We start from the raw sequence: 72,089 nt of genomic DNA on the forward strand, positions 1-72,089 counted from the left end.
TCCCTATTGCTACATAAAGACTAGGGAGACTTGATGGGAAATTTGGGAGGCTTTGTTAATACTTTAATTGTGTCATGTCAATGTCCCCCCACTACTTCCACCCAGATCCAACAGTTACACAAAATTTCATAACTTGCCCAGACTAACAAAACCAGATATTTTATCTGATACTGTTTTGAGAGTCCAGAAATCATCAGACTTGCATGCATTCAGCCATCTACATCCTACCTGATGTTCTGCAGGAAACAACAATGAAGAAATTGTGAAACAAATAACAGTGATATCACTGAAAATCCCTTACTCTACTGCAGATACAAATGTTGGATGAGGTGATTGGGCAAAAATAACTTGTTCTGCATATTCAATCAGGTGTAAATAGAAAATAGCTGTTGTAATTCAATCAGAAATGTATTTTATTACTCTATTGTTCAGAGGTTTGTTTGTTTCTGCAGGAAGTATTTGTTTCTCCTCCCTAATGTATATTTTCTTCCTTGAAAATACTGCAGAGCAGTGTTTATGAACAAGAGGACCATGCAACTTAGAAGAACTCAAAAAACTCACCCAAACACTAAATGGCAATTGATGTATTTAAATATATACATTCTAAGTGAACAGTTTTTATTGTTGACAGTAATATTTACACATTCTAACCTGTAATTACCATTCCAAATACTAATTTACTTCAGTGTGAATTTTTTCTTGCAGCTCAATAAATCATTCAAATCAATATTTCTCTGAAATACCTTCATTAGTTTTTGCAACTGTTGCTTCTGTATTTTCATAGCTAGTAATTCATTAAGTAATTTGATGTGAACTGAAGTGAATGGCTTTATTTCCTTCTTTTCAACTGAATGTTTTAGCAAAAACCTCATACTTGGTTCCTCCACTGTGAATAAGTTTTTGGACATTTCATTCCAATTATTTTGAGAAGTGCCAGTGAGACAAATTTTGTATGTGTAGTGGGGATTGGTAGGTTTCAAAAAAAACCCACAACCCACTAGTTGACTTGTAAATATATTAAAATGAGTCACAATAAAATTCCATTCCTCTTTCCATGAACCAAATTTTAAAAATTCTGTTTTGCCCCATTTCCTGCTTGTAAGTATAAAAAATATATGTATCTTCCTGCAAACCTAGTGTTACAGGAAAACAACAACAAATATCAGGAAAGTCAGAGAGATAGTTCTCCTTTACTTTACTGATTTTGGTGAAATGTGAACTTCAAAAGACCATCTAAAGCAGTCTTTAGGAAACTGTTACACCTTCTTTTTTCCCTCAAACCCAAAAATGTTAAAGCAATAAAAAAAGCAATGCATCAGCAAGATACATAAAGAAAAAGCCTTTCCAACTAGTGAACAATGGAATTAATGTGCCCGTTATATTAGGTTCTGGAAGACCGTTTAGAATCTCTGATTTCTAACAGAGATGTAGTTCCACAATGAGGGCTTTCCTGCAGAGTGGCACTAATAGGATCTCCCTCTTCTATCTTGCTATATGTAATGTCTGATATCCTTTTAGCCTTTATCTCTTTCAAGTCTGCCTGACGTTGCTCTGGGTGTTGAAAGAGTATTAGGGAAGAAAGATGAGTATACACACACACGTGTGCACAGAGTGCAAGTTAATACCTTAGTTTCCCAAGATCTAAAATGGCAAAAGCATTTCCTTCATGTTTTTATGTAATTTGTATTTATGATTCTTTAACAAAATATGTTAACAAAAACATTAACCAGAATGCATAGAGGAAGGAAAGTTAAATGTACATTCTTACAGGATTTTTAGGTTTAGTTTAATTATGCTTTCAAAAATCTTGTCCAGTCCTGAGCAATGCATAGCCTCTAGCCTCACAATTTTTTATTTATGGAGCACATTTTTCAGTAAAAACTCAGGTAGTTCTGAGTTCATCATCTGGTCCCTTTCTCAAGCCACTCTACAAATCATATTCTACAAAGCCAGCCACCAAAGTGGAATGGGCAGAAAAACTGAATAATTAGTTATAGGAGTCTGTAAAGAAGGTGGAAGAGAGAGCTCTATATTCATAGGAGGAAATAGAGGGTGAAAAGGCATCTATTTGCAACTCGCTGATGAACTGAACTGCTTGATACTCTATCCACAAATTTGGTTGTGCAGCTGTGATCTAGAATATTTCAATAACTTCTGTAAGTATATATATGGGAACACAGAAACATTCGTTTATCTGCTTAAACGCACACACACACACACAAACACACACACACTTGAAGTTCTGTGTAGTAAATGTTAGACCTTTAGGATTTAATTTTCTCATTTCTATCTATACAACTACTGTTGGCATAAATTTGCTCTGCTTTTAATGTCCTGTGTGGATATGGAGGCCAGACTGAAATCTGTCTGAATTCTATTGAAGTCAGGCGAGTTACAGCAGATAGCAATTTGATTTATTGATTTTAGTAATTCAATCCAACTCCCATGTAAGGAATAGCTAATACAGTGTGAAGTTGAAATAATTTTACATATACAGCTAAATGTTAAAATATTTTAATGTTTTTCTCACTCTTGCATTTGATGAAATACAAGGAAATACATAATATATTTTTACTTATTTTTATTCAGCAAGTAATTTATTTCTTAACTTTAATTATTAAAGTCCATACAAACTAGTGTTAGTAGATATATACATAGCATTAACTACACACTTATTAGTTTTATTGAACAGGTGATAATTTCTGAACCCAGAACATGAGGAAAAAGTGTTTAATAATGAACTAAATGCTCTGAAAAGGAGGTACATTCAGCATAAATTATGGTAATGGAATTTGACCTTTTAAAATCAGGTCAGTGTAAATCCAGGTTTTTGAAAAAATAAATTTGTCCTAAACCTCCTTTTCCAAAAAGAATTATGTCAAGAAGAGATAGCATTTAGTACAAATAAAAGCTTTTATAAGCAATGACAAACTTCAAAGTGACTACTTAATAGTCTGGAAGTAAATCATGTCTAGAGACATATTTAATTTACTAGCATGTGTAATGACACTAGATAAAAAACTGAAAACAAATATATCTGCATCTGGGTTGTGTGACTGATTTACACAGGAGTTGATTTCATCATCTGCTTACTATACCTAATAATACAGCAAAGTTTATAGTGTTTTAATTGGTTTAGGTTATTGGTTCTCAAGTATACACTGTGTAAGTGTTCCTTGGTATCAAAAATCACAGTTGGTTGGAACATAATTTGCACTTCATCTTCCATTTCAGTGACTCTGTCAATTCCATTCTATCATTCCTATCAACAAATGACTAAATGACACTAAATGAGTGTTCAAAGTAATTTGCCTTGAATTCACTGCTTTGTGACTTGTGTCCCATTTTGTGTTGATTGGCAACATGGGAGGAACAACTGTTACTGGAAACTGTTTCCTTCACTTCTGAATTTCCTTGCTAAAGAACAGTTACGTTAATAAAATATTTTCTTGTTTTCTTCTCTCTTCTGTTTTTGGCTCATTCTTGTTTTACCACTTAAAATTTCTGACTTCCTCAGATTTCCAGAACAACTACGGTTTTACAGGATGGGAAAATGCAAGATTCATTAGTGTCATATCAGACAATGGACCACCCTGACTAACATCATGCAGCTTACCATGGTGGTTTGAACTAAACTTTATCCTCAGATTGATTGTTTAGTCCCTAATGGAAATTTTATGTCAGGAAATCCAGCAAATGAATGCATGAAAATGTGTGAGACTTATAGGGTTTCTTATATAAGGATATTCAGCTCATAACTAGCTCAGTAGGTCTACATATTAAGAGAGGAAAGTGAGGTTTCAGTGACTCTGAAGAGTTACTAGATATGTTTGTTGCAGAAATTCAATAGCTGAGATTCATACTTCATGGGGTCGGACTCTGGAATCAAGGTGAGGACTCTCTTCCCTATTAGAGGAAAAAAAAAAAGAAAGAGAAAAAAGATTTGCAAGTAGAATCACTGTGAAGATGAAGTGGTAATACAAGACAATTAAATGTGAAAACCAAGCAAAACACTATGAGATACATCCACTGTTTTGGGAGATTTCTGTAGTTTCTTTGAAGTCAATACATTTCTCCTGTTAATGGCAATCAATGTTTGAAAAGACAGCTAACAGCTCTGTTTCAGTGCACTGTAACTACTATAAAAATGTAGTGGATATTTTTTAAAGTAAAATATACATGACAAAAAGGAATATCAGAATTATTGTATGTGAAAAGATGTTTAGTTATAGAATATTCAGATACAAGTATTTGAGATCAGAGCAGATATTTGAAAAAGAGATCGTTTCAATGCTTAATTACAATGCACAGTTGTAGGTCTTGAAAGAGTGAACAATAGTTGTTTGATCTTAAAAGGCACAAAAAGAGGTGGTCTCACCTGAGTTTATTAAAATAACCTCAGATAACTTTCAGATTAGTAGGTTGACCTGAAAGTTGCAGAAACACTAATTAAAAACAGCCATTAAAATTAATTTAGACTCATGCATGGCAATGCCAAGAAGGCAATAGACATGTGACAGCGGGGATATTTATTCTGATCTCAGCTGATCAGGGTAGAATATACAGGTAGGTCTTCACACCAATTAGGCAACTAGTCAGAGAATAAATGAAAGACTACACTTCTAGCACATTACAGTCATGTAATACAATCAAATAGTGTTGACATGTCATAATGCACTTGTAATAATAGGCAAAAGTCCCTGAAATTGCTCCAGTGCAATAATGTGTTATAAGATGCACAGCTAAAAAGAGCTGGTGACGGAGAAAAATTTAAGATAAAAGTTCTGCCCCTGTAGGCCAGGCATGTCAGATGTTTTCTCTGCTCACAGATTGTGTACGTGTAACATACTGCCTTTATTAATGTTGCTTTTGAAGCTTCGGTCACTATGGAAAACATATGTGGGTGAGTTTCACACTGTACAAGACAGGTATAGCTTTAAAAAACAGATCTGTGCCAACAGATGTTGAAGGGACAGTAAGGCATGGCCAATATTGATGGATTTTAATAAACAGAATTTTATGGGTATTGAAAGTCCTTAGCATCACCTAGGACTTTAAAGAAATCAGTTTTTCTCCAAACTGATTGCAGCATTAAATGAATTCTTTTAACTCTTTGAATTCAGTGGTGTTCCCCAGCATATTGAAACTTCATTAGTTTTCCTCAAAAAAAAGCAAGGAAAATACAGCACCTGAATTTTACTGTTTGATATAGGTAGAGTTATGATATAGTCTCCTTTTACTCAAGGACATGAGAGTCTTCAGGGGTGAACAAATCAAAAAAATACTTGTTATATGGGAACCTGTAAAGGAAATACTTAGCAGTTAATTTGTATGTTTGGTGCTGCAACTGTAAATAAGTGATTTATGCAGTCATTAAGAATTAGATACCTGAATCTATTAATTGAGTAGTTTTTAGAAAATGCCTGGATATAAAAAAAGATAAGGTATGAATAGTCCTTTTAAAGATGTTTCAGTGGAATAATATTTACTTTTTATCCCAATTTTTAGTTTGTTACTGCATACAAATATGTGTGTAAAATTTATTGTTCTATTTTTGTGTACTGATGAGAGACAGTCTAATTTTAATGTTGCACACAAACATTTGTTTTATATTTTGTCTTGTGTGTATCTTACTTTTAATACTTCCTGTGTGACTGAGAAGATATTAATGCTGCAGAGTAATAAGGGATTAATTAGCTCATGTAGTCTGATAATCATCAAGAATAAAATTTTTGCTTCTAAAATTGGATTGCAGAATACAGAAAGCTTGTTCCAGATATGAGCACTCCTAAATCTACCATCTTATCACCTTATAAATCTCATGCGGTTTTCAATACTTGATGTGCTGTGTTATTTGACTAGAACTTATGTTAAAAACAGAGTAATTTGTTTAATTAAGTACCACAGCTTTAAGTCTTATGAGACAGTGAGTTTATCTATCGCTCCAATTACTTGTTACAGTGGTGAGTGGAAACTGTGTTTCCATTTGCAGATATAAAATTTACAAACAAATTACATGTTAATATGGTAGATACTAATGTATTAACATCTTTTTTTTCAGGGGTGGAAGGTAAGTCATGATCCACTCATGAATATGCATAGGTCCTTCTCAGTTCTCTGGGTGGCAGAAGTAAGTGGTTTTCAGTGCAGAAATAGATCAGTACAAAACATGCTACCTAAGACCAAACATCCTTAAATTTTCACCAAAGGATAGATAGTGGCATAATATTGGCATAATATTACATTTTAAGTGATTTGGTGTAGGAGAAAAAACATGACATTTTATTATTAAAATGCAATGACAGTGTCATACAAAGTATGCAGAAGTTAATTCTACATGGACTCCTAAGTGTATCAGTTATCTTGCATCCTTTCCACTTAGAAACTCAGTGGAGAGCTGCTATTCACCAACATGTCTTTGTCAGGGTGAGAGAGAAATTTGCAGAATCTTATGTCCTGTTGCAGAACCCAGGCAGTGAAGAGCACTCATATACACCCCTACAGGATCTCCCAATATGAATTAAGTGTGGTTGGAAGAGAAGAGCAAAAGCACACTGCTAATAAATATGTAAGAAGATATACTCTGGCTGAGTTGGAAGTCTGCATTTTACTACAAAGGTAAGTAGTTCTTCTCAGAAGCTTTTAAAAAACATGACAACATCTGGTACAAAGTGAAAGAGACTAACAGTTCGTCAGCACAGCTACAGCAACAGTTTCCCCATATCTCTCAAATTCTTTCCTCTGTAGTTTAATACTTGTGGTTATATTATTCAAGGTTGGATAGGGCTCTGAGCGACCTGGTCTAGTGAATGGTGTTCTCTGCCCAAGCCATGGGGTTTGGATGATCTTTGATGTCCCTTCCAACCCAAGCCATTCTATGATTCTGTGAATTTATGAAGATGCATGCTAGCTCCTGCCTTGCAGTTGTGATATACTGTACCTAGAGTAGGAAATGTGCTATGGAAAAAAACTCTGACACAGAAGTCATCTGTCATGAGAGAACAGATATCCATAATATGTTATGGATATGTCATATGTTATTATGACAGCCATTTCCACTCTGTGTATAGGGAATGCTCCCTGACACAATTCCCAAAAAATGGGTAAGAGTTTTTGGGAGATACAAAAGAATGGCAAAGAGCATTCTTCAAAGTTAGCAGCAGAGATAACTGAGGTTCCTGTTGCTAGGGATATTTGGGCCCTAGAGGGAAGAGGGGTCCAAGAAAACTAGTTGATATTCAAGGACAGTTTACTACAACCTCAGGAACAGTTCATCCCAATGAGCAGAAAGTCTGGCAAAAGTACCAGGAGGCCTGCATGGATGAAAAAGGAGCTCCTGGCTGTTGGGGCAAGCAGTGATTCCACTGAGCCCCTGATGAAAGATATAGAGGTGAAGAATTTTGATTTAGACATTTTGAGGCCGTTTCCCTGGGGAAAATCAGGGACCGTGAAAGACTTGAAAAGTTGCCAGAACTGACCAGTAAGGAAAGAATGTAAATAAGGAATGTAAAGGCTGGTAATAAATTATAGATAGAAAACTAATAATAGAATGGCATGTAAAGTTCTGTTAACAGTGTATGAGGCAGAATGGCTGAGAAAGAGAAGTTAATATAGTGGATGAAGCCATAAAAGCTGACTGTGGACCACCACTAATAAAGGTGCCCAAATTTATTTTTTGTGACCATCCTAACTTACTACAACACCTGGCAAAACTGAAATGAAGAAAAGGAAGTATACAAAAGGCAGAAGCAGTGATAGACATCCTAGGAAGAATTTGGAGACACTGTCTGAGCATGCAAAGGTGAGGTTAGGAAAGTGAAAGCCTGCCTGGAATGGAGTCTGGAGATGAATGTCAAGGGCATTAGGAATGTCTTCCTCAAGTCCATAAGCAGAAAAGCCAAGACTGAGGAAAATATGTCCCCACTGTTTAATTAGTCAGTGGCCCCAGTGGCAGAGGACATGAAGAAAGTTGAAGTGCTGAATGTCTTCTTCACTTCAGTCTTTATCAGTAAGTCCAACCTTAGGAAACAAGGCTATGGAGACCAGGAAAAATGTCTGCAGAAAGGAAGAACTACCCTTGGTGGAAGAGGATCAGATCAGAAGATGCTTAATCAAACTGGTCCTATATTAGTCTATAGATGGTGGTGGGATGCGCTCACAAGTGCTGGCAGAGCCGGCAGCTGTCATTGTGAGGCTATTCCTAATTATCTTCAAATGATCTGGTGGCTGGGAAAGAGATCTTAGGACTAGAAAGGAAAAAGAGTCACTTTTCTCTTCAAGAAAGGCAACAAGAAGGGCACAGGCTGATCAGCCTCACCTTGGTCCCTTGGAATGTGGTGGATCAGCTAATCCTGGAGACCATTTCCAGAGACATAAAGGACAAGAATGTGATTTGGAATAGTCAGCATGGATTCACAAAGGGGAACTCATGTTTAATGAACCCAGGTACTTTCTACAGTGAAATGACTGGCTTGGTGGATGAAGAAAGAGCACTGGATATTACCTACCTGATGTGTCAGAGAGTCATGCTGCTATCCAGAGAGACCTTGGCAGGCTGGAGGAGTTGGCTGACAGGAACCTCTCACAGTTCAGCTGAGGGAAATTCAAACTTATGCAGCTGGAGAGGAACAACCCAGTGCATCAGTACGTGCTGGGGGACACCTGGGTGATAGCCTGCAGAAAAGAAACTATGGAGTTTCTGGTAGACAGCAAGATGAACAAGAGTCAGCAAGGTATTCTTGTTTCATGTGAGAAATGAAACCTGTTAACATATCTTCCCTCCTGTTAACATATCCTTACAAAAATATGTTTTCCAAAATCCGAAATTTCAAATGGAAATCAGGAGGTTTTGTTTGCAGTTTCAAGACCATGTATTTTCTCTTTATTTGAGTTAGTTTTCAAACTGTTTCTATATTCGTCTCTTTAGTTTTGTTATAAATGGGTTTTTCAGCTACTTTGTACTATCAATAAAGTATTCATCAGCATCTGAATGTTACTAATATGCACAAAATCTCTTAGTCTTATAGCCATTTAATAAAAATCATTACACATCTTGATTTTTATGGCATTTTCAGTTTTTATTTTTATAAGGAAAAACCATCTACAATACTCCTCATGACTCTCAATGGTTTTTCAGACATATAACTAAAGCTCCAAGGTCTACCATGATAAATTAGTGAGCTATGGGTCATTAGCAAAATGTGAATTAATGCAAAATGCACAATAGGCTGCACATTTTATCCCTTCTCCAGATGGTTAATTAAATATTTGAAAGCACAATATGACAAAAGCATGACAATATTATTACTTAATGGCATTGACTATGAAAGGGGCTTAATTATTCTATTTCTCTCTTTCATCATTGATTAAAATAATGTATTTCAATAAAATTTGGCATCAGTAAGCATCTCAATATTTCCTCTTAGCTGAAAATTAGGCCACCTTTCCTTAAAGGGAGTGAAAATTATAACTTGCTGAACAAATTGGAATATCGTGTTAAAAATACAGCCTTATAATATGTAACTTCTTTAAGGTTGAAATAAAACTTCCCAGATATTTATGTAACACTTGTAATTTTCAGGTAAGCTGTTCTAAAAATCCACATTACAACTTCTTCACTATTTATTCATAAAAAACATTATGAGTCAGCAATATTATTTTGCAGTCTTTTCAAGAACCTTTCACAAAATTTGTGATTATAGCTGTTTTCTTTTTAGACTGCATCATCACCTTTTAAAAGAGGTAAGTTGTAAGACTGCAGAATTACCTCAAAGACAAGGAAAAAAAAAAATCTCTTGTAAATTGTGATGAATGACATGTCGTTGATTATGTATGTTCACTAAACTGACAGGACCAGGAAGACATAGGGATTGTGCAGTCTCTATGGATGGATGAAAGTCCAGAGAAAACATAAAGTGATCAATTTGGGGGAGTGAGATGAAATTTATAAATCAGAGCTTCATAAAAAGTATCAGTAATCTGTGTGTGTTCCATCCTTTGGCAATTCATTTGGGAGCTCAGAAACTGCTTTAGTGATTAACACCTTGCATAGTTGTACTGCAGAACCATGGCTATATTCTGAAGACTTGCTATGTGACTTACCAGTACAATAAATTCAGAAGCCATCTGAAGCTAACAGTTTTTAAAAATATTGGTCAAAAGGGCCATCCAGAACCCAATAACTCACTTAAATCGTAATGTCCCTTACAGAGAGCATGCATTACTATTGGAATCTTTTGAGCTGCACAATGTTGAAAATCTCCTGCAGTGTCTTTCTGACACATTCATTCTTAAGAGAGAGTACAAGAGTTTATAGAGTCAAGTATAAGAAATGCTGGATATTAAAGCTTAAGAAAATAAAGATTTTTAAAAAAGAAATAAAATCTAAACCCCATCTAAAAGTGATAAAGATTGGTATATCTCTATTACTTACAGTCCACATTTCCCTTCATCAATATCCATAAATAAAGAGAAAACAGTGGAGAAATACAAGAGACAAGAACCTCTAAAATATTAAACACAAAAAAACCAAACAGAGATTTAACTTGTGAAGAAATATTCACAGACTTATGGAGATTCTACTGATCTTAAATTACAGAAGAGAAAATACTAGTGACTATGGAAATAGACCCTAAGAAGCTGTTTAAAAAATGTACATATTTTTTAATTTTTAATGATGAATTGGCATTGACTGAACTCTGTTTATACAAAACCAGCATAGTCTGTTCAGGACAGAACAAACTTTTCCCTCTCCATAGAATTAGTTTCTCTCTAGTTTCTCCCAAAGAGCAAGAACGTTATTAAAGGCTCATCCAGGTTCTGAACAGGCGCAGTTGAGATAGGAAACCCTGAGACTGGTTTATACTTCCAAAACTTAGGACACTAAACTGTATTGGAAAAATACAGTTTAACCTTCTATCTCCTCATCATGGGACAAAACCTGGCTGCCCTGCCTGTGGGCCTGGAATCACTTGTAACGTACAGTGTACGACCTCTATCATTGATTTCTTTAAAAGTACCCTGTCCACCGGTAACACTACAGAATCCTTGAGGATTTTGGGATGAAATCCCAAATACAAAAATGCAGATCTCAAGGTATGCAGAGCAGGATGTTTTCCAAGAGTAGGGGGAATGACCATGATCTGCCAGTGAGCACTTCTGGAAGAAGCATTGGCACTCCGTGTCTCTATTCTAAAGTGTGCATAGTGGCTGGAAGGAGATGCAGTATAAGCTAGTAAGAATCTTAGAATTAAAAATAAAACTTGATAATTTGAAAGGATGTTTTGGCTCTACTATTCTATTCTTTATTTCTCTTATGATATGGTGGGTCACTTATATTCACCACAGCTGAATGTAATGATCTGCACAATAAAATTTATTAAAAAAAATTATCTTCATTCCCTTTTCAATTTAGATTTTTTAAAAACATAATTAAATGTCAAATACTGCAGTTGATAATAATCTACTGAATGAGGTTTGTATTTACAACTGAATCTTAGGTATTCATAGAGTTCTTGTCTTTAGTAGTTAGAATTTAATTCATAAAAATGCACACACACATTTTATCTATGCAACTCCATCTTAGCAGTACAGTAGATTTTTAGAATTTAACTACACCACAGTCCCACAGAATGACTGTAGCACCTCTGGACATTGCCCAGTCCAACCCCTTGTGCAGAGCAGCATCAGCTAGACCAGGTTGCTCAGAGCTGTGACTACTCAAGTTTTAGTATGCCCTAAGATGGACACTCAAAATGTTTTACCTTTTTTTTTTATTTTTTTTTTTTTTTATTATTTTTTAACTTTGAAATACTTTTGAGATTGAGAAATACCTGGTTTCTGAAAATGGTTGGCAGGTCTGAGATCAAGTTTACCTGCTCACTCAGTTGGGAAAAAAACTGAAATAAAGATAAACATTCTGTGCACGAAGAGTACTGTAAAGACTCAATATTCTCTTCGGTTAAGATAACATGATAAGAACTTGCTGGCATTAAAATTTAATTTGTGCTGATATAACTTGAATAATTAATGTTATTCTCATATTAAAATGCAGAAGGAGTATACTTCCTATTTTCTAACCTGAATATATTAGGCGCTTAGCTGTCAAATGACTTGACAAAGTGCCAAGAACTTGCAGAGATACTATTACCTGAGATCACACTTGAAAGGGAAAAAATGCTGTTATTACAGCAAAGCTCCAAATAATTACAGCCTATGAAGCAAAAGGTCAAGCCAAGGTGTTCCCTCACTGAAGAAATTCTTGATACTACAAGAAAGAAAGTCACTTCTGTTGAACCTTTCTGAATACTGACTGTAAAAGTTAAAGCTCATTGGGGACCAATTGGACCATTTCAAAATCAAATATATAATGATATTTAGATTTTTCTTTGAAACTACTGTCTTCTCTCATTTGTCCTTTTCAGCACAGATGAAGTACTAGCTGAAGCTGAAGAAATTTATATCTTGATAAAGGTATTCACATTAATGATCTACAGTGTTGAAGTAATGTATGGCTACTCAGTGTTGGTAGCAGCGTTTGGTAGAATTGACTCAGTATTCTAGAGTACCACTAACCATGTTCCTGTCTAGAAGACTTCCAAAAGTAAATTTTAAATACTTTACCCTTCTTTCATTGTAAACTTAGGATATCAGTGAGAAATAAGGCCACAGTATGAGTGTGAATACTCTTAGGTGAACCTAATCAGAGTCAAATAGAAGGTTTGGCTCTAGAAGGACAGTTAGATACCAATGTCACAGGCAAATAAGCTCTTCCTCTCTGGCCTTTCTTTTCTCTGTGTCTACAATAAGGCATTGGGAAAAGAAAGCATTTGTCTCTTCCTTTGATTTATATTTTGTAGCTTTTCTCTTAACCTTATTCAGAAATTCATTCAAGCCAGACATTTCACCACACAGAAGAGACAAATGGTATTTTGACTGTCCAAGAGGTAAAGACATTAAAGATGCCATGAAAGTTCTTGTTTCTTGTACACACACACATACACACACACACACACATCCATGTACATCCATGTACAAACAGAGAAAATGGAAATCAGTAATTTATTCTTCTGTTCTTCTTGGAAAATAATTTTTCAAAAACCTTAAGAAAAAATTCCTCACAGTAGTTTGTTGTGAACACAAGACAATTAAAATTACTGCAGAAATCAATCTTAAATGCCATTGGTACCTCAAAAGAGATTTTCCAAAATAAACAGGCAAGGATATTACATCTACCATAGAATCTGACAGTTGAAGAGTTGAAATAAGAGACCTTTATGTGAAAATGCACAGAAAAAAAAAACAAACAAAAACCCCAAGATATAAAACAAGTAATAGAATATGTATTTTCTGATGTTGATTAAATACTTTATTTCAAGCGGCAAAACCTGCATAATACTGTTTAAATTCCTGTTTAAACAGGAATTGCCTAGGCTGCTTTCCAGAGCTCGATTTTACAGGTCAGACAATTAGACATTTTTAGAACTTTGATAAACATCTTTTAAGAAACAAAGCATGGAAGCAGAGGCTTTGGACAGATGAGTTGGCAAAACCATCATCAGAAATAACATCTGTGGATAATTAACCTGTGCAATCCAAGACGTTGAGAATATTACTATAAGATGACAGTTCATTGTTTTCTCAACAAGTGCTTATAAACCTATTTTACCTCACCCAGTTACAGATTTGTGCCTAAAAGACTTCACTGGTTTGGGGTAATTGTAATATTTATCACTAAACAGGACAAAGAACTGTCTGAGAGTTCCAAAAACCTCCAAATTAAAAAAACAAAACAAAAAAACCCACCAAAAACCAAAAACCAAAAAACCAAACCAACCTAGTTGAAAATTCGGAAGAAACAATAATTTTGAAAGACCATATCACTGCTCAGTTTTCAAAATCTAACTTAATAGGTTAAATTTGATTCTTTATAATGAGAAAATTTTACTTAAACGCAACTTCTTTTTTACTGAACAGCTGTTTTCCTTGTTTTTGTTATCTCGTATCAACCTATAGAGACTTGTTTAAAGATGACATCAAGACTTAATCAGTTAAAAAAGAGCATTGGGGGATTTCTACATGTTTCTTTGAAAGGAGTGTTTTACCAAAAAGGAGGCTGTGATGCACTAAGAAATGACTCTATATATGATTGTTGACAACAGAGGTCCCCATAAATTGGCTTTTTTATTATAATTAGTAATGCAAAGTTTTCTTTAACATAAACTCATTTGTGCTGTAACCTAACAGTAAGAGAATGTGGCATATCATGCTGGGAGTGCAGCCAATTAATCTGCAAAATTTCATTTATGTCTGCATAAGCCAATCAATCTCCACAGTGTTAGGTGATTATAAAAAGAGTTCTTAGAAAAGTGTTGTGGGGTTATACACAGTTCCACTTCAAACAGTAGAGTATGAGGAGGCATACATCTATTTCTTTATTATAATTATACAACAGAAATGAAAAAAGTTTTTTTAAGAATGACCTGTGGATAGTTTAGTAGATTGGTTACATTTCAAGGACATCTGTCATTTAACACTAACTGAAATGACTGATACTCTTCTATAAACAGAAAATGAGAGGCCAGGAACATAATCTTAACTCTTCATTTTCATATCAGTTAATGTTTCGTATAAATTTTTATAATTTTTTAAATATTATTAAATGCAAAGTTGCAAAGACAATTCTAGTAATATGTTATGCCTTTCCATCACAGAAAACCTCCACAGAACCAGCTCTTGACTGTTTGGCTTCTGCTTGAAATTGATTTTGATACATTTTCTATTAAAAAGAAATCTTATGAAGCTCAACTTCATAATGACAAAGACCTATTCCAATGAACAAATATTTTGTGTTGGGGACAAATTTCCAAATAAACCTGCAAACAATGTATAGAAGTTACAGTAATGAGATCCTTTTTACCATACTGTGAAAAAGCAACCAAAAAAGTCTGATTACTACTCCATGTTATAAATTGATATTTAAACAATTTTTATTCTTGCTGCAGTACAAAAATATCAGTTAACCATGGGAACTTAATGTGAACATAAGTACTTTAAAGAAAGTAAGTGAGGCTACTCTTAGTAGTCTAACTTCTGCACCAGTGTTACTGAACCAGAGTCTAACAGACAGATTTCCCTGAGGAATATTCATTATTTAAATATCAGGCTGTAAGGAATACTACTCACTGGGCACACCACCTATTAATGAAGCCAGAGGAGAGGTGAAATGTAGCCAGTATGAATAAACAGTAACTTTAAAGATGTTAGAAGACAGAAGAGCTTTTCTAAAAAATGTAAATCTGTGTCTGAATGCGAGCAAGAGAGACAATTGTAAATTCCTGAATATGGACAGCAAAAACAATGAGACAATCTAAAAGAGAGTCTGAGAATTAAACAGCAAAATGAGTCAAAACTAATAAAAAGTGTGTTTTCAAATACATACAGAGTAGAAAACCTGCCAAAGAATCTTTCATCAGTGCATAAAATCAGCATTAGGATAAACTAAATCAACTCTTTTCACCATTCACGTCAGGAGATACCACATCAGCAGATCTGTCTGAAACTGAAAAACTTGCAGATGTTACACAAAACTGACACTAAAAAATTTTTTCAGCCAAATGTCATTAATCCAAGAGGTCTTAATTTGGGTTTTGCCTCATGATTTCTCCATCCTGCACTTTGTTCTTATGAAGGGTCTCCTCTAAGGAAAGATTGGACAGAGCTTTGAGTATGCTTCTGGAGGAGTTAAGGTTTGTTCCTCAGACAAAATGGGAAGGCTTTTTGAAGACAAGTTAATTTTTGTAATTACCTGGAGTCTTGCCTGATTTCCTGCCAGGCCAATGGGCCTTCCATGTGGGAAGAAACATTTTAGGTTTGCTCTTCTCATCTGGTCACTGAACACAGCAGTTATAGACCAAAGACTCTAATGATCTGAGTCTCTTTCTATCTTGTCAGGTCCTTCCACAGTATCAGGATCTTAGAAACATGGGCAAATTCTGACAATCAGTATATTTGTCAGGTTTCATCATGCTCTCTGAAAAGGTAACACTGAGGACTTTGTCATCTTACTGCTAACTCTCATCAGACCTTTGTTACTGATTGAGGAGTAACATCCAGCAGAGGATCACAGAGAACACCTGTAGGAGTTATGTTAATCTCAGTCAGCAGTGGAAGGATTTTTTACACTTCATAGCAATCTGTGGCAGTGTCAAATTGAATAGAATTTAATTGTGGAAGTCAAATGTAATATGGTGACTTTTCAATAAACTATAAAAAAATAATTTAAGCTCTGTAGGACAAAGTAAAACAAAAAAAATAACCAACAAAAACAAACAAATGGAAACCCTCTATGCCATCTCCATGCCAAGTTTAGTTTCCTCCTATAATGGAAAAAGCCCTAAGCCAACCACTCAACTAACCAACCAAAAACCCATTCAGGAAAATAAAATGTACTAATATGTACTTTCTAGCAAGAAAGAAAACCCATGGATTATTGCAGTAATTGCTATGCTGTCTAAACTGTTCAACCTACTAGTAGGTACAATGGAAAAAAACCAAATTCCTTAACCATCCTTCCAGTCAAGAAGAGTTCTGGCAGTTTTCTATCACTGTCAAAACCATAAATAACAACTTATACTGTAGACATTTGGAGTGATCTATTCAGGTTCTTCTTGCGTAAAAGTACATTTCATGCTGAATATTAAGAAGGTCATTTCAAGAACTAATTCAACATTGTCAACTTCTGGAGGAAAGTAGCATTTCTCCCTTACATAAGATTCTCCCCTCCAAAACCACTTCACCATCATAAAAATTTTTTTCAGTATGTGAAACATTTTTGTCAACATTACAACAATTACAAACATTACAAAATGCTATCAGAAATATCTTTTTAAAAAGATAGTATTGAAAGCACTGGTATTTTTGTAAACAGAGCAAAAACCATTGGCAAAATTATAGAATGAGGGAATGAAAGACACCTGTTCCATCACCTTATTTATCCCTTGCTAGTGAAAGACTGTTCCCTAAGGTGCACATGTAGTGCTTATTAGCCCTCTTCGAAGCATCAAGCAGTGTAGCTCCATTCTATTCCCAAGGGAGATTATTCAGTGATTTCAGAGATCTCACTGTCAAAGGAAGATTATCAGTCTGCTATTTAACCTTAGTTTTCCTTATCCTAATTTAGTGTCATTACTCAGTTACCCCATCATAACATGTTTTGAGATGTAATATGAACAAATAGATACTTAACAACAAGATAAACATCCCATCAGCTTTGCATAAGGAGGCTTATTTTTAGATTCTCTTTAAATTCTGAGGGTCTTGCCTGATGTCTCATCTGAGGCAATAAAAATAGGTACAAGAAAAAAATGTTAATGTCAAACTATGCACTACCACCTAACAATTACTGCAGGAGAATAAAAAGAGGGTTTTTTACCCCTTTCCCTTTATGCAATTGGTTATCCCCAGATAACAATCTTTATAATAATTTTACTAACTCAGATTTTACTAGAAAATAAACTCTGTCTTGTAACAACAGATGTACAAAAAGAATTAGCCCCAGGATGAACAAAAGAATGCAGAGAACAAAAATGTTAGAATACTCCCTTGGCAAAGAGAACAGCATACTCTTGTTTTTGTTATTGGTGCTTTGTTTCAGACTCTTGAGTTTACAATGATGAAAAGCCAAATTTGGTGGTTGTTATAGTTCATAGGGTTTTTTCAAGCAAAAAAGAAACTCCAAAAAATTATATCTGCAGTGATGTAAGATTACAAGAAGGACTCAACTAATGCTGTTGATAAGTTTTCCTACTAAGAGATAGCTCATACCTGTGTAGTTTGGAGGCATACTAATTAATTGACAAAGCTCAGTGATCTGTACCACAAACAGAGAGAGATAAACTGAACTTGCCCTAGATGTTGTAATTATGAATGCTAAATCAGCACAGATCAGCTTTTTAGTGACCTAAAAATGTGGGTAAGATTCAAGGGTTTTTCAGGCAAACTCACTCAGCACAAGTTATGGCCTTTCACTCTCCTCACAACCTCACCCAAAATTATTATTGGTGTATGTTTGTTTCACCACCAATCACGTTTGTGAAAACTTTAAAGTTAGGGTTCCATGCATTCTATTACAAACCAAGTTCATCTACTTTTTATCTTGCCTTTCCTAAGGTGTTCCTTATCCATGACCAAGGCACAAGTTCATCCATCTGAATGGCCATGCTAAACTCATGTGGGCTCATGTTCTACCTTTCAAATTCTAGTTTGCTCAATTTTTCTAGACTCACCTCAGACATCAGAGTGTGTATAAGAATGACACACTCTCTCACTAAAGTGATAGAAGCAACAGATATTGCTGCTCTCCAGTCACAAGAATCTCTCAATTATCAGATATACAAGCTTAATATGAAACATTGTACAATGTTTATTTAGTTAACATAAAACCATTCTAAGAAAAAAAGTTTGTATTCCACATTATAGGATTCAAAGTTCTGCATTTTTGAGTAACTGATTTTACTGCTTAATTTGCAGCTTTTAAAAAAATATATTCACAGAGACATGCGATTTCCTCCCACTTGGAAAACTCCACAATTACTGAAGGCACTTAACTTAAATTCCTTTGAAGAAATCATCTTTGGCCAAGAAACGATATGGAAATTTTCAGTCCAGAAGGAAAACTATCAGGATGTTATCACTGTCAGAAAACTGGATGTGATTATTAAATATAGTTTACAAGCCTAATGATAGCATTTCCTTCAAAGTGAAAGCTAAAATAATGATTTGCTGCAAGATAACATGACAATTTTCAATAATCTTTCCATTCTAAACATTTGGACACTGGCAGGAAAGATAGTGTAATTAAGGGGAAAAGAAAGAGAGGGTGTCATCAATTTATGACTTCACCTTTTACAACCCAATTCATCCAACAGATTTTAAAACCAATAGATGAAAAATCATTTACAATTCACACAGTGAACAGATGGCACAGCAGTATTGAAAAGGACAGTGTATATACACCAAATGAACTGGTGTTCTGCTCTAGTTAAGAAGCTGTCAACATTTGTATTACAAACCTCAGTTTTCAAGGGTTTGTAAATTGTCTCTTTTAAATAACATCTGGAAAGATTGGCTCACAAGCTACATGCCTAGGTACCAGGTAAAAAAATAATAAAAAAGAAATATATTTACCACTTAATCCATTTCATACTCTTTACACTCATCTAACAATATTGTAAATGCTAGCTGTGACCTAAATTGCAGAGGGAATGCCTTTATTTACCAGAGGGATTTAAAAATGGGCTGGTGAGTTTGTGAGCAGCTGTGCTGGCTGTGCACGGAAGAGCGTGGTTGTCTCTAACCTCCTCCTTTGCAGAGAAGGCTTTAATCACAACGGGTGAGACCTGCCTGAGCACCCAGACATTCCATGTTAGTGTCCTGTGAGACATTTTAGGACCCTCTGTGAAGCCATTCCAAGGGACAAAAGTGATCAAGATACCAAACATAAAAGACGAGCAATTTGAAGTAGCACTACATCCAAAGTAATCTAATATTTGTGTTAAATGACACATTTGGACTTTAAAAGATTTAAAGCTGTGCTGAAACAAATAATTTTTTTACACTGAAAGTCTCCAACAGTGGCTTACATAGGTGCAGCCAGGAAGGCGTGGCTGTGCACTGGACGAAAATCCTGCTTATACAAGGTATCAGTTTTGTCTATAAAAGAAAAACAGAAGATTGTAACATTTTGCCAGAGAAAATAGAATAGCAGCTCAGGAAGGATTTCAGGATTTGGCTAACCAACCAAACAATTTTAAATTATATGCTACCAGGCACTAAACTGCTTATGGGATTAATATCAACATATTGTGCCCATTAGCTGTAGGTTTGAATCTATACCATGATCTCTGTGGTTGGAAATAATCTTGTGTTGAACATAAAGGCAAATGTTGGTCTTGACACATGGGTCTACAGTGTTTAGTTTCTGAAGTAAAAGTGAGAAATTAGTAAATACTATAATAAAAGATTCATGGAAGCTATTCTATGAAGGGGTTATTTGGAAAGTAAAAGAACATATGAAGAAAGAAAGGGTTAAAGGTATGTACCAGAAGTTACAATGTGATTTTCAAGTTGGATAACTGTGACCTCATTCTTTCAGGAGGAAACATCAGGAAATGAACAAACTAACCAACCAGTCAAAGTGGAAATTACGTTTTTAATGCCATTTAGAGGAAAAGAAATGCAGTGCAATCAATCTGAGTTGCACCCACTGAGACATCCATATGTCAAACAGATTCCCCAAATGAAATTCTGCAAAAGTCCTAAATTAGGATTTTTGTAGATGTTGGTATCCAAATGCTCCTGGAACTCCATGACTACTACATGCCTTATTCCCCCTGACATATTTGAAATTCCTGTCTTGGATGGAATATGTATTATACAAAGTCTTCAGATTCAGGACATTGTCAACAAAAACTTGAGGCGTCTAAGAAAAACAAAATATAGATAAAGGGCTCATGAGAGATTAATGTAAAAAATAATGAATATGAATAGCTTTGATAAATACTGAAAGAGTAGGTAGTGAGAGGGAATATGTTTGTTGGTATATCCAATTATATTCCACTGACGTGGTTGGCATCTAAATAAGAATAGAATAAATAACTAAAAATTTCTGAATTGTATGATGTGACTGTAAGCAAATAACTAGCTTCTGAAACAGAGGAGTTAAAAATAACAAGCTTAAGAATGAAAAGGGGATGATAAATACTGAGGAAGGAAGAAATGCAACCACTAGGATTTTAAATGAAGGTCTCATCCTCTTTGGTAGCAGGAAAGCACCTCAGCTTCTATTCTTCACACAACTAGATGGGAGCTGAAAACTGAAAGTTGGGTCTTACAATGGATGCAGCAGCAGTGACTTTGCTGCCCCCAGGCCTCCATTTGCCTTTGATTTTCTGAAAGAGCAACACTTGCTATTCCCTGTCTCAGAGAGTTGCATGTACCTGCCTCCTTGTTCCCACTAGAATCCCATTTCCTAAGGTCATCTCTCACTAAAATGGATCAGATATTTCATTCTTAACACATGTTTTGATCTGTTTTATCGTGCTGGTGCTGTACTTGCAGTGGTAAGGCCATACAACTCCCCAGGTTCTGACCTGTAGCACAACAGGGGCCGTTTGTCCACCAGCTGCATCATTTGCTCCATGAGCTTGGAGTTCATGATGTACTGGCTGCCATTCTCTGCTGGTTACTTGAATAGTATCTTGAACTTGCATTTTCAAATCAATGCAAATTCGTTTATCAGTAAAAACTTACTCAAATATATTGTTGACCCTTTTCAACATTTCTGAAGAAACCTGAGGTACAAACATCTCAGTACAATGTTAAAACAAATCCCATGTTTTACAAGTTTTCTGTAGAGATTGTAGGGGCCAAATTACATGGCTTCCATGTATCAGAAAATACCTTTTGAAATATGCTTTGGAACTTGAAATCTTAATAGTTGGTATATTTCACTGGAATAACAAGTTAAAGATGAATATCTCCTAAAGCAAAATGTTATGAAGTTTATTTCCTCCAAGCAGAAAATAAGTTCTACTGTTTACAATGAGCCTTCCATGCAATAAGATTTTTAGAAAAATACAAACTGGAAATCTGTGATCACCATCTGTGATGTAGTCCAGGAATGTTCTCAGAGGCCAGTATTAAATACTCAGATGCAAAAAACTGGAATATTTTGACCTTTATTGATAAGATATTACAGAAAACATGAAATACTGTTTGTTTTCTAGAGAGTTTTAAAACCAGATCCTTCTTCTAGTGTTGACTCCAACAGCCACAATCCAGAAAATGACCAACTTTCTCTGTTGCTGCTTGAAAAACGAAACAAAATATACCAGAAAGAAGCAGCCCCCCCTTCTAACTTCTCTCTCCTGCTGCAGCTCTGGCCTTGAACATTTCGTTATCTCTTTTCCGGAATTCTTTTGCAGCGGTTTCTCGTCCAAATAGTCAGTCCTCTAAAGTGTTGGGTTTTTTCTTCACTCTCTTACAAGAGAGAAGGGGGGGGGGCTTCAGTGCTGCACCTACCCCTGGCCCAGGGCAGGGGGAGGAGGAGACCTTGGCCCACTTCAGGGTCTGCTGCCGCCTCTTCTACATGGCTGCTTAATTTTAACTGTGCAACACACCTTCTCTTCCGTTTTCTTAAATATGTAATTAGCAAAGGCGTTACTGAGAGTTTTAATTGACTTTTTGTCCGGAAATCCACCTGGACAAAACCATTCTCAGCCCCAGGGACCGGTCGACTGGGCAAACCCACGACACAGATGGACTAGAAGTTTCAGATCCTGTACATTTAGCAATGTCTGAAAGCAAAAGGGATTTTTTTTTTTTTTTTTTTAGGTACTACAAGGTCATTTTAGATATTACAAGGTGCTAATGTGTGCAAATATGACCTGAACTCTAGATGAAATTCTCTGTACTATGTTCCCAAGTTTGCTGACATATGTATATGTCTACAGAGCAGATAATTGTTTACTGATATTTTCTCTACTAATAATGTGGGTCAGGTCCAGTTATTAATATGTTTGCTTCCAGGTTTCTGAAAGCATGGGTATATCTAAATAAGACTAATAAATGTACTGCACCCAACAGTGCCATCAGCTTTTTCTAGGACTGCTTCCTGTGCCAAGATAATTAAAAAATATCAACCAATATTTGATGAACTGAAGAGCAGTGCTTGACAAACATTACTAATAACTTCATTTCAGTGTAGTATTTTTTCTTCCAGTACTCTTGAGTGTTGACCTTTTAGTTAGACCCTTTCCCGTGTCATAATTCTTTCAACGATCCTCATCTTTTCCATCTTAATTAACAAGTTTCCTAATGGGAGATTTTATAAAGTTCTACTGTTGTTCAAATAATGAGATTCACCACATATTAAAAAAAAAAAACCTAACCCAAAACCAGTTACCCAAATAAAGATATTAAATCTAGGTGGTTAACATCTCTTTCTATTTCCTTTTATTTCTTGCATTTCTTCACTCCTTTAGCACTGGCTGGCATGGAAAGTGCTTCTGGATATCACATGCCTCGTGGTTGCACAGATGCTCAGCCCTTCATTCAGGTCAGGGTTGCATTTGCCCTTGCAGAGAGATGTATATTACAGATGTCAGAATAATGAGCTTGAAAGAACCAAGATCACTTCAGTGTGTTTTTAAAGTATAAATGTTCCTGAGACTGTAATTTCATGCACCAATTGTTTCAGATTTCTGAAATGAAGATTACCTGGTCCCTTCCTTCACTCAAGAGTACTATAGTCTTTGAATTTCCTTCTATCTCTTTTGTGATAAATTCTGTTTCCATACTCCTATTCTTTCTTTCTAGTCCTAGATTCAGCAATCATTTTTCTTTCCTGTGACTTTCTTCAGCAACAATGGGCACACTACTGAATCTGAGGCACGTTCTCATTTTTTAGTAATCCTGTAGCTCTACTTTAAACCTCACACTGTTGAGTGAATACTTTTACTGTTTTCTTAACTTTTCAGCTAGGGACATCTTTAATTATTTTTTTTTCATATGTCTTTCTTGTCTCTAATTGTTTTATGAACAATAAATACACAGCTAGTCTACATAGTTACACAGTTAACAAGATTATTCCACACATAGTTGCACAGTCCACACATTCCCTCTCATCAGCTTCTGTATTGTTTAAACATTGCTTTTTAGACCCTAAGTACATACAATAATTTTTTATTACAGGATTCAATGAACTCCTACTAATATGGGCTAACTCAGCTGTTCCTCAAGGTGATATCCAGGAAATATTTATTTTTCTAAATAACATTATATTCTAACCGTATTCTAACTGGGAATAGGAAAGAGGATGTAATAAATCATGGAACTAGCCCAGTAGGTCCTCCATTACTGTGGTTTCTCCAGGCAACTTTAACTTAAACATTCAATTTTAGCTTTGTAGTATTTTGTTTGTCTTGATTTTTCCCATTTTCTTCTTGTATTTTCCCTTTGAATAGTACATTACTATCTGTATGTTGCTCCCCCATCTGTACATTATCTCTAAGTCCTGTCTAGCAATAGTCATTCACTCTCCTGGTCATCACTATCTTCTGCTGTCCAAGTTCCTGAAGCAGTTTTCCATAGCTGTGGCTACATGCCCATATATAAAGTTCTCTAGCTGCAACAGGTGGAGGGCTTTCACTGTGTTTAAACATATAGCTTCGTTGTCTGCTAAATGAGTATTATCACCAGATTACTTTCCAAACTCCCCATGTTCATCCTTTTATTCATAGTTTCATCCACTGTCAAGTTTTAAGTCACCTAATTGTCCTCTTACAAATAAATTTGGAGGAAATATATTTTCTACTAACACTCTTGTTTAATATTTTTACTTTTTAAGTTTTTTATTTTAATTTTTTTTTAGTTTTTTTAGTTTTGACAGTAAAATCTTTACATTCTATCTAGTTCATTGGTAGTCTGTCTTTTATTGTAGAGCCACATGAGAACCCTTTACCTTTATATAGGATGTACATAATGACTTGTTGCTGATGGGGTATTTTTACCTCTAACCTAGGAAAGTATGCCTGTTTCAAAGTGTGACAAGACTCTGGAGACTGACTGTAATGAAAAATGAATAATACAGACATCCCAGGTATTATCTGAAAGTTGCATTGAAATATATATGCAGCTAAGTTTCACCCACATGATTTTTTTTTCCTGTCTGTCCCCAACACTGACTAAGGAATCCAATGGCCATTGTGTATTCTGAGTTTTTCCACATGCCTCAGTGAGAAAGAAAAAACTTCTTTGCATAAAAAAGGTAAGTCTCTGAATAGAAGAATACAGCATACCTCCATCCCCTCCTCCCCCTTATATTAGTTTCTAACCACTAGTTTCATGAACCAGACATGAGCCTCACCTGCTCGTCTCACTACAGTGAAAGGTGTTTGATATTTTATGAACCAGTTTGCCATTCAGCTGCCCACTGATTGTTACTGCAAGTATACATTTCTTCAAACAAATGAGGCATTTTACAAGAACACCATGCAGCATCACCTATCAATTTTGTAGCTGCAGACATTCAAATGAAATTGTCAAAGAACTCAGTTCTGCTCCTCTTAGAGTGAACATCTTTTTAGTCACTGTTATTTTGAGAATTGGAGGGCATGAAAACATGAAAGAAAATCCTGATGTTGCTAGGGAACTTAACCATCTAGGTAAACCAACGGCAGATCTTAACGGATCTTAATGGAAAAAACTCCTTACTGATACTCAGACATATTACCTGATCTGGTTAAATGTTCACATCATTAGGTACACTCCATATTCATATGCATATTTTCTGAAGAGGCCACAAGATAGGTAGACCCTGAAGGTGCTTCGTGAGAAAGACAACTAATCGCATGTCCAAATTTATAAGTCAACTGAACATGAAGATGGGATCATTTTAGTATGTGAATAACTATAATTGATATAGTTGTTAATGAATATACTACAAAGCTTAAAATGCAGGATCTACAGTGCATATTTTAATCTTCTGATTTCAACTGTAAAGCAATAACAGTAATAATATATATTTCATGTGTTAATTATTATATATTCATGCTTTTTTTATTTGAACTTTCTATAAACATGTTTTTTTTAGTGTAGTAGGACAGAAAACTGATGTAAACTGATACTAGCAGCACCAAGCATAGATCAAGTTAAACTTCTATACACATTATCAAAGTCATCATTCAAATATGACAATATTTTTCAAAAATCTTCTGTTATTCAGATTAAGAGAGTCATAAAATTATTGAATAATTCAGGTTAGAAGACCCCTCAGAAGGGCATTTACAAAGCAAGATATCTTTACTTTTAGCTTCAAAGTTTGGGCATAGATATTTGAGAATTAAATTTTATTTAGAAACCCTGTTAGAATAGTGGGACACTGTTGTTCCTGTTTTATTCTCAGTTTGCTGTTCTCATAATATTTTATCTCAACTCCCATTTTTTTCTAAACCTATGGAACATTCTTCATCAGATTTTCTTACAAAGTATAAACTATCAGTCTTCTCCCCTAGATAAAATTATTGCATCCAATATATACATAGAGGAACACTATTGTGTATTGTGCAAAGTAAAGGAAAGTTTGTGCATCTGTTTAAAATGAGATAACAAGTCCCATTTGACTTCTCAGCTTGGTTTGTTTCTTAAGACTGATTGATATTTTCTACTTTGTTTGGAAATGGTATTCTCCTTTTTACATGTAGATGGTCCCTGTGAAGGAAACAGAAGGACCATCCTGCAGTTTTTATTTCTGTGAATCATAGAATCATCGAATCATAGAATCAGCTGGTTTGGAAAGGCCCTCTGAGATCATTGAGTCCAACCCTTGATCCACTACCACCGTTGCTACTGGACTATGGCACCAAGTGCCACATTCAGTCTCTTCTTAAATAATGTCTCTCTACCTCTAAGCCTAGTTGCTTGACATAATGCTTCTGCAACTCTGCACCTCCATATTTCAGGCAAATCTGTTTGACAATCAGTTTCTGAAGTTGAAAGAGTGGTCACGTGTCAACAGAAATCGAAAATATGAACACACACATTCTGATAATCCCATCTATTTAACTTTGACTGTCAGATTGGACTGTACATGTATAAAGTCAAACTGAAGCTGCATCCTGAGGCTTTGCTCTTTCCCAGCAAAACACCTGAAGAAAGCAACTTGAAAGTTGGGTCAAAAGTTCTATATAGCACTGTCTCTGCTACACTCTCTGTTACACTCTGAAAGGAGTGCTGTTATCTGACGTGGCACTCAAGATAAAGAGCTTTGCTGATAATGCAAGATGCACTTCTTTTGATTAATACAATAACTGTGCCGACTCCAATTTCAGCTCTTCACTGGGTGTATGAAAATACCCAGTCTAAGCAAACTCTGCATCATATTCTGCATCACAGTCCATAGTGTTATTCAGAAAGCTGAGGATATTCTGGTGTTAATAAAGAGAGCTACTTAGAGGAGGATTCATGGTTATAGCCTGCAGGCAAGAAAACAACATTAAGAGTAAAGAGTGTCATTTAAACCTTAAGGGTTATTTAAGACTGCTGAAGTAAAAATGACTTTAAAGGGCTGAGTTAACAACTATGGTTATAAAGATATATCTTAGAGATATTTTTCTTAAAGTGATTGCATGCTTATTTCTGTCACTTTTTCCAGTCCATTTCTGTTTACTTCATAAAACTCTATAAATAATTCTTATGTGGGCTGAGGATAACAACTATGACACAGGAAGGATGGGAAATGAGAACCCTTCTCTGTGGACAATCTCCATACTGCTTCTCTTGCTATCTGTTTGTATGTGGGTGCTGATGGTCTGACTACTGGCATCTTCCATCATTTTTTCACACAAGTTTCTTAATGTGATTGCTGCTGCTACTCATCCTTCACAGCCTGTGTCTTTTCTGCTTCCTTGTGGCAGAAATAATCTCCAGATTTCCTCATCATCTGGAGGAACATTTTAGAAATTATGTTAAAAAAAAGGTGCTGACCGTTCGAAGCCCTCTGATCTGCCAGAGGGTACTGAGGGTGTCACTGTGTGTGGACAAGTATGAGGGCAGGAAAGGCAGAGGGGAAAGAAGCAGCACAGGACAGAATTGCCCCATGTGCCAGGCAGCGATGAGGGGACTTTAAAACCTCCTGCAGCAGAAGTGGAGTCAAACCAGCAGCAACAGAACCTGAAGAGGGAAGGAGGGAGGGGATCCAGGGTTGGACAAGCACTGTAGAACAGACAGAGCAGAGGAATGGCTCTATAGACAGCCATGGGTCAGGAGGTGGCTTAGGGCTTCTCTCAGAAGCTGAGCTGCTGTCTTGCCTCATGCCCCAAAGGGAAGGAAAATAAAATGGTGAAGGCTAAAGAAAACAGCAGTTCCAGAGCACTGCCAGACATAGAGCAGGTGTGATGAAGCCTGCTGGAATCTGAGCTTCAAAACAACCATGACATAATTTTTAAACAGGCAGAAACAGAAGTGAGTAATACTTGAGAGTAACCAGGTATTACACACGGTTACAGGTATTACCAATGACTGGAAAGCAAGCATTTTGGCAGTGCTGGTTGTGAAATTTATCCTTGCAAATAGCTAAAGTATGAAGCAGGGGTTGTTTCTAAAATGTTGTCTCTATCTCAAAGCCTTTTTCCTTCAAATAGAACTGTAGCAGACCTTAGACACATACTCAAGGCACTTCCAGAAATATATTTACTACTTGGGTTAAAGATAAAAACATAATTTTTACAAATCCTTCCCTAGACATGGTACCAGACAGTTTGAGGACAAGGTGATTTTTTTACCCCCTTTTTCTGTGGAAAGGACCAAAGGATTCACCTTATCAAAAATGCAGTCTGTCTCTTAAGGAGATTTATACTTACCTATGTAAATAAATAGAACTCCTTGGATTAAACCAAGTACATTAATAATGCATAGGACTACAGTGCTCAGTAGTATGTATTGCAATTTGCTTACCATAACCACTATGTATAAAATAGATACATCTAAATGTTTGTCTCACAATGCCCCCTCAGCTCTTAGCTAATAAATATTTATCAGCTAGTTATAAAAGAAAACGGCCCATGACAAGCAATTTTATGTATTTTATCAGTCTTTCTAATGGATTATTGCATTAAATATTACGAATTAGTCCTCTGAAACTGTATCTCTGTGAGGTAGGAATGTATCCTTCTCTCTCTTTTCTCCATCCTAAGCAAATATCAATTTTCAAGTGCAGAATTGAGAGATAAAGAGCTCAAGTAACTTCCCATGCCATTCCCTTGATGTGAATGAAGGACTATTTTTTTTCAGCTAAATATTCAAAACTCCAACCATTGTTAATTTGCAGCAAGTTTCTGAAGAATAGTCAGTGCCAGCAGATCCAGACTGATGTATTCTTGTACGTAAATAACTGCCAGGACATACAGAAGGTTTGCTATATCATTTTGATATCTTACTTTACAACAGGATATGGTCAGTGCATTTGAGCTACCTCTGAAGAACTATTTAATAAACCACTTTATAAATAACTTTTACTATATCTATATTATGGATTAGTAAGAGCTGAATTCCTAAACTGAATATTGATTAAGTAATACACTGTGGTTTCCCTTTTGTGGCTGAATTTTTCTCAACTGTCTTGTCCGTATCTGTCTTATTTTCTTTCAGCACCTCTTAAGCCAAAGTCTCTTAGTCGAACTCTGATCCTGATCTTATGTGCTATGTGGTACAGAAGGGCTAACCTACATGCAAACAGATGTTACAAGGCTGGGAATTTGCTATGGCAAAACTCACTGGGATGTTGTAATTGCATTTCAGCAGCAGGAGCTCTTCAGTAAAGCTGTGCCATAGTATTTCCAGTGGATTACAGTGATTACCAATGACAAAACACCTTCCTGTGGATTTGTGGAATTTTTCCAGAGAGGCTAAATCACTTGAGTTCAGTTCTAGGGCAAGGATATAGAAAAACAGAATAATGCTTTGCTGCTGGGTTTAAACAGGTAAAAAAAAAATATTAGTTTTGTCTTAACTTATTGCAGCTGAAGCCTTAGTAACATGGATGCTCAGATCTATTCTTTATTTCATATTTCATACATAGGTTTTGCTTTGATTAAGGCTAGTAGCTCAAACCTTTATTACTCTTAGAATGCAGAAATTTTAAAAAAAAATAGAAGGAAAAAAATGAAAGGATAATAACAGTTATATTTGAGAATTGCATGAACCACAGAGAGCTGAAATACCCTATACTTTATAAAGCAATTTAGTAAAGCCTTTATGCATTCCCTGTAAATAATGTCTTTAGGTTGTTAAATTTTAAAAGGTAAACAAAATATATATTCTGGATCTTTCCTGAACCCCTCTTCAGTGTAAATATACATGTTACATACATGTAACAATTGATTTGACAAAAATCTAAAGGATCTGGTAACACCTAAATTTCTAAATGTAGTCTGGTCAACCACATTTATTCTGTCAGTTATCTATATCTGTTTTGTGGACATCCTCACTTGCCCTTATATGTTTGACACTGAGATAACAAGCCACCAAAGGTCTTGTGCAACCACTATGTCTTCCAAATTTCAGAAGCAACATATCTTTTTATGTTACTCTTACTGGTCAAGATTTTTTTGCCGTGATAGGAAAAAAATAAGCCCAAAACAAATCTAGAAAAAAATAGTGACAGTAATAATTGTAGAGCTTAATAGTTCTTTGGGTCAGTCAAATGCCATCCCTGTTAAAAATATTTCATTAAATTAAGTATCCATTGCAATTTTATTATACAGGTAAATTTGATATATTAGAAGTGACACTGACACAGAAAAGATGCATTTGCTGATGGCATCAGTATCATAGCTCACCTGCATTACCAAATGTATAGTGTTGTAAAACTTATGGTTGAATTAGGCAATTGTTAGGTACTTGCTATTTCTATTATTTTTAATAGAGGCTGCAATATATGCTATAAAATACACCTCATTCTACATATTTCTCTAAAATTGCTTTTCTTGTTTTGAAAAAATTCTCAAGTTGTAGATACCTTTTGGATATTTTTTCCTCCTATGCTGTTTCCTTCCCCTCCCGAGATGAATTTTTACTTTGTATTTAAATCATGAGGGTTTAAAGAAAGGAGTATAATAAAAAATGGACTTGTTTTCTGAGAACCTATAGACATACTATGCCATGGCAACACTGTAAAATAATGCAGTGTGGGTTCATCATTTGAATACATTGAAGTACACAAAATAATTAATTTGCTCTAGTGTATAAGAGGAAAATAATTACAAGATCCAGCACTGAATTACAGTTACAGTCTTAATCGTCTCACATCCACCATAAGGTAATCTTGTCTCAATTATAGATCCAGCTGGAAATGGATTTAAAGCTAGATAGCTCTTCTGGTCTTTCTTGGCCAGGGGTTGGAATAGAAATATCTCAGTAGCATAATTAATAGAAGCTTTACTAACATTAAAATGCAGACTATGTAACACTCCATGTGCCAGGTGCAATGCTGTGTCTTTTTGACTTAATGTTTAATTTTGAAGGAGCTATGAAATGTTTTTATTTCCTTCTCAGTAAAACTTAGAATTAAATTTCATACTTAATACTTAGTTCAGGGGTTTAAGAGTAATCTAGATTAAATGCAATGTTATACTGGAAAGTCCAGCAGATTTTTTACTCTAATTGATATTTTCAAAAACCAGAGCATTCTGCAATCTTGAAGCATTTGAATTTCTTGTATTGGTGTTTTCCAAGACAGTTTTTGTAAAATGTACAATCTTTCTGAAGTACTTCTCTGTTTCCACATTTGAGTATTGTCATCAGTAAGTTCCCAGGATATCTTGCAGCTCCTTTTGCTAAAGATGTGACAAACAAAAGAAAGGTGTGCAAGGTCAGTGTGAGTGCTCATTTTTCTCTCATCTACCAGTAATAATCCTTCCTGAAACAAAAGTGTAATAACAAGCTTCCCATAAGTTAGTTTTTGTACTTTCCTTCAGTCTCACTTTAAGAACTATTTCACCTTGGTAAATCAATCAAAATTCTGCTACTGAAAGCTAGCATGTCTTCCATTATGTCTAATGCCTTTACTGTAGCTTTATGTGGTTTATTTTATAATCTTTCAAAATTTTGTCTCTAGTCTTTGAGACCTTATAGCACATCCTTGGTCATGATGCCTTTTTTTGATTGCATTTTTCCCTGATGCTCTTCTGAGCCTTAAGACCTGGTATCTCTTTGTCTACATTTCCATTTCACTTTTTTCAAATAGGTTGTAAAGCCTGCTCAATTAAACTATCCAATTATTTTAATATTTTGGTTTGTCAATACTCAGAAGTCACTCATTTTAAGGTCATGAAGCTTGACTATTCAGTTTTCAATTCAACAATCATATACCTACACATTTTCTCTGTAGGGCACCTCTGTCATTCACTGGGCAGGCTGCATGGAACTCATCTTTTGAGCAATAATGAAACACCTTCATCCACTTTTTAAATTTTGGTGTGTATGCCTGAATTTCTGTTATGTATGAAATTTTATCAAAATCTTTTTCTTTTTCAGAATTGCACACAATGAAAAAGCTGAGATACCTTGCAAACAATTCCTTTATCTGTTTGTTATATTGGGCAAATCCCATTCTTATTAGAAGCATGGGCTATGTGGGGCCAGCTCTGAGCTGTTAGTGGATGGATACACTCTGGAGGCTTAGGCTAAGGTGATTTCAAAGCCTGGATACTGTACCTGCTCCATGTCTTTGAGCTTGGCTGTATTGTAAGGGCCTGACTTTTAGGAAATAGATTCACAGTTTCAAATTGGGTCTTCAGATCACAAATGTGATACAGTACTGACTACTTTGAATGACTGATTTTCAATCTGAGGTGACTGTAACATAGTGTGAATGTACATAAGCTAGTTTTCAGGGAGCTAGCCTACCTCTGGGTATCCATCTATTACAGCAGCAGGAAGCACAGTTTGGCATTATCATGTTGTCAGGACTGGTGCCAAGTGTTTGACCTCTGAAAAGCTGAGAAAAGACTAACAACCTGCATTGGAAAAGCCATATGTTTAATAAGCCTGTTTTCAAAAAACTTACTGACTAAAAAGAGCTCACAATTTTTTGGGTCTGCAAATCAGACATCATGGATGTAACTTGGAGTTGTAGATAGGACCGGGGTTAGGATGGATAACATTTTTGAACCAATTTTCTCCCTTTCCCACTCCTGTTGGTCAATGGTAGGCTTTCCTTCTCTTCACTCAGTCTTACCTTAGCTCCATTGCGAACAATGTTGATCTTTACCACAGAGTGGGAATTGATTGTTTCTGAGTAGTTTTATCCTTTCTTCCTTAGCCTGGTCTTCTTTTCCAAAGAAGAAACTCTGTGCAGGAGGTTTATTTTGTTTTGAGAAGACTCGAAACCATGCCTTTTAACCGATTTTGAACTTTTTTCAGCCAGCCCAAAAACTAATCCTTTTTCATAAAATCTTTTCACTTTTTCACTAAATCATCATTTACCTTTTCTTTAGTAGTTTGCTGTGAAAATGCTGACAAACTTCAGCTGACTGAACTCAGAATCTTACAAGATCAAGCATGATGCAACCTGAAAGGGTGGCAGAATGATCACCCACACTTACAGCTGCAGGATAAGCAGTATATTGATTTGGAGGTGCTGACTGCAGCATAGCATAAATGCACTCAAGCTAGCTGTCAGCTTGCTTACTCACATATAGGTAACAGCCTAACTATAGGATCAGAAGAGCTCAAATCGATGTCACCACACCATACATGACAGCCTTGGCTCCCTGACTGCTGGTGAGCAGAATAAAGTCTGAGAAAGTTTCCAGGCTTACCACAGCTACTTTCTATCCCAGTAAAGTAAGTGATATTTCTCACAGAATGATCAGCAGTTCTGCATATTTCTAGGCAACCTGTGAAACAGGAGTTTGATTTTGTGCTTAAAGAAATCAGTGTATCACTTGTTAAGTTAATCATAACTTTTCCTTTGTTGTCTAGAGAAATATAATAGAAATAATATTGAAACAGCAGAAATTAGGCTGAAAAAATGGGGATTTGATGTACAGAATTTTCTCCATTTAAGGAGGCTTTTAAAATGCATGCATACTAATCTGGGTCTACTTGCAACTTTTAAAAACTTTCAGAATTGCTTAATTGTAGAAATAATTAATCTTAATACAGCTTACTAAGGCATTTCTTCTTATTTGTATAATTGAAGTTTGAAAAAAAATAACCAATGTGATGAGAACTTTTACTGTGACCAGATGAAAAAATAAGCTATAAAAAATGGCAGAGGACAAGTCATTGAAAATAATTCTGATTGGTTTTACATTTGTTCATTTGTTTTCTAAATAATTGGAGAAATATTTTAAAGAAGGAGAAAGAAATTCTCTGAGCTTTACTTACTCCCCAAAGAATTAAGGATTTGAACTTCCTCCAGACTTCCAAGTTTCACTCAAAATGAAATTAGGTTTTGGTTTTAGCAAAGCTTATCCATCATGTAATGATGGAAGAACTTTTTTTCCTACTGTGTTCTGTTTCTTCTTACTAAGTCTCTCCTTCCTCTCTCTTCACTTTCTTTTCTTCAGCTGGTGCTTCTTGGGTATTAGGGTCATTCACATGATCCCTAGATAAGTAAAACCTGTGCAGGGGAGAGATATGTCAGCAAGAGTAAGGTAGGATTACTGTTAATGGCAGGACTCTGTGGGTTTTTAAGTATGGACAGGCTTCAGGCTAAAGAACCAGAGACTTTAACTGTTCCTGTGTCTGCAGAGAATTTGGTTCAGTCCATGTGACACTTGGGGGAGACAACCTAAAATGCTTCTGGTATATCAATATCTGTAATCTGGCATCTGAAATTCAAGTCAAAAATCTCCTTCTCTACACACTAGAAACATTTGTCTCTGGAAATCCTGGAATGATTTAATTTGCAAATTAAGTTGTTAAGGATTCCATATTCCTCTTGGTTGGAATTTAAATTTCATTCTTTACCTATAACACAAAGAAATAGTTTTGGTAGAGTGTTTAAATAATTTCTTTCCATTTTCATATTTTAAAATATAATTTCCTTGTGTTAATTTTAAGAGTTATCTTTTTTTTTTTTGAGATAAGAACATACTGTGTAGTATATATTCTCTTCTATTTTAACAAATATATACATAAATACTTATTAAAAAAACAAACCCTAAGGTAAATAACTGAAAAGGCCTTGTTCTCTGGGCTAATTCATGACCTCATCTTATAATGGACCTTAAGAAATCGTGTTCTCTGTCTTGCAGGGGAGCTTTAACATCATTGTAGGGAGTTTCATTGTGCCTGCAGGTTTATCCTCTCAGGTCACAAACTTCAACCTAGAGCTTTAGAAAAGTTTTCACATTTTGCCAAACACCCCAAAGATAAATACCTTGGACCAAAATCTCTCTGAGCTGTATAATCAGAGAGAGATACAGACAGGTATTTTTGAAAATTTGGTAGGACACTGATCAGAATAGCTCTGAAACTCATTGAAATTGGTGTGAAATAGACACTGAATCAACTCTGGCACTGCTGAAAAATTCCATCTACGAACCTCTGCTTGCTATTCAATGCCTAAATAAATTTGAAAACCTAGCCTTTAGGTCTTGAGATCAACTCAAATATCTGTGCAAGAACGATATAAAGAATACAGACCTGGATACTTGTTGCTGAAGAAACAGGAGTAAGATGGACTGGATGAGGTAACTCATTTATGTGCATGTGAATACTCTGGGTATTAGTGCTTTTATTATGAGATTATCAATGAAATATCTTTTGTGTTTTGAGTAACAATGATAGAGAAGCTAAGGTAATATGGTATTATGCTACTTGCTTCCAGACATGTTTACCTTACTCTTATTAATGACTTCCTCAACTTTGAGGCATTTTTTGTAGAACTTGGAAGCATAACATTTAACTGAAATTTTATGTAGTCATCAGAGATTTTACCTGTAAATATGAGAAATCATGGTGGGAATATAAGAAAGATGGTGGGGTTTTAATACTTCTTTTGAGAAATTTGTCAGGAGAGATAAAAGGTAGATGAGATGGTGGAAAACTTTATTGATATGGTAACAAACCAAGTACTATGGTGAAGTTTTTTGACAGATCATCCAGCTTTTGGTATGTTATTCTTTTAATTACTTAACATCACTTCCTATGTTGTGGGGGGATTTTTAACTAGAAACAGAGGAATGGGAATCAGAAAGTATAGATCATCAAGGTACGACAATGCAACTGTACTTATCTTCTACTCATAGGTGAATATTTTCTCAGCACTTTAAGATACTTCCTTCCTCTCTTAATAAACTCAGTATCTCTAGTAACATGATGCCCTAATAACTAAAGCAAAACAAGAAAAACATTCTTTAATTTCAAGTAGCATTGATTTTACATGGAACATTTAAAAAAATCCTTGTCAGTAAGTTATGGGTAATAATATCAGTTCATTATACCAGTGCTAAGAACCAAATCAAATATTGCCTGTAGGCCACATAGCCAAATGTTTTTAGCAATGTAGTTTTACTATGTTTAGCCACAGTGCTTGTCTCTGTTATAAAGGCTCATTTACAAAAGCAAGTATCTGTGCAGCGATTAAGTGTAAAGGAAACTTTGACAGTGTATGAGAAGACGTAAAGATCTTTACCTCAGAATGTCTTATGTTGCCTCTCTGTGCTGTGCCCACAGTCATGAGGTCTGCCAAGCTGTGAATCTGGAGTAACATGATTAAATCAATGGAATTACTCTGGATTTTCTCCAACTCAAGGGTATGCAGCTTTTGGCAGTGGGTACTCAGCAGCTCATAGAAACCTGACCCTCACTCTGTGTATTGGCACAAGTCTCTTAACTCATTTCTGACAATTTTATTAAGTAAAACCAGCTTAAATAAAATGGTGTGTGATTTAACTTCAGTGACTTCAGAAAGCTCCATTGCTGGAGTTAGTGTTTTGAAGGTCTACAAAGATTTACAACCTTACACACAACAATATAAATATTTACAAGGTATATCTGTTCCTATATATAAATATCTACTTAATTAAGCCTACAAAATACTCCAATGTACAGATGTAAGCAATGTTTTAAAGTGAGATAATATCTTCTAAAACAGAGAATCAATGAAGAGGATAATTCAGTTCTTGAAATTAATCCAGTTGCATATCAGGAACACACACCATGTCTATAGGACTAAAAATATTTGTTTTGAAAATGCTGACATGTTTTTCCACTTGTCTACTCCTACATATTGTCTGAGCACTTTCCAAGTGTGCTTCAAGTTATTAGCTGCAAACAGATTTCAAAAGTATATTTTGGTACATAGGCAGTAGTCAGTAGAGAGATGAGAATGACTGATTTGCTTAATTACAATGATTTGTCTGAAAATTTGCTCTCAATTGCTTCTTCTGTTTAATTTCTCTTAATCATTGTTTTAAGCGTCTTAGGAGAACCTTATTTTCTAAGAAATGGGAAGACATTTCTTCTAAAGTTCTTAGGATCTAAGGATGTACAGAAACTGGAAGTAAGGACTTAGGGCTGATTGATGTCCTTCTTTTGAGACACGAAACAGGCAAAACAAACATATCTGCATTTTCTCTTGATTCACTCCTCTGAAAACAATGAAAGATACTGACAATCAAATCTGCCTATTGATCAGTGCAAAAGAGGAGATCACATCCTTGAGTGTATATACTTAAGGGAATCCCTCAAACAGCTAACACTTGATGGATAGTTGCTGCAGTGGTAGCCTTCCCCCTGTCTTGGGAAGCCTGCAGGTTCTCTGCTTAGAAAGGGACTCAACAGTCCCTGTCCCTTGAACAGTCAGTCCCTTTCTGCCAAAGACAGCTAAGACCTGCATGTAATTCTGTGCTGAGTGAGGTTAGGTGGTCATGGCTGCAAAGGAATAGAAAGCCAAGGTGGAGCAAAGAGGTTGACAGACAGAGCAGCACCTTCAACCTTTATTCTTCAGTTGTTCACCAGGAGTCAATGCACTCAGCCTTAAATGGACAGCAAGGGCAGCAGGAGTCAAACTTGGTGGAAAGATTAGTAGAAAGGGCACTTACCCTGCTATAAAAGAAACTGATCAAATTTTACTCAAAAGTCAGACTGAACCTTGGTTACTTTATCACTCTCAACATTTTATGATACCAGATAATACCGTGGGTGTCCGAGAAAGCCAGGCTACGCTTGTATAGGTTAGGTGCTGTGAGACATTTTTCCTCGAATATGCATGAAAGGTCCTGTTACCCTCAACAGGGAAGTCAAAAGTAACTAAAAGAAGAAATGAGTAAGAATCAATGAGGTATGTTAATGGATGGGTTTTATTTTCTTGAAACATCTCAGGGCGGCCAGTTTATAGGAGGGAAGAGGAGTGCCTTATTATGTCCTTCTTGGCTGAAGGAAATTCAAGTGTGTTGATAAATTCAAAAGCAGAAAATACCTTGTATGGAGAACTATATATTGGCAATATATTGAATAGTATTAGAAATTGTCTGGAGTTATCAACAATAGCTCAGTACGGATTTATCATATTTTATTTAAGAAAGATTAAAAAAATCATATATAAAGCTTTCCTTCTTGTACTAGCTGCAAATATCTAGCCAAATAAGTGATGGTGTAGCTAGAAGTTACTTAGCTAGCTTTAAGATGCTTATAAGGTGAAAACATCTTTCCCTCAATAACTACCTAGATAAAATTTGGCCTCTGAAATCAACTGCAAAACTCACATCAGCTTCAAAGGAAGCCTTACCATTAGTTTCAGTAGAGGATCAGTTCTGAAGAATAAAAAGTCTTTGATGTTCCTTCATGGCAAAATTCTTTGTTAGGACTCTAAACCTTTGTAAAATGGAAAAACTCCTTTATATGGAAATAGTCTTATAACTTTTGTAGATTTTGCTTGACGAATATTTGCAGCAAGGGCTAGACTAGTGCATTAAAGATGGTGCACAAGGGCTGATTCAAGAAATTGTTACCTCTAGGGCCATTTTTCTGGTTGGCCTTTGATAGACGGTTATTATTTATAATATCTTTGGCAGTATCTTTCTATTTATGTCTTTTCACAAGCCTGTTAATTTAGACCTTAGGTTGCACAGTGATTTATATAACCCAGAATTTATATTCTACTTGATTACCTTTGATTTTAGCTTTTAATGACTGGTTCTACACTTTTGTAAACATTTTAACTACAGAATCATAGAATATCTTGGGTTGGAAGGAACCCACAAGGATCATCAAGTCCAAGTCCTGTCCCTGTACAGGACAACTCCCAGAATCACACCACGTTGTTTCCATAGTGCTCTGCCTAAAGTTGTGAGTCTATTCTGCATTACAGGCAGTCCAAAATTTTTAATGGTCTCCCTCAGCTGAGAGAGTCTCCAATTGATTAATATTGTTCCAGCAGACAAAGTGTATTTCCTTTTTGCCACTTCTCACACCACCCTCCTTTTCTCTCTGCCTCAGTTTGTATGCTGGAGTAATATGTGTTCCTCTCCACTTAAAATATATCTCATTAGAGTATGAGAGTCATTTTGATTCAGTATCATTCTTAATCTTCTTCAGTTTAGTTCATGTGTCTTATGAAATTTTTTGAGATATGTATCAACTTTCAGTACCTCTTGTTAGACAGAAGTCCCATATTGCCTATGAGAATCTTCTTCTGTTGTCTGATACTTTATTTTAACTGATGGGGTTTTTTTTGATTTACTTTTCCAAAGGATGCATTCGTATATGAGATTATTTGGTTTCCTGCAAAGTAACTTTCTTTCTTATACCTGAAAACTTGCTGATACATGAATGTGCAAGAGAAGTCTTTGATAACTTCCTTCACACCTATCTTGGAAAAAAAAAAATCCTAATGCAGCCATTTTCTATGATATTCCCATTTCTCCAGTCACATGTCAGTCTCACATCTATGTTAAATATTTCACAAGACTTCTAGCTATGTGTATGGATTGTGCAGACTCAGTGCTTCCAACTTCAGAATGTTTCACTGTAATAAAAAAGGAGAGAAAAAAAGGATAAAAAAAGAAAACCCAACTATAATATTTCAAGCTCAGGCTTGTTTATATCTCTTCCTTTCTGACTTGCCTTTCTGCCTTAACTCTCCTCAGCTGACCTTAAGGAACCTAAACAACCTACATATTAAAAAATAGGCTCTGATTTCTTAAGTGAAACACCAGTTGGTCTATCTCAAAACCAAAGGAGTTTGAAAAAGAAAATGCTGTGGTCTTAGAGATGCATAACCAATGTTCCCCAGTTCGCTCACTTCACACTAATTGATTTGTCCCACTATGTCGTGACTTCATTTTTGAAACCATTAAGTTATTCTGTATGGTATTTCTTTAGTTTTGGCTCTAAGAAAGTAAAAAACTTTTGCATTCAGTTTTACTGCATTAATCGTCACCACAGAATGTTTTTAAATGTCATTTAACAATTATTTAGGCTTTTTCCTGTGTTACTCAGTCTGTCTGTCTATTTTTCAGTTTCTCTGGTACTAATCTCTATTCTTCTCCCTGCAATCCTATGGGCTCTGTGTGTGTGAAAACCTGGAGCACGTCAAGTAAACAAAATTTGATTAATTAAGTGCAATTGTTAACTAACAGCAGTTGGGGGAAAAAGAGGAAATAATTGGATCTATGGAAGATATATCTTCCTGTCTGAATCAGATGAGCCTATTCCGTGTAGAGACCACCTCTTGTTTATTTTTCAACAAATGAAAAAAATAATCTATATTCAGGATCTCAGTACTAACTGCTGTTAACAATTAGTTCTTTACAGAAGCAATAATTGAACACCACTTGTTATAAATGAAATTGTAATTACATTCTCATTATTACACTGGCATCACTTTCTTAGATAACAAGTTTCCTAGAGGTGTAATTTTAACTTCTAATTTTAATTTTAATAAAATACTTAGTGCATGGAGACCAGCTGTTGTTTTGAAAAAAGAAAAGAAAAAAAAAAAAAAAACAACAGGAACATGCAGAATTCACATATTTTACCCCTATTTTGGAAATGCTAGTTGGAATTGTAGGACTTCATAGTAACATGTTAGTGTAAAGTATCCAGCAAAGACAACCTTTTACACCTAGCATGTATTTACTGTGTCCCTCATGAGAATGGGTGTGAGGCCTCATGCCAGTGCCTGGAGTTTCCAGTAACTGGGACTTTTGCAGATGTTAAGAATTTATGGGAAAGACCTGTTTCTCACAAAGTCTCTAAGGTTCTATTAGGTAACTGGGGAGCATCTCTGTTACAAAGAAAGGCAGAGGGAGCTGGGCCTGTTCAGCCTCTAGAAGAGATGATTGAGAGGGAATCTCACCAATGTCTGTAAGTATCTGAAGGGAGAATGTCAAGAGGTTGGGGCCAGGCTCTTCTTGGTGGTGCTGAGCAACAGGACAAGAGGTAACGAGCAGAAACGGGAAGAGAGGAAGTCCCACCTGAACACGAGGAAGAACTCCTTAACTGTGCAGATAAATGAGCACTAACACTGATTGCCCAGAAAGTTCTGGAGTCTCTCTCGTTGGAGATATTCAAACATCATCTAGATGCAATCCTGTGCCATGTGGTCTAGGACAACCCTGCTTAAGCAGGAAGATTGAACCAGATGACCCCACTGGTGGTCCCTTCCAACCTGTGAATTTATGAATAAAAAGTGCATTTCTGAGGCTAGATTTTGCTCTTGATGATGATTGTATTTCTTTGACATGGGTTTGATAAAATCAGAAAATCATTATTACTTTAAATCCCACTTTAAAGCATACCTTTGATCAGCATAGTCCATATAGGAAGACCACAGTGTTACCAGTCAGCACTCCCCTCACAAGTGCAAGCACTGGAAATTATCTGTGTCTGTTTCAGGAAAACAGTAGATCTCCATATGTGTCAGAAATATATGAATTCATATTTCACTTCCTAAGAAAAAAAGCACCTCAAAATCCTTGTAATACTAACCAATATAGTAATTTTTGGTGTCACTAAAGAAGGATTTTATTTCTGTGTAGAAAACTAATGCAGAGATAGACTGGGAAGGTTTCAGATCTCAGCTGTCCACATATGGAGCTAAACAATACACAGGACAGCATCCAGGGTCCACAGCCCTGTTCACAGTCTACCAGTACGTGACTGCACATTAGCAAATGTCTCACAAAAGCTGTCAATCTGTGACACACCAGAATGAGGTCTCTGGCTCACACTGGAAGTATTTTTCTGGCTTTTGTAATTTGGCTCCTCTCAGCCAGTTTTCTTCCATAAAAAAGATCCCCTTTTCTCTTTTCCCCAGCCATGTTCAGGTTAATGCTTGATATTTTTCCCAATTTGCCCATGTTTCCTGTTACTATCCCTGAGACACTATCTGTTTTTTCAAATGGAGATGAAGGAATCTTTCTTTCATTTCTGAATCCTATGATCTTTGCTACAACTCCAGGAAAGCTGCACTTGACAAATTCCCAGGCTTCTGAGGGGGAAAAGAAAACAATCAAGCTAAGAGTGGAAATACAGAAGCACAAAATATGTTTCTACACTCTAAAAGAGAAGTTTGATTGAGTAATTAAAATAAATGTTTCCTTTAGCTTCTTTAATATGACTTATATCCATAAATAGTTGTTTTAATATTTTTTTCTACTTAAATATTCCTTATCTGTTCTTTTACATGGTAATGACCTCCAAATATACCATTTTTTATAATATTTTTTTCAATTCATAGCGAGTTAAAAAAAATCCTTCCCACTATACTGGGGGAAAAAAAAGGAAGTATAAGAAAATAAACTAAATGTGTACAGGGCTACATATGTGAATGTTTCAACATTTTCCCAGACAGTCAAATCAAACTTATTTCATTTGGAAAACAGAGACAAAAATAGGTTCTCTGAAGGTTTGCCATGACAAAACAGACTGTTCCCTGAAGGGATGATTGCCCACAGAAGACGAAAGATGCTTCTTCTTTCTCTGTGTGGTCTTGTAAAATTCATTCCCTGAGATTTTAAGCCTGACAAAATCAAACAAGAAGTGAGAGGAGGTCTACAGATAATTTTTTGTTAGACATATGTTTGTTTCTGAGACTTCATTTCTAAACCTGTACAAGATTTCTTATATCTGTAATAGATCCAGTTTGCCTTTAGTAGATTGTCAACTCCTATTTTTTCAACTGGAAAGCCAACCTTTCCTTCAAACTCTGACTTAGATTCTGTTTTATTAAGTAAGTGTTTAAGAAATCAAATCAGGGAAAGAAAGGAAGAGTGCAGGCAAACACTCAGACACATGTATTTCACAAAATATTGATTTGATCCTCTAAGAAAGTAAATCCTAAGGTCTTGGGTTTTACTTTTAGCTGTGGAGTATGAAACTGTGAAATAACTAAGGGATTTTTTGCTGTGTATTTTTGTTTGTTTTGAGTTGCTTTATGCTTCAAGGAATAAGAACCTTATGTTGAATATTACTAGAGTGCCATTAGGTTTATGACCTGCAGATATTTGCCCATCTGTTGGGTAGATTAGCTTTCACTGAATGAAACAATAGCAATGCAGGCATAAATGAGTATATTTTAATTAACCTACTTTTTGTACCCTGAAATTGTCTTGCTCTTAGCACTTGTATAAGTTTAGGCTTTCATATATGCTAGTGAAAAAATTAAACTTTTCTAAACTTGAGGAAGCAGGTGCCAATTTTTTAAGATTATTATTATTTTACCAGCTGAAGAGTTAACAGGTGCCACAGAATATGAATTTCAATACAAGTTTAACTGCAAAATGTTGGACATACTAGAAATAACTGAAGTAAAGAGGATCATGATCCACATGGGAAGGGTATTAATTTTTCATCTTTGCCTTAAAGTAGATGACGTTGATCAGTCATAGATTAAGAGCCAGAGACTGATACCCAGTTCATGATGAATATGACTCTACTTGTATGATTTTGGGTCCCTGTAGAAGAAGAGTTGGAACTTCCATCTGAATTTCCTTATCTTCTTTGAAGTTGCAAAATTCAGTCTCTGAGTTTAGTGCAATTTTCCATTCTGTTACCAGAGATTCTCACTTAGTGCTTTTGATATGATGGGTGATAAACCGAATGTGAATTATACTGAAATCATAAAAAAAAGTCTATTTCTTTATTCACTGTGAAAACTGTTATAACCAAGGTGATATGGGATTTTTCTTTCTCCATTATTGTAAAGTTTTCTCATTTCCTGTTTCATATTGAAGGTCATTCTTAATTACAGGTTGGTTCCAGAATGGCTTTTCAGCAATTCACACCAAAGATGGGGTAGTTAGCCTCAAACAATCAGATGTTACACTTATGACCCAAATTTAAAAAAAAAAAAAAAGAAAAAAAGAAAAATAATCTAAGTAAATCCAAATAATTTTATGGAATAGTGAAATTTACCCACTGACTTGTGTCTTGACTTTCAAGCGTGCCTTGCACATATGGATTCTAACTCAGGAATTAAGGCTTGTGATGGCACAAACCAGGTGAAGCTCCTGGGCAGGCTACACTGAAATCAACATCTTTCTTAAGCTTGTTCCTTTTTTTCTGGTTGAAAGGGTTTAAAAGTGATGTAGAAAGACTGAGCCTTTGTCAGAATGAGGCACAATTCAGATGATTGTGCATGGACTGCGTTTAAACATTGAATTTTCATATACTGGAGTAAAGAAAAATCTTGGACTGGACATCAAAATATCTTCACTTAAAACCCAGTATTCACCTTGAAAAGGTCAGAGAGCATCCATTTCGTGGTTTTCTTGGAGCAGTGACCACCCACTATCCAACTGTGATAGTTTTGGTATAGGCATTCCTGGTAACCAAGGAAGTGGCCACGTACCCAGTATTCCATACAATTTTTACGTAAACCAGGGTATAAATAAGTTGGAGATTAGAGACCTTGCTCTCTTCTCTTCCAGTGAGGTTTGGGAGCAGTGAGTCCTTGAGTTGGTCTCGCTTATCTGGAGGCTGAGCCTGCAGTGACCGCTGGTCTGCCACACGGGAGGTTGGAGAGTGCTGGCTGTGTCTGGTGATCTTGCTTTTTCTGAGGGACGTGGTGAGATTTGTTTTGCTAGTTCTTAGGTTTAATTGTGCACATCTATCCTGTTTTTGTCCCTTTTTGTCCTTTTTCACCCTTTCCCTTTCCCTTTTGGGGTGTTTGGATCCCCTTTGCTGTGTACATAGTATTTTAATTGTATATGACTGTAATATGCATAAATATATATATTTTTATATAATTAAATTGATTTCAGGTTCTTCAATTTTTATAGTTTTTTTCCTTTGCCCCAAGAAAAGAAGGGAGGGGGACCAAGTTGTTACTGTGAGTTTGGGCATTCAGCAGGGAGCCAAGCCTGAACCATCACACCAGCCAAGCTCTGAGGCTCCTACATAGACTCTAAGCTTCTGTGGTTGATTTCTGTGTTAGCCTATTTGTTAATGTGCTGAAAGTTGGGATTGACATTTTTAATTTTATTTTTAAACCCAAATATTTTAATAATGTCTGATCCAAAATTTTACATTTGGATGAATAAAGAAAATCTGATTTTTAAAGAAGAGTTCTTTCAGTGCCAAGTTTCATTGTATTAAATTACAACTTATTATGGTTTTACCCAGTAGGTATCTCAGGCCACACATCCACTTGCTCACTTCCCTCTGGTGGCGTGGGGGACAGAATTGAAAGGGCAAAATGTGAGAAATATCAGTGGTGGAGATAAAGATAATTTAGTAGGGAAAGAAAAAGCTGCCCATGCAAACCAAAGAAAATAAGAAATTTGTTCACTTCTTTCCACTGACAGGTAGTGTTCAGCCAGGAAAGCAGAAGTCCCTCACACATAACCTTGGCGTGGGAAGACAAATGTCATCACTCCAAATGTGGGTCCTTTCTTCTTCCCCCAGCTCTGTTCTGTTCCATATGCCCTAAAGTCTGGGATATTCCTTTGCTCATTTGGGGACAGCTGTCCCATCTGTGTCCCTTCCCAACTTCTTGTGCACTCTGAGCCTCCTCTCTGTCTGGGCAGCATAAGAAACACAAAAGGCCTTGATTCTGCGTAAGCACTGCTCAGCAATAGCTAAAACTTAGCTCTACTATTGACACTGTTTTTCATGACAAGTTCAAAAATACCACCATACAAGCTGCTCTGAAGAAAATTAACTCTCTCACAGCCAAACCCAATAAACTACAGTATTTTTGCATAAACACATGATAATAAATATAGGAAATTAGTTATAATTTTAAGCAGAAAATATGCAGGGTAAATAATTTCTATAAGCAACAGTATTTATTCTCAGTCATCTCAACTAAATATTTTTTCAGAAAATGTAACAGTTTTTCTCTGGTGCTTAAAGATAATTTTATGTCTTCTCCACAGATCATGTACTATACAAATGAAAAAGGTTAACCTGGAAGTATTACTATGCATTTTTAAAAATATCACAAATTTGGTACAGATGTGACTTTACAGTACAATTCATTTTACATACAACTATTTTTTCCAAAGCTCACTTTTTTGAACACTGTTTACTTTCAAATACTGTGAATATGCCATTCAGTAGTTGCACCATTTTTATTTAGATCAGAGACAAAGAGAGAAATTCTTCTGCTGCTGAAGTGGTGAGAACTAGACTCATTGCCTTCAAATACTAAGAGGAAATGTTACAATGTCTTTCACTGAACCACTGATGATACACAATTAGAGCTGAAATCAAGTCCTTAGAAACTGAAAACATGATCGGTCACTTGGAATGGTCTTTATTTGCTTTCATTCACAGTGTTTTGAACATCACTCAGGACTTAAAAAGCATTTTTCACTTTCACTCTACGAAGATATTTATTGATGCTCTAATTTCACTTTTATAATGCAACTTTCTCTCCCTGCCCCACTCCAGAATGTGTCCTTTCTCCTCTGCTATTTACTTTAGCATTATAGCTAGGAGATTGTGCAGTTAGGATTAATGATCAAATTAAGAGGTATCCCAGTGGGTGACTTCAGTTAAATATTCATCCTACACCAGTGGTGTCTTGTTATATCTAATGGAACTGGAAAACTCAATTAAATCTTTACTTGAAGAAGGCTACTGAAGTTTTCCCCAGATTCTTTATAAAACTGACTTGAATCACAGAAATTCTACCTTAAATGAACTCTTTCTCTCACATAATTCCCACCTGCCCTTATGAAACTTATTAGATGTTTGAGCATTATTCTTAAATTAATATTCCACTCACCTTATTTAAAAATCTAGTATTACCAAATATGGGACAAGAAGGTTTTTAAAAATATTGATGAAAAACCACCTGTTTATTACTCAGGAATTCTACAAATATGGGGAATATTTTGTGGATATTGGACGGATTAGCAAACTGGATTGGTTGGTTGTTTAAATAGAGAATACACTTCTGGTTAGTTTTTTATGACCATTCCTTGAAAATCAAGATGCAGCTCTACCTGGTAGTTCTTAAAATTTCTGTGAGTTGAGTAGCCCTTGACCAAAGATGTTGTGGGGGCAAATGGATTACAAGTGCTTCTTTGCAAGGTAACTCATGCCTGTTTCACTCCTGGGAAGTGGAATCATTGTGGTCAAGAGATGTCGGTGAACAATGGTGTAAGTGGATGCCATTGAGGTCAAATATGGGTCTGAGTTCAGAGAAGAAAAGAGATAATATCTCTAAGCAGGAAGCTCTTATGAAAGCATAAGGTCAAACAAAAGAGCAAAGGTTTCAGCCACAGAAGTATCTGTTTGAAAACAAAGGACAGATATTGAATGTATTTGAAAAGGATGTATGTTAAAAAACAGGAATTGATCTAAACAGAGTATTGGAATTTTGTCTTGGACAGAAAAAGAAAGTGCTTTTTCTTAAACTGTAAGGTAGTACTAAAGAATGTGATATATTAATTTGATATATTAGGATATGCTCAGACACCAAGGATGATAGCCTAATTTTTGAGATTTCTGAGGCTAAGATTTTTTTACACTAAGAATGTTGGTTTGGTATTTGAAAGTGATTCACTTTCTTACTAATGGAATGAAGAAAAAGGAGCAAAAGTATTGCAGATTATACATAAATAAATAAATAAACATCTTGAATTATAAGAGAACTATTTGAGGAATGATTCTTCATAGCTATTCTCCCTATTATGCCTTTTAAAATCTTTATTAATTCTGTTTTGCTAAGGTGAACATAGGCAGAGGTAATGACATAAATAAGAACACCAAAGTTATAACAGATAGACAAGCTTTCCTTTTCAGGGCTTTGGTTTAAACAATAAAAAATATCTCTTAATAGTTGTGTTGCTACAATAACTTAAATATTGTTGTTTGAAGTCAAGGCTAATGGAAACAGAAAGTGGTAATTGGATATTACACAACCTCATTATAACCTGATGGACAACAAAATATATTCCCTTGGTTTAACAAGCAACCCTAGATGTGTGTTTTGGAATGAATGTCATTGCAAGGCTGAAAGGCATAATAGAAAATTCAGAAGATTGTTTTTTGTTTGATGTTTTTTCTTTATAAGTATCTCAGATGGCGCAAAATGTCATTGTGTTAAGGATGCTTTGGAAGCAATTTCAAAGGTATAACCACATTTTAAAGTGAAATAACATATAGTTCAAATCAAGAAAATCTCCCTATTTGCAAAACAATAAGTACCTCCTCTTTAATACTACTGTGTGTAACTTCTCCCTCCGCTATCCCCAGGTCTGTCCTTGGCAAAATGCAATCCATCTTCAGAGGGCACATGAAGAAATTAACACACAAAATATTCAATACAACATACACCAAAAGCCATGAGAATAAATTGAATGCGTCTTTAAACACAAGAATTACCAATATATATATATTATATGACAATGGCTAGATGGACATTGAATAATTTACTCCTTAGTTCATAATTCTTCTGTGGACCTCAGCTGGGTATTTTGAGGGGAACTGGAGAAGCAACACAAGGTAAACATGAGAAATTATAAGTGAAGTATTTAGGAAATCTCAGAGGACACAGAAAGGAGAACCTTTCAGAAAGAAACAAAGTTATACTAACACTTCTTCTTTTGAAAAGTATGTAGATGCTCTTGATCACAAAATATTACAAAACATTCTTTTTTCACCAAAATCCAGACATCTTACTGTTCGCTTCCCTTTATAGTGACAGGGTACTCTGCAGATGAATAAAGAACCAGCAAGTCTCTTTGAACTGTGAGGGGAAAAGAGAAGCTTTATTTTGAGAATATCAATAAATACTACTGTGGTAACAACACAATCACCAATAACTGCTGCTCAACATATGTAATTATAGAGCTTTTATTTGAGAATTAATAGTCAAATGGATGGGTATATTAAAAACTGAAGAAAGGGACACTGATCCTGGAATACAAATACTTGTTCAGGAATGCATTCCTGCAAAATTACTGTAAGTTTATCAATAGATAGATAGATAAAATAAGAACAGGACAAAAGTAGACTAGAAGCTTCAGTTTATAGAAATAAAGTTTGTATTCTCATCTATAGTGGAAAGCTTTGACCACCAAAGAAGAGGAAATCAATGTGAACTTTTACTCTTGATTAGTTAACTCTTCAGCCTTTTGCAAATCTCTGCAGCCTAAGCTATACTTTTAATTGTAAAGATATGACATTCAAAATTAAAAAATCATTGTTCAAGAGTCAAAAATGTCCTTTCTTTCCTTTGCTCATTTATAGTATTATACTATTACTTGGGCAACCTATTGATAAGCAGTTGATTTCCTCTAAAAATCATGGAATGGGCTCCAGCAGGTCTTAAAGTCTTCTGGGCTTAGACAGAAACCTTATTAAATCTACATATGCTATATTGTCTCCATAACCTTCATTTTCAATGTAAACTCCTTGACATATTCCAAGAGATATGTTACTGTTTTCCATATTGTTTGGTTAATCAAGTGACATGTGAAGAGACTGTGAAAAGCAGTTAATTATAGCCTAGTTCTAAATTTCACTTATTAAAAGAAATTAGTCCCTGCAGGCTGATTGTAAACATTCAGTCAAATATTTTTTCCTCTCAGCTGCCTACTGAGCAGTGGAAGCTGTACAATTAAAATCTCCAGCATAGAGCGAGAGTTTGGCTCAGATGAAATCTGAACAGAAAGCATTTTTGATGTGCATTGCATTATTGTGTTGTTTATGATAGTAAAAACAAAAAGTTTATTTTATTTAGGCAAATGTCAGTCAAAGCTCATAGAAATTTGAATCCATGCAAATGCAGATATATTCAAATGGGATGGTGGAATCACTGCTCTTATAAAAATGACAGAATGACATATTTGTCCAACCACATATTTAACAGGAACTGCTCAAGAAGTGTTTTAAAAATGTCTTTTGAATTTGGGAATGTTATTGTTATTTTTATCCTTTAAAGAGATTCACTTATCTTAAACAAACTGAGCCACAAAATTTTATCAACAGTCACAGTACTCCTTTTCTTCCCACATTTACTTACTTCTGAACTCATCCAGAATGCATTTGTCATTCAAAGTGCTGGAGTCACCCCCTAACATGTCAGGAGTGGAGTCCCTGGAATAATGCTGGGAGAACTGTGACTTAAGGATCCAGTAGTTCAACTACCTTAGGAAGGCTGCCATTGTTAGTTCACAGACAAAGCAATTTCCTCACAGGTATTGATAATTTCGTACATGTAGATTGCTGGTAGAAAAGGAAAAGCAGATTATTTCATCATGAAGGAACTTGAAAGAAATGTGAAAACAATGTTTGAGTCTTTGTGAAAAAGCACAGTCTGTTAGCTCAAATGTGTTTTAGGGAGTGGTGCTGTGCATTACAAACCAGACATCCAGTGGAGCGCTCATGATTGTGAGTTTGCACCATACCTCCTGTGAACAGAGAAAAAAATTCTTGAACACATACCAAATCCGTATTAGTGGTTTTGTTTTCTTTGCCAAGCTGAAATAAATAAAATAAAAAGTATTTTGCGTCTCATTAATTCCTAATCATTCCCTAGAGTTGCTGTTTTTCTTTGGGTTTGGGCTTTTTAAAATTTATTTTATTTTACTGAGTTTTCATTTCATTAGCCTAGAGGTCATACTTCGACACGTTCGATCAAAGTTAAGGACAATCTAAATCAAATTGTTTTTTCCTCATTGCATTGTTTTAAATACTAACATAAATAGCAAAAATTACTCTTAAATATTTTCAGTCATGAAATGGTAGTATACTTTTTGTCAACTGCATGTACCTGTGATTGCCCATCAAGAAGAATACTGAATAAGTGCCTGCTACCAGAAAAAAACACAAACAGTCCTACTAGTCTGAACCTGTTTAATAAATTATTTATGGAAAATGTTACACCGATGCCTACTGGAATAACTTGCATATTTAAAGTTTGTCCTTGAAGTCCACCTTGAGCATTCTTAAACCTACTTGTGTGCAGTCTCATAGTAGTTCCTTTTCTTAAGTATGAAAAGTAGTTTTTCACACACAAGAGACAGTGTCTTTCAACACATTGTTTTAAATGATTTCATTTACAGTATCTCTTCCTTGATCCATTCTGAGTCTATAAAGGGAATGCTTAATGGAACAGAACACAATATATTTTGAAAACCCAACTTGTTTGAAATTGTTTTAAAACCAGGGATATGTTGCTCCTGTGTTTTTCTAGTCTCAGAAGATCATTACTATAATTTTTCCATGTAGAAAGGACAGTGCAAAAGACAACCCATTTCAATTCCTAACCTGCATAAATTATTTATTTGTGGAAATGTACATATGTTGGAAAGGTGAGCCTTAACAGCTGATTGCAAATTGACTGGTTTTTTGGGGGCAGATGCTCACTCAAACCCATTTCAGAGTTTTCCTTAATTTGCCCAGGGTATTTGGATGAAATGATCACATCACCCTATTCCCTCACAGGTCTTGGAACCAGATCCAGAATGTGAGAGGTTACAGTAATAGCCTGAGTGGGCTCTTATTGCCCCACACCTCAAAACTTTGTCAACAAGTGTGTATAGAAGGGAACAACCACCCAAGTGCTGCAACAATGCTGCCATATTACAGGTGTTCTATCCCTAAAGGACTCCTGGATAGTAAAGATCATATACTTCACTGTTCTGGTACAAACAGGTTGTTAAACCTGCCACTATGTCCTGGTGTTGTGGCGAGTTTGAGAGCATGGACAGAATGTTCCGGTAAGCACTGGGATGGTCAGGACATTGTGACTCCAGGAGATACCACAGGGCAAGAGCATGCAAGATAATGTATGTTCAGCTGGGAAGGGAGGGTTTGGGAAGGGAAGGTTTGGGAAGGGAAGGTTTGGGAAGGTTTGGGAAGGTTTGGGAAGGGAAAAGGGAAGGGAAAAGGGAAGGGAAGGAAGGAAAAGGAAGGAGAAAGGGAAGGAAAGGGAAGGAAGGGAAGGAAGGGAAGGAAGGAAGGAAGGGAAGGGAAGGAAGGAAGGAAGGGAAGGGAAGGGAAGGAAGGGAAAAGGAAGGAAGGAAGGAAGGGAAGGAAGGAAGGAAGGGAAGGGAAGGGAAGGAAGGAAGGGAAGGAAGGAAGGAAGGAAGGAAGGAAGGAAGGAAGGGAAAGGAAGGGAAGGGAAGGAAGGGAAGGAAGGAAGGGGAAGGGAAGGGAAGGGAAGGAAGGAAGGAAGGAAGGGAAGGAAGGAAGGAAGGGAAAAGGAAGGAAGGGAAGGGAAGGGAAGGGAAAGGGAAGGGAAGGGAAGGGAAGGGAAGGAAGGAAGGGAAGGGAAGGGAAGGGAAGGGAAGGGAAGGGAAGGGAAGGGAAAAGGGAAGGGAAGGGAAGGAAGGAAAAGGAAGGGAAGGGAAAAGGGAAGGGAAAAGGGAAGGAAGGGAAGGGAAGGGAAGGGAAGGGAAAAGGGAAGGAAAAGGGAAGGAACTGCAAGTATGAAAAGGTAGTTGTTCTCAATTTTCATAAAATGGAGTAAGACTTCCAGATTCACTGACAAGCTGCCATCCTTGGGGACTCACAGACTACCTAGTAGGTGTGAATCTCTGCCTGTTATCTGAAAGCAGAATTCAAAAGTTTCCTTGGGGACAAGAGAATGAATATTCTGAATTGCTTGTTACATTGTGTATTTTACCTGTCATTCCAACGGCTAACACCACCAGATTCCACAATGAAGCAGTTTTTCTAGCTGATTCAAAGAGCCCACTAGTAGATCTTCTTCCCAGCTGATATCTGATAAAACCCAGGTATTATTCTCAAAAAGAGAGTTAACTGGGGGAGTATATTTTGATAAATTAGGTTGAAGCAGTAAAATTAATAAGAACTTATTTTGGCTGTGAAGTGGATAACCTTTCTCCCAGTTACATTTCCACAAACAGGTTTTTTTTTTCTTTTCAATGGCTTAGCTAGATAAATTATGTGGGAAAGAGAGAATCAAAGAAAGAGGGGAGTAATGAAAGAGGAGCTGGTAGGGTAAGGAAAAGTACAGGCATCAAACTGAGACCAGTCTAAGAAAAGAAGTGGCACTTTGTTTTGCAGGTGGGAGAAGTACATCAGCTATGCACTTTCAAAACAACACATGAGACTGGCATTTTTGCCAAAGTATTCTTTCTCAGAGTAGTTATCTTAGATCTGGGATCCAACTAGAACAATGCTGGCTCACAGAAAAACCCTAAAAAACCAACAAAAAACAGACTACCAGGGACTGCTGTTGCAGGTATGTTATGAAACACTTGACCTCTACCCAATTAGAAAACTCTTAAAGAGAATATTGCTACCATAGAGATGCACAAAAAGTGCTATGAGGGGGAGGGAATCACATTTATCTTTGGATTTTTAGCACTAGAATTTCCTATACACTTCAAGTACTACTAAATCAGGTTTTCTTGTGCCATTTAGTACACACTTAAACAAACAGTACAGAAGTCTTCTCAGGTGAAAAAGTTTCATTTTTGAACTGTAAGATCAGGTTTTTGTTATTGTTTAATTAAAACCAGTGGTTTGTAACGCTACAGTATCAGCTACAAAAACTGTAATGCAGCTATGGTCTGCAATTTAGCATCTTCAGAGTCCTTTGTGAGAAGATAAGCAGAAAATTGCTACCAAGAATAATTAATAAATCTGTGAGACTTCATCTTTATTTCTTCTTGCCTTTTATTTGGCTTTTAGAGTTGTCGGTACATCTGTTAATGAAGTACCTTTAAAGCAAGGTAAATGAATTTTACCTAAACAAGTAAAAAATTAAAGTATTTCTTACGTATTTCCTTTGACAGACTATTCAGACTATTCAGTTACCCAATTTGGCAGTGCCCAGAATGACCTAGTTAATATGATGCCAGTAGTATTTCATGAGTATTTCAGCTCTGTTTGCAAATCTGCACACTGAAGTCAGTGCTCAAAAAGTGTGTATAGTTATGCACTTGTGTGAATGTCATTTTGCAGTCACCAAGCTTTTTATTGCCTTATTCAGTACAGTAGAGGCTATTGTTTGGTTTAGGTGGACTTCAAAATATGTGAAATTTGCACTTCTCCTTGAATTATGCAGTTGTGGTCACAGTTTACTTTCCTTGATTCTGCAAAAGAATTTTCTTTCCTTTCTGTTCTGGAACTGGGAAAGAAATACACTAGTTTCTTTGCTTTTTATGTATTTGGAGTTCTTCTGTTGTTTGGTGGGTGTTTTGTTATTGTTGTTGTTGTTTTGTTTGTTTGTTTGTTTGGGTTTTTTGTTTGGTTTGGGTTTTTTTCTTTTTTTTTTTTTTTCCCAGAATGAAACTGTACAGTCAATTGAGTAATATTATTCAATGTTTAATTATAATCTGGAGTGGTTCTTTTCCTATTCCTTTGTCAGAATGTTTTAGAGAAAAGTTATGAAAAATATTAAAAACACAGGTTTTAAGTAATTTATATTTCCAATAGAAATGGTACTTTACACTTAAAAACAGGATTTTGAAGTGGAACTGTTATCACATTCAGATCTATGTGTTTGAGCATATGCATGTGTATGTATGTGTGTGATTCCTTTCAACTAGACTTAGTTGAATAAACACACAAACTGATGGCAGTGGATGTTGATACATTGTTGTAATTCATGTTGTAGAAGGCAGTAGATGAAACTTGACTCTGTTCCCTGGTGTATTATTAAACACTCCATCAAAATCTTTATTAGTCCACAGCCTCTTCCTCCTATTCCCAACAAAAGAAAGCAAAACTCTCACCAACAGCAGATCATGAAGCTATGCAAGCTACTCACGAGTTTTAAGTCAAGACCAGAGACAAGAATTATATATAACTCCACAAAAACAGTAGAGCACAGAGTTGAGCAAGACATAGAGTATTATAAAGAAGTATTACACTATTTATATATAACTATTTTGAACACTGGAGTGTGAAGTTGCTGAATGTACCTTGGGTACAGGCTAATTATGAATAACTTATGGTGACAACTTGTCTTATGAGAAATTATTTACTTTACCTTATAAAACTCTGGAACTTAATCTCCTCAAATATGCCTGAATCAATCTCTATTTGTAAAGGAAACAAAACCTATATGTTTCATTTTTCTGACTCTTAATTCCTTCAAAATAAAAATACCTATATTCTTTAACAAGTTTCACAAACATAGTTGGAATTTGTTAAGCATTTCTTTCCATCCATCTCTTTTATACATGGAAATATCTCCTCAGCTTCTCTGTACCATTCCAGAATGTCATCCTATTAGATAGGTTATGCTCAGTCTTCATTGGGACTGTGTTATAGGAGAGACAGACTTAAGACAGGAAATATTTATTTAATAGTGTGTATGGGTAGGAGAACTTATTCTATATCTCTAATAAATCTGCATGTTCATTAGTAAATAGTTGAGGAATTTCTATAGAAACTGATTCTTTGGAGTAACATCCTCCTGTGATAAACAGGCACACAGAGGTCACGGCTTGCAGGACAGGACAGAAGAGCAATCTTGTTCTCCTGATGAAAAAGCAGTGCCAAATGAGCAAGTGGAAGTGCTGAACCAGCACGACTTGTCTGCCTGCCAGGAACAGATATTTTGGTGCGTTGCCAGGTGGACAAATGCTGAATTGCTCTTGGCCTGTGAAGGTGGAGGGAAGTAACCCAAGCATAGGTTAACAGAGCTGGCATGACTCAGAAATAAGAGAGGAGAAGCCTGGCTCATATCCAGGTGCAGCAATACCAGGTTGAATGAAACTGGTGAAGAAATGCAGTGTGTAAGTCCATACATGAAACTTTTCCCTTGGAGCCAGTGTTGAAACCATGTCACAGCATGAGCTTGAGAGATGCTCTAAGGATCACTGTTGTTTATGATCATGAAGTCCCCATAATACATTCTTCCAGTGAAAGAATTTAATCCCAGTTTTTCATTCACTTTCCCTCCAGCTATGATATTAAAATGTATTAAATATAACTGCCTCCTCACACAACCTTTCTGCTGCTTTAGGACTGTCTTTTGCTTGGCAACACTAAGCAGCTGTGCAATGCTGTTGCAGGCTGCCTGGAATTGCTGACAGGTTCCTGCACACATGGTAAACATTGAAATCCTTGTGATATGAACCCTTGCCAGCTCACATATGTGTTGTGAACCTCAGTTACAGGACTACATTAAAAGCCCTCTAGAAATCTCTGGATGAAAATAATTCTGGAGTAATGAAATTATGATTTCCAAGATGCAAAGTAGTGTGAATAAGTGTTGTTTAGCTAGGACAAGAAGAAACTGCCTCAAGTTGTACCAAAAGAGTTTTAGATTGGGTATTAGGGGGAAATTTCTTCATGAAAAGGGTTGTCAGACACTGGAACAGACTCCCCCAGGAAGTGGTGAAGGTATCCCTAGAGGTATTTAAAAGGTGTCTAGATGTGGCATTTAGGCACACAGTTTAGTAGAGGACTTGGCACTGTTAACAGTTGGACTTGATGATCTTCAAGGTCTTTTGCAAGCTGAAAAATTCGCTGATTCTATGATTTTTATCATAAAATACCACCTTTAAGCTATCAAATTATTTTACTTACTGAAGTTTACAAACCTTTTTTTTTTTTTTTTTTTTTTTTTTTTTTTTTTTTCTTTTTTTCCCCAATTTGGAAATTATCTCTTTCCAGAGGTGACAGAATTTGAGCTGGAAAAGTATATACACATTGACATGCTGTTGTCACACAATGGTATGCAAGAAGTAACATCTGCAGAAGTTCCTCCATTTTACTAACTGAAAACATTCATAGTTTCAGAGGCCCAATTTCAATTTGTTCCTGCCCATGGTGGTGTGGGTTGGAACTAGATGATCTTTAAGGTTCATTCCTACCTCTTAACATTCTATAATTCTACTAATTGCCTTTCTCTGCTTGATGGATTTTCAGTCCGTATTTGAAGTTTCTGAAAATGGCTCAAACTGTTGTAATTATAATAGTCCATATGGGCTTCTCTTAGTCTCTATTAATGCTATTTTCTCTTCTGAATGAATATTCAGTAGTAGAGGGAGTGAAACTCTGTCATCTCCTAAGTTAGTAACCTACAATTAGCAAGAGTAGCATTTTTATGTATTGGGTATTTACGTTCTTTTTTTTTTTTGTTGGGGGGGGGGAAGGGTGAGGAGTGGAAAGCAAGGAATATTAATTTAGCAATTATTAATTTGAAATTATTACCTGTATTATATTCTCCATGAGCTGTTCTATTTCCTATAAAATTATTTAAGTGTTAATAATGGTTTTCTGGGAAATGTAGCACCTGAGTATAACATCTGTTCTGGAACACATTTATCTTTTTGTAGAAGTGGAAAAGTATCAAGAGAGTACACCGAATTAGATTACGATTTAGTGATTATAGCTCAGTAAGTCCCTAGAAATCAAGAAATCTCGGGTTCAAATTAACTCAGGGGGAATAAAAATTTGAATGATGCTCCTCCCATTGTGAGAGCATTCCCAACCTCTCTGTCACTCAACCATCAACACTACTACTTGCAGCAGTTTTGTGAAATCAGCTTTTCATTTTTTTCTCTTTTCATGGCTACTCTGAAATGGAATATTTTACTTTGGCTCAGAGGAAAGCAATTTCATCTAAGTTCCATTTTGGGAAGCAAAACCCCCAAATATTTCAGGTTTATTCAATCCATTTTTTCTAATTGGGTTTCATCAGGGGCAATGAAGTAGGGGAGGGGGAGAGAGAGGGAGAGGGAACATAACTGATCTGTGTGTCCCAGTCTAATTCTCTTAAAAGTGATTTTTTTTCTCCATACAGGTTGAGAAAAAAACATCTATTTATTCAGAACAGAAACAGGGATGAAAATCAGCACACAGGAAAAATTGCTGTTTGGATAAAGAAAGTTCTATTTACTTTCCCACATGTAGTACTGCCCAAATCCTTTTACACAGTATATCTGAAATCCTTACAGTGCCTTGCAGTGCTCTGTCACTAAATTGTAAATACACAGGGAAGAAGAAAAGCAGCACTAACAGACTAAGGCAGTAGTAATGAACTGTGGAGTCAAACTGCTGATAACAACAGGAGTTTAATATTAGCCATTAACCTCTACAACATCTCTGCATTCAGCTTGGAACCAGCTCTCAGAAAATATTACCCTCCCTATTGATATGCAGCCTGGGAGAAATATTCACTTCTGAAGTACTTGCACTTACAGATTCTACTGTTGGTTAAGACTGCTGGGGACAAGAGAGCTAAAGTATTTGTGAAATGTAAAATGTAGGAATGGTCCAAAATTTTGCAAGCAAATTTTTTTGGTTTTGTTTTTGTTTTGTTTTTGGTGGAGGGGTTTGTCACTTCTGTGCAGATACATGATTTCTGCTGCAGAGACTGCAAGTCATCTTCAATAGTAAAAGATGGATTTCTGAGCTGCAGGAGGCAGGGAAATGCATGGCTGGCTGAAAATCCAAGTAAATCTCAAAGTTGACTGTGTAAAAAAACTGGATGTGAGCAAGTTCAAACAACCCAAACTTCAGGGAAAATATATTTATGGAGTAGTGGGGGAAAAAAGAGAGGGAGAGTAAACATTTCCTTCAGTATCATGTTTTAAGCAGCTCTAGATCAAATTTTGAAAGGACTGTTTCTAGTTCATATGATGTCTTGAGTTTCCATAATCAGAGTTCGTCAGGAAGAGGCAATGTATTTTGTTAAATAGAGTTCATCCTTTACCAGCTTTATCAGACAAACTTCCGGGAACACAGTCTGCAGAACACACTAGTTGGTCTAATACACCGAGGATAATAAAAATGAAAAAACAATATTAGTTCCTGCCAAACACTACCTTGCATTTACCTTTAGATCGTTGGGGATACAAATAACATTATCACTATGAAAATAATCCCCAAGGTGGGGTATTTTTTTCAGTTTTGGAATCTCTCACAGATCTAATTAATTGCTCCGGATACACTTAGCTCTTTGAACCTTTATTATGCCTACTGCTCAGTAAATCCTGATTCCCTAATATCACTTCTTCTGAAAGACTGGAAAAATATGCATGGAGTTATCTGTTAAAATATGTGCAACATTCAAACTTCCTTTAAGTCCCTTTTATTCTGAAATTTTATGTTTGTAGAACTAGAGTAATCTGTGGTTCTTTCCTTCTGTGCATGTTTGAAAGCCTTTCTCCAGCACTAATGGTCTTTGACAGGGTTTTTCAATATCTCACAACTTTCCCATCTTAAATCAGTCCAGGATTTTAATCATTAAATGTTAGTAAATATAAATAAAACAATGATAACAAAACCCCAACAAAAACTGTTCCCTGGAAATGCTGCCGTGATTTTGTGATGCAATTAATTTTTAATTAATCAGTAACGTAAGCACTACTCCTAGCCTGTCATCTTAGGAAGTTCTTTTCAAGATAGATCACAATATGAAAGGAAAACTAATGCTGGCCTTTCAGCATGACTGAACTTGTCTACATACTACTTCTTCTTCTCCAGTTAATTTCTCTCCTTTGTGGGGGAAGGATGAGACAATTGTTTGGAATGTTGAAAAGGTGGAAAAGTTGTCAACAGGAGTTGTTGGAAGCAGAGAGAAACTGAAATTAAAAAAAAAAAAAATCAAACAAACATACAATCCCCAAAACCCAAGAAAACAAATACCTACATGTTTAGCAATATACCTATATTTATCCGTCTCATAGATTTAATTGAATTTTGTGCTTTAAGCTTAGATATAGAAAAAAAAATTCCTAAATTCCAAAAACAAAAGTCCAAACCAAACAATTACTGTAAAATACTTTTTTCAAATTCTGAAATATTAGGGTTCCTCACTGTATTAAATGGTGATTCTTCACCACTGTTTCTTCTCTTAACATCAGTTTTTTTCTATTTTTCTGTCCTGTCAAGGGAAAAGAGTTTTATTTCAAAGGCTACATCATAGCACTTTGTAGACTCTGTCTTCTAAATGACACTGATTTGTCTCCACCATTTTTTTGGCTAATTCGGATTCCTTGCTAAGCTAAGTTTTGCCTACCTAAAGGATTTTATTCGTAATCATAAACAGTCTACCACAACATCTATTTTAATCTTCCATCTTGCATATTTACAAATAAAATATTTTTAACTGATCCAAGTTAAAATAAAGCTATCACATTAGGCTGTCCTAAAAAAATGAAAACAAGATTTAAACCAATAAAGATCTTGGGAATCATTTTATGTGCCTTCACCTTTTTCATCCTAAAAATTCTCAAATTTTGTAGTTTTTCCCACAGAACAAATAGGGAATTAAACCCAAAATCAAACAGTAGCACACTAGGACTTTCACAATCACAGGAGTCAAAGAGCTTCAACTTTAAAAAAAATTCCAATATTTAAAATATTGAGATAAACTAAAAGAGTTTGCACTATTATGAATGTGATGTATACTATATTTCTGGGACAATTTTACTATTGGCTTGGTGCCAATTGTTCAGATTCTTTAAAAATAGTAAAAAAAGGAGTATCATTTCCTTGGTCAAAAGCTAAACTAACACAAGACACTATGAAGGATAATGAAAATCTGTTAGATGGCATGTTTATGATACATCAAAAGCACAATAGCAGATATAAAAAGCCACTTCAACTTCTACATGATAAATTTATGCAGTCTTGCTAAAATAGTACTTATATTTTTAGATCTCCAGGAAATACTATCGCCAAGCTGATGATACAATCACAACACTTTCCATTTTGATGTCTTAGTCAAATTATTATTTCTTTAAAAGAGATAAAATGGTTCATGTCTCTTTTCGGGATTCAAGAAGAGTGACTACTGCTTACAATGACCAGGCAGTGAGATAAAATTCAAGGGGAAACCCACCAATGCACACCTGGACTGATAGCTGAGGAAATGTGTGACAAGGTTCTGTTCATATCTATCCATGTCTCACTAGAAATTATTAGTTTCCTATAAATATTCAGAAAACAAGGCTAAGGTAACAGGCAGAGGTTTTAACAACTTATGCACTGTCCTCTTGCTACTGCTTTCTCCCAATACTGTCTCTCCCATGCCAAGTTATTTATTTCATTAGCTATCCTTTCCAAAAGCTAATAACAATAAAAAATCCTTGTGTCAGAAGCCAAGAAACTGCTTGGAATATATAAGTAGAATTATTTTTTTTTATACAGGGCAGAACCATATTCCAATCATATGCTATTTTTCTGATTTGATTAAAAGACTTTAACATGCAACTTTTTTGCGAGACTGATGCTGAAGATTATTAAATGAGCAGAGCAGTGCCATTGAACTATGAACTATGTAGCAATTTGAAATAAAGAAGTCACTACAATGAATATAAGGTAACATGGTTTTTTAAACCTCAAATCAATACTGTTAAAAACAGACATGTTTCTCTCAGCCTACTTCTCTTTTTCTTTTTTTTTTTAATTTTATTTTTATTTTAAAATATTTGTTTATCTTTGTTTTAATCCTCCTTTTAATGAGAGTCCTTCCTGTAGCTCTACATCTTTGCCTCTTCAGGTTGCTTTTATTTTCTCTTTCCTTTTATCACCATCTCCCTTGTTGATCTCTCTCTTTATACCTCTACTTAGTAAAGTACAACGACTATAAACTCTTCCTGCAAGTCACCATTACCTTTCAGCAGATGGCACTGTTATTTAGTCTAACTGGCAGGGCAAGATAATTAACTTAAACCCTCTTCTCAAACAATAAAATACAAACTCCTTTTTGACTGCATTTCCACCTTATAAACAAAATTTACAAAATTACTGAAAAATATTATAACATTATTTTCAGCATGGATGAGATAAAACTGCGTTATTAGATGCAGACCTCCTTTAAAGGGGCTCTGGAACCATTTAAAAAACTGCTTGTCTTCTTAACAAACAAATTTGGGGGTGAATTTATAGCATGTATGTGGCTGCAGGCATTGCCCTACAACACTGATTTTTTTGGTGTGGTGGCTTATCAGTCTCTGCAAAGGACTACAGGCATGAGTGCAGTGTCCCTGCCTGCATGTGGTACAGACAGTCTGGCCCAGGCAGCCTGCCAGGGGCTGCACTGCAGGTTCCCACAGATGCCCAGGGAGCACAGCGGAGAAGGAGCAAGTGCTCTGCCAATGCTGTCAGAAAAACATGCAACTCCTGTCAGCTCCAATTACAAGCAGAAGATGAATCACATCTCTTAACTCTGTCCCCAGTGGCACTCTGGCTGCTGGAAGGCAGCTGTAAGCAGGAGTTTCTCCAGGCTGCTGCCAGACTCAGTTTTCCCAGAAGCTCCATTCTGAGGATCCCTGAGATGGAAAACCATATTCTGTGACTTTGCTCAGACCTATCCATGCACTTCTACTTGCAGGTTGGTTCAGTGATGTCTCTCTTACAGTTAGTACTGCCTTTTTAACTTCTAATACATCCTATAGCCTTTCAGCTTCTTCTGCCTTTCATCTTCTGACCAAAGCAAACTCCTAATTGTGGAATTCCTGAAATTTTTCTAGCCCTTGGACTATTACCTCCTACTGTCCTTCCACTATTTGGCAAAGAGCAGGAAAAGTAGACTGGGATGGGAAGCAAAAGTTTGTTGTGTTGTGAACTGGTGACTCCTTGTGATCAGCAATAGTGGGTTGAAGGGGCCCTCCTCTGGTGTATGCAAATAATAAGGGACAGCCTACAGGACACCACTGACAAAGCTCTCACAACTTTTCTGGGAAATTAGAGTCACTGGTTGCTTCTCTGAAGCACCTGTGGAGAGCAACAGGGTGAACCGGAGGTCTGTGTGAAGTTACAGATTTCAGATTATTCTGATCACATAGGCAAGGTGGGACAGCTCATACAGCTGCAGCACTGGGATGGACAGAGACTCTAGGAAGTCTGGGAAGGTAGGGAGGATGAGTTGCCTTTTATGTGAGCAACAGGAATGCATAAAGCTCTGCCTAGACATAGACAACAAGCCAGTCATGAGCTGGGTCAAGAGCAGGCTAACCAGTGTTGATGGTTTTGGGGCTGGGTATTTGCTACACACCACCTGGTCAGGATGTAATAGGAGATGAAGCTTTCTTCGTGCAACTGGGAGAATCCTTACTTTTGTCAGGTCTAGTCCTCATAGGGAACTTAAACCATCCTAATGTCTGCTGGAGGGGTAACACAGGAGGTTTGAGGAGTGTAGTGACAAAAACTTCCCAACACGGGTGATCGAAGAGTAGGCACTCTGATAGGTGTGATTCATACAAGAACGGAATAGGAATGTGAGGGTTGGCAGCAGCTTTGACTTTAGTGAACATGAGATGGTGAAGTTCAGGATCCTCAGAAGAGGAAAGAAGGTGAAGACCACAATCACATCCCTGGTCTTCATGAGAGCAGAGTACAGTCATTTCAGGGGCCTGCTTAGAAGAATCCAATGTAATAGTGCCTGGGAAAGAAACCAGAAAACCCAAACCAACCAACCAAATAAGAAAAAAGGACTCCAGGAAAGTGGGTTAACTTTCAAGAGTCACCTAGAGTGGTGCATTCCAACACACAAGAAATCAAGAAAACAAAGCAGGATGCCCTCTGGGATGAACCAGGATCTCCTGACTAGACTCAAAAGTAAAAAAGAAACATATGAAAGATGTAGGCAGCATTGGGCAACCCAGGAGGAACATAAAGACCAAGTATGCAAGGATAGAGTTATAAAAGCCAAAACTCACTTGGAGTTGAGTCTCACAAGGAGGTAAAGAAAGATTTCTACAGTTACAGCATCAGCAAAAGTAAGAGCCTTTTCTGTTCACTCTCACCTATCTCAACCCTCTTAAACATTATTGTTGCTTTCAATGTCAGGATCCTCTTTTAATTTCCTTTGCTCCAACCATCACCTTCCCAGTTTCACAAATTCTTAAATATCATGCCTTTTCCTATTTGCCAGTTTAGTTGAATTTTTTTTCTATACTTTTCATCTCTGCTTCTCATTCCCTGCAGTTTTGACTTTTTCCTTTGACTATCAAGCTACTTTCTTCAGGAAGTCATAGTCCACCACCCTCCAGACCTTTACATAATTAAGACCAGTTGGATTATCAGGTTTTGTACACTATTTGTCTGTGATTCATAACATGAGAATGGAGGGACAGAAGCAAGGCCTTTTTAGATGCTTTACTTTTATTCTTGAAAGATTTACTACTGTTGTTTCTGTGCCCTCCATCACTCTTACAGAGCTCCTCTCTGTATTTCATGCTTCCATGTGCATGTCAATGTCCCATCCCCTGTCAATGTATTTCCATCGTACATTTGCTGTTCACTGAGCAGTACCGAAAGCCTTTCGTCCTTCATTCGTGTTTCTTTAAGTTTCCCTGAAAACCTCTTAAATTTCTTCACATTTTTGTCTGCTTGCTTAATAATCAGAAATCTTACAAATACTTTAACTTCAGATCTGCCTTTTCTACTCATTTATTGATCTCAGCTATGATTCTGCAAATCTTTTTAGCACAAGTAGCTCATCACAGGTTCCTCTCATCGAGCCTTAATCCTTACTCCAAATGTTGCGTTGCAATTGCTTTCCAGTTTTGCTAAAGGGAGAAAGTTAATGTTGGAAAGCTTCCAAGTGGATCAAACTGGGGAAAGGGTGCAAAACAGTAATAAAACTGGGAGCAGATGGTGTGGTTGTGTGAATGTTATTGGAAATATTTAGATTTCAATAAATATACAAATACTGTGAGAGAAGAAATTGTTTTAAGTCTGCTAATATTTTTATTTAAACATATTTTTCCTGGTAACTTGGCAATATGAATATCATGTTTTCACAAGGCTGTCATTTAATGCCATTAACAAATAAGAGTATCATTGCAGATGAAGTTATTTTTCAAATCACATCATTCCATGCTTATTAGAATAGTTTTATGGCATATAATTATAATTTACATATGAATTGTGGCAGTATCCTGTTATCTCAATTGCTCAAACAATTCTTCTCATAAGAAATTTAGTTTTCTGGATTACAATGAAGAAAAATAATTTGGACACCGACAAATGAAAAAATTTACAACAAATTTAATATAATGTAACTTATTGGTTCCAAACCCCTCTTTTATCTGCTGGACTAGAGCTGAACAGCAACTGCCCCCTTATTGGGCCAGCAAGGTGGATGGAAAATGCGATTGCTACTTTCTGAACCAGACAGAACATAATACCTGTCAACAGTTCCATTTATTATTACCTGTTATTGTGCCTTTCTGAATGAAATGTGTAAGATTTCAGAATATTTAGCATTTAAAAAGTGCACTTCAACAATAACGTGGAGAAATCTGATCTGTGTTGTTTGCTTAAATAAATCATCTAGAATTGGATAAGGATGCTAGTTGTTAAGCTTTTGACCAAGCAAATTAATTTACATTCTATGGATTTGCCATTCTTACATTATTTTGTCTTTTCAGTAAAAATACTGGCTTACAACCAAAATATTTGCTGTCTGAAAACAAAACAGATTTTAACAAAACCCCCTAAAAGCTGAATATTTTTGAAATATTTTGCTATAAATCTCAAAAGCCCACATTCAAATTATTTTTTCTGCTCCTTTGGAAAAATAACTTTACCTCTTTTATTTCCCTTCCACTATCCAATGCTTAATTACAGGTAAGAGTGTTAATGTTTAGCATCCTTCTTTGAGTCAGAAAAATTTCAGTATCCTGTTCTGGCTCAGACCTGAACAAAACCTGCTCCAACAGGAAGATCGTATACAAAGGAAGACTTTATTTACATAGCATAAAAGTAGGAACCATAAGAGAAACAGATGAGTTTTTCTAATATTAGGCAATAAACTTATTTATGAAATAGAAAGTTATTTAAACTACTTAAGGACTTCATGAGCATTGATACATCAAGAATATTACACATCTTCACCATATGTTTTATTCGGTTTAAGTTCTCTAACGTTGTTGGAGCTCTTATTTTTACCCATGGTCTTTCCTTTAGAATTAGTCTTACATTCATGACAGAAAAAATACTCTCTACCTTAGTGGAACAGCAAAACTTATTAGAAGTAACATTCCTTAAAATTCTGAAAGTCCTCTGAGTCTTTTTTTTAACACCCTGAAAATTCTTCTATGTATTTCTTCTCTCTGTCTTTTCTCTGCAATAATATTGCTGAAACTTTGAAACAGTTCTGAGACAAGATGCTATTTTAACAATTTTTGGTGGTTGCAAATGACAGTTTTAAAAATATCAATTTTGTCATTTTATACATGTAGTCAGGGAGCGTTATTGTTGTCACCCTCTGCTATTGCTTTGCAAGCAAATGGAACTATTTATTTTTTCTCTATATAATATTACCAATTATATTTTGTAACTTTTTTCTCCTCATTTTTGATGGAGGATACTAAATTTGAAGCAAAATATCCTTGCTTACTATAGAACATCTGACATGAAATGAATAACTACATAATGGCAAACTATCTACCTAGAGAAAGTTGTACCTGTTGTGTTTTGGAAAGTAACATTCTTCATGCATCTAGAATAAATATTTCCCAAATTTTTTCTCATTCATCTAGGAGGAAAAAATTGTTTGGGGGCAGGGGTCTAGGTTAAAGAAGGTACTGGGTTTTGCATACATTTAGGAAAAAAATGTACATATTTAAAAATCCCAAACTTTACTTTTACCTATCAGATTATATTTACCCATTAGAGTTTCTTTCGAGAAAATATATGGCTAATGCACAGGTATGAGAATACTATTATTCAGAAGAACTGAAGACTATCAACATTTTTATGTTAATTCTAAAAATGAATTACAATCTGAAAGTTAATTTTTAATTAGATGCGTCTCATTTACTGATGGTATAAAATTACTTCCCAGCTATAATAATGTATTTAGATAAGGTATATTTTAATTAGTTCAGATATGTTAAATTAAAAGTTAGGGAAAATACCAACTGGGAGAGATGCACAGTTAAGTGCATCACAAGTAGGAGGACTATAATTTATTCACATGACCAAATACAAAAGTAAAAGCTTTTTCAGGTCTATTAATAACTGACTGAGGAATCTAGTTCTAAAAATTCTGAAGGAAGCGTACGGTAAGGAATCTATTACAGTAATTATAGTGGCATCAATTAAATCATTACTGCATTGAATAATAGCTGTACAGAGTATTTTGAACTTGTACAGCTGTTCTCTGTACATGTACAGAGTATTTTGAAATAAGCAAAGTATATGCTTATATCTGTATCTACTGTATTTTATAGTCAGCTTTCTCAATGGCAATGTGGGAATTTCAAAGCTTGCTGCCACTTTCTTTTTGGTTTAACTTTCTGTAAGGAGAATCTTAGTTGCAATTTCAGATCAAGAAGTAAAATACCCTGGAGTCCTGGATACCAGAGGAGATTTATGGCAGGTTGACCAGAGTCTTCAGTGAGATTTGGAAGATTTTGCAAGTATTTTATTTTATTATTAGATAAATTTCTAATGCCAGTAGAATTCTTTGTGATGCTGATGAATTGCTTCAGTGTGACAGGACCAGTAAGCCTGTAACATGTTCATGCAATCCATGTTGAGGAAGTACAAGAGCTTTTATGAAGCTGATGCAAAAGTACTTGGTGACCGAACACAATCAAGGACTTCATATGCTTAGAACAAGCTGGTAATAGAAATTCATAGATAGTGCACATCATTAAATTTAACTCTATTATTCAAATGGGCAATGAACAGTTTATTGAGATACATTGTCTCTGTTTAAGCCTGGTAGTCATGCTGGACAGTACACTTTTAATCTCCCAGTGTAAGGTAGCACTCTACGTTATTTATGTGTTCCTATTGCTTCTTTTTTTCTTTTTTTTCTTTTTTCCTTTTTTTCCTTTTTTTCTTTTTTCTTTCTTTTTTTCCTTTTTTTTCCTTTTTTTTTTCTTTTTTCCTTTTTTTCCTTTTTTTCTTTTTTTCTTTTTTTCTTTTTTCCTTTTTTTCCTTTTTTTCTTTTTTCTTCCTTTTTTTTTTCTTTTTTCCTTTTTTTTCCTTTTTTTCTTTTTTCCTTTTTTTCTTTTTTTCTTTTTTTCTTTATTTTTTTCCTTTTTTTTCCTTTTTCTTTTTCTTTTTCTTTATTTTTCCTTTTTTTCCTTTTTCTTTCCTTTTTCCTTTTTCTTTTTCCTTTTTTTCCTTTTTTTCCTTTTTTTTTTCCTTTTTCCTTTTTTTCCTTTTTTTCCTTTTTCTTTTTTTTTCTTTATTTTTTTCCTTTTTTTCCTTTTTTCCTTTTCCTTTTTCCTTTTTTCTTTTTCTTTTTCTTTTTCCTTTTTCCTTTTTCCTTTTTTCCTTTTTCTTTTTCTTTTTTTCTTTCTTTTTTCTTTTTTTCCTTTTTCTTTTTCCTTTTTCTTTTTCTTTTTTTTCCTTTTTTTCTTTTTCTTTATTTTTTTCCTTTTTTCCTTTTTTTTTCTTTTTTTTTTCTTTTTTTCCTTTTTCCTTTTTTTCTTTTTTTTCTTTTTTTTCCTTTTTTTTCTTTTTCTCTTTTTCCTTTTTTTCTTTTTCTTTTTTCTTTCTTTTTCCTTTTTTCCTTTTTTCCTTTTCTTTTTCCTTTTTTTCCTTTTTCCTTTTTTCTTTTTCTTTCTTTTTCTTTTTCTTTTCCTTTTCCTTTTTCTTTTTTTCTTTTTCTTTTTCTTTTTTTTTTTCTTTTTTCCTTTTTCTTTTTCTTTTTTCCTTTTTCCTTTTTCTTTTTTCCTTTTTTTTCTTTTTTTCTTTCTTTTTCCTTTTTCCTTTTTCTTTTTCTTTTTTTCTTTCTTTTTCCTTTTTTCCTTTTTTTCTTTTTCTTTTTTTCTTTTTCTTTCTTTTTCTTTTTTCCTTTTTTTTCCTTTTTTTTCTTTTTTTTATTTTTTCTTTTTTCCTTTTTTTCCTTTTTCCTTTTTTTCTTTTTTCTTTTTTTCTTTATTTTTTTCCTTTTTTCCTTTTTTTTTTTTTTTTTTTTTTTTCCTTTTTTTTCTTTTTTTTCTTTTTTTTCCTTTTTTCTTTTTTCTTTTTATCTTTATTTTTTTCCTTTTTTCCTTTTTTTTCTTTTTTTTAATTTTTTCTTTTTCCTTTTTTCTTCTTTTTTTCTTTTCTTTTTTCCTTTTTCCTTTTTCTCTTTTTCTTTTTCCTTTTTTTCTTTTTTTTCTTTTTTCTTTTTTTTCTTTTTTCCTTATTTTTTCTTTTTTCCTTTTTTTCCTTTTTTTCCTTTTTCTTTTTCTTTTTCTTTCTTTTTCCTTTTTCTTTTTTTCTTTTTTCTTTTCTTTTTTCCTTTTTCTTTTTTTTTCTTTTTCCTTTTTCCTTTTTTTCTTTTTTTTTTTCTTTTTTTTCCTTTTTCCTTTTTTTCTTTTTATTTTTCTTTTCCTTTTTTCCTTTTTTTTCTTTTTTTTTATTTTTTCTTTTTTCCTTTTTTCCTTTTTTTTCTTTTTTTTTATTTTTTCTTTTTTCCTTTTTTTTTTTCTTTTTTCTTTTTTTCCTTTTTTACCTTTTTTCTTTTTTTCTTTTTTCTTTTTTTCTTTATCTTTTTTCCTTTTTTCCTTTTTTTTTCTTTTTTTATTTTTTCTTTTTTCCTTTTTTTTTCTTTTTCCTTTTTTTCTTTTTTCCTTTATTTTTTTCCTTTTTCCTTTTTTTCTTTTTTCTTTTTTCTTTTTTTTTTCCTTTTTTCCTTTTTTTTCCTTTTTTCTTTTTTTTTCTTTTTTCCTTTTTTTCTTTTTATTCTTTCTTTTTTTCTTTTTTTCTTTTTTTTCTTTTTTCTCTTTTTTTTTTTTTCTTTTCTACAGAGCAGTTGCAGTGGTGTTTGGCTTCTTGGTTTCTGCTCGTATCCCTGCAATTGTTGACAGTACTTCTGTAGAGATATTTGGCAGAACTCATTTTGTTTATGTTGACAGCAAGAAACACGCAGAACTTGATAAAATAACAGTATAGACCTGGACATGTTCTCATGACCCAGGAATATTTGAATGTTGCTTGAATCACAGGTTCACAGAATCATCAAGTGGGAAGAGACCCTCAAAACCATCAACCTAGCTCCAGCATAATCACTCCTAAACAATATTCCCAACTCCCATACCCAGATACCTCTTAGACGCTTCCAGGGACAGTGATTTTATCACTTCCCTGGGCAACTTATTACAATACCTAACCACTCTTTTAATGAAAAAAAATTCGATATCTAATCTTAGCCTCCCCTGGTGCAAGATAAGACCATGTTCTCTCATTCTTTCACTTGAGACATGGCAGAAGAGACTGATCCTCACCTCACTTGACAAATATGTTAAACAGGACTGGCCCCAGTACTGAGTCTAGATTATGGGGGCTTCACTCAGCTCCCCATTGCTTTGAGTTCTGGGAGATGGATATGCTGAGTACAACTGTTTTTGTTATTAAAGGCTGAGGCAAAGAAAGCATGAAGTATTTCAGCCTTTTCCTCGTTCTCCGTTATGATGCTACACTCTGCATCCAGTAAAGGATGGAGACTCTCCTTAGCTGTCCTTTTTCTGCCAATCTATTTATATCCAGTGAACAATGATTTTGACACATCTATGGTTTTGCCTCTTCTCTTCATCTCTAGCATGCAGTTTCCCTAATCTCTACAACTACAGCAGTATCTCTTTGCACAGTGACCATCAACTTTTCGGTTGACTACTTGACCAGTTCCAAAAGTGTTTGGAGACTATACCTATGATATGGGGTCAGGGTTTTCCTTACAAAGCATCCTGCTCCCTGACCATGGTTGCTGCAGCTAGAGGAGGACATAGGGCTGTTCTCTTTCCTGGCATTTCTTAATTCTCTTCCTTCCCTATCTTCCTGTCAGCCTGACCTTTCTTATCAGGGAAAGATGAGGGAACAGACACAACAGGGAGAACCCTAGAGCAGTGCTTCACTGCAAGGATGTGCCAGCCTGCAGACCAGGGTGTGCTTCACATAAAACACCATTTAGCAGCTTTTCTAGCTTTTCTGCTTCTTCCCCTTTCTTTCTCAATTTTTTATTTAAGATTATTTGGGCTGAAGACAAGCAACCCTCCTTCATTTGCTCACCAGACAAGCTTTCCCAACTGGTGTCAGGTAAGGCAGGAAAAGATGAAAAGGGCAACAAGTTCTGCACCCAGTTTAGATGTGTAGCATAACAGATAAAGACTCTGTAATTATCAATGTTACCTGAGACTCAGAAGAACTTGGAATGTACTACATATCCTCACGGGAGTTTCTCCTAATTTTGCCCCCTTATCACTGATTATCAATGTAGCTTACTTTGTACCAGCTTTCTTTTACTGGAAAAGTGTATATATTCCTTTTTGGCAAAGAAAAGGACTGTGTGCTGTCATAGAAAGGCTAGGGGCTAAGTACCATTCCAAAGCTCAATATTTCCTCCCTTCCTTTGTAACTAATGGGAGTGCAACTAATGTAGAGGAGGAAAGAGCAGACCTTCTTCAGCAAAAAAAAGAAAAGACTTCCCAAAAGTAGTATTTCAGGAAAGTCAGGGCATAGCAATTAAGAAATTGTCATTCCCTGTCCTTTCAAATAGAAAATGAATTACTACCTAAATTAATTTTCAGGCAAATGATAGAGCCCATTCCTTGCATTTATGTGTTTGCCTTTATCATAAAAAATGGACAAGTATGTCTCCATTTATGTCTCTGTTTAAAGTTCATTCTTTTGCACTGAAATATCTTGATTTGTGTAGATGACAATCACCTGTTTCTGAGCAATCGTGGGGCTTCACAGGAGATGGGGACTGTTTGTCTGCTATGGGTGCAGCCCTTTGGCTGTATGACATCTGCTGTGAAAGACCATAGTTCTGCAGTGACACCCAGCTGACCCAAATGCAGTGTTCCGTGGAAATCCAGAGCTCACTGATACAGAACATGCTAATCACATCCTGTGCAATGATGGGTAAGATTTCCCTTACAACTGGAAAGAGAACCAGCCTAAATGACTGGCTAAACTGGTACACTGTCGTGGTAAAGAGCATACAAAAAGCTTCACTAACCACTCAAAAGTCATGAGAGTAAATCAGTTCTAACAACCTAACATCGACTTTTGTTAAAATGTGGAGGACAAATATTTTTTTCTCTCTAGTTATCCTGTCTTGTGCTCTCTGTCTTTCCAGCTAGCACTCCTTCTCCCACACACATCAGTCAGGCACAATTACACAAACCTAACTGATAGTTCACATCAAAGAGCAAAACAGCACATAAACCTGCACAATTCTGTCTGGTAACACAGACAAAGTGATGTGTCTTACACATCAAAATGCA

This window comes from Myiozetetes cayanensis, unplaced genomic scaffold (assembly GCF_022539395.1).
Source record: "Myiozetetes cayanensis isolate MyiCay16 unplaced genomic scaffold, myiCay2020 scf5-8, whole genome shotgun sequence".
NCBI classification, from domain to species: domain Eukaryota; kingdom Metazoa; phylum Chordata; class Aves; order Passeriformes; family Tyrannidae; genus Myiozetetes; species Myiozetetes cayanensis.